The sequence below is a fragment of the Sorex araneus genome, chromosome 6 (assembly GCF_027595985.1).
Source record: "Sorex araneus isolate mSorAra2 chromosome 6, mSorAra2.pri, whole genome shotgun sequence".
Classification (NCBI taxonomy): Eukaryota; Metazoa; Chordata; class Mammalia; order Eulipotyphla; family Soricidae; genus Sorex; species Sorex araneus.
In genome coordinates, this window is record NC_073307.1 from 151,550,722 (window position 1) to 151,622,810 (window position 72,089).

The 72,089-nt window shown below is 38.1% G+C and overlaps 4 protein-coding genes across 4 annotated transcripts; all 4 read right to left on the reverse strand.

Annotated features, from left to right (window-relative positions):
* Positions 1 to 14,326: 14,326 nt before the first annotated feature.
* On the reverse strand, positions 14,327 to 15,277 carry LOC101545020 (olfactory receptor 4S2-like). The gene has a single exon (XM_004621613.2). The coding sequence runs from the start codon at positions 15,260 to 15,262 to the stop codon at positions 14,327 to 14,329; it is 936 nt and encodes a 311-aa protein (XP_004621670.2). The 5' UTR covers positions 15,263 to 15,277.
* A 12,307-nt stretch (positions 15,278 to 27,584) lies between these two features.
* LOC101545281 (olfactory receptor 4C11) lies at positions 27,585 to 28,517 on the reverse strand. The gene has a single exon (XM_004621614.2). It carries the CDS (start codon positions 28,515 to 28,517, stop codon positions 27,585 to 27,587), a length of 933 nt encoding a protein of 310 aa, XP_004621671.2.
* Positions 28,518 to 41,899: 13,382 nt separating this feature from the next.
* LOC101541841 (olfactory receptor 4C11-like) lies at positions 41,900 to 42,832 on the reverse strand. Its single transcript, XM_004621602.2, has one exon. The coding sequence runs from the start codon at positions 42,830 to 42,832 to the stop codon at positions 41,900 to 41,902; it is 933 nt and encodes a 310-aa protein (XP_004621659.1).
* A 12,859-nt stretch (positions 42,833 to 55,691) lies between these two features.
* On the reverse strand, positions 55,692 to 56,642 carry LOC101545549 (olfactory receptor 4S2-like). The gene has a single exon (XM_004621615.3). It carries the CDS (start codon positions 56,625 to 56,627, stop codon positions 55,692 to 55,694), a length of 936 nt encoding a protein of 311 aa, XP_004621672.2. The 5' UTR covers positions 56,628 to 56,642.
* Between the last annotated feature and the right edge of the window lie 15,447 nt (positions 56,643 to 72,089).

Consider the following 72,089-nt stretch of genomic DNA (forward strand, 5'->3'; position numbering starts at 1 on the left):
GTAGCTTGCCAGGCTCTGCTGTGCAGGCGGGATACTCTCAGTAGCTTGCCGGCTCTCCAAGAGGGACAGAGGAATCAAACTTGGGTTGGCAGTGTATAAGGCAAATGACCTCCCTGCTGTGCTATCTCTCCAGTCCAATTGGTATCTAAGGAATTAATTTATGTGACAGAGTTTGTAGCTATCATCCTGCCCAATTTTATTTGCAGAACTGTTTTAGATGTAATTAATGCCATCTGGTGTTGCTTGTGCAAGAATGCTTTTTCATTACTACATCAAATCTCAGTTATAACGCTGTAGGATAAAGGATTCTTATTTGAGATTCCTTTCATTCAGTACTTTAAATGTCTTCTGTTTTGTAGAGTTTTACTTGAGAAAACTTATGTTGTTTATGCTAAAGCCTTATGTTGAGAAACTTTATGTTGTTTCATTCTTATATGTACGTGGGACTCATCCCCCTAACAAGAGCAACAACAACCAAGATTAGATATATTCCTAGGAAATATTTTATATACTATGTATTAGAATGCAGAGTCTCTTGTCCCCGTGCCTGGCTGTCTTCACCGGGGTCCCTCGGAGTGGGTGGGTTGAGTTTTACTCCCTTTCCCAAGCAGAGACCCAGTAGCCAAAGACCTCTGAAACCCAGCCACAGCCATGCTCAAGGGCCCTCTCCACACGTTTGGACGAGCCTCACGCATGGAAAACTGGCAGAGGAACCCAGGTGTGCGGGACCCGGGGCTAAGATCTCCAAACCTGCTCGTATCAGTACTGGGCCTCTTCCGCCCAGATCCCCCATTTTCCAGTACCTAATCGGTCATACCCAGAAACTGCCCCTGCAGCCGTGTAATCGCATCAATGGCCAACATCTAGAGACTATAAAACCAAGCTCTTATAGCCTAGTTCTTCCTCTTGGAGAACCTGGCAAGCTACCAAGAGTTTCTTGCCCGCATAGGAGAGCCTGGCAAACTTTCTGTGGCTTTTTCATATGCCAAAACCAGTAACAGTGATGGATATCTGTAAAAAACTAAAGCTCGCCGAGGGGCGAGTGCACTTGCGGGCTCTCCGGGCAGCTCTGTCTCACCGCCCACGTTCGGTGCCCCGGACCCACAGTGTGTGCCGTCGGTCAAGGGCAGGCGACGGAAGGAAGAAGGCAAAACTGGTTGCTCGATCAATTTATTTCATTCTCTCTCCCTGCTTCTCTCCCGGCTCTTGGTCTCTCTCTGGACCTGTGGATCTGGCCCCCCAACCCACTCTTACAGCCTAGTTAAATCTCCTCAGCATGAGGGGGTTGGGACGTACACATAGGTGTGGTCCCCATCAATAGGGTAAGGTTCCTTTCCCTTAGGGGATGCTTCTCCTAGGACTTAATTCTCTTTCAGCAGGAGGATCCACCCAAGGGCGGAGTCCCATGAATGTGTTTCTCTTCTCCTCAGCCAGCAAACATATAAGAATTCATAATATTAATTATTTTGTATGGACACAATAAGAGATGCATTAAAGCTTATAGAATTGCTCTCCTGGGGCCATCTCAATCTCAGACTACAGTGCTCAGGCCAGATCAGTCTTTCCTATCCCTGGCAGGTTCCCAGTCTCATAATTACTATTGGATCATGACAGCATTTGTCTATGATCAAGCTCTTAACTTATAGTTAAGAATTAGGCACTTTGGCAAGGCCCATCTCGATGCCAGGGTAGCACATAACTCACCGCTTGCCCTGGATCCTTCCCGTCCCACGTCGGGGACCCTACTTTGGGGTGCTAGGAACTGAGGGCAACTGAGGCTTAAGTGGAGAAAGCAGATGCCCGGGAAGGAATAATATTCGAGGCCAATTAATTCCCAAGTTATAAAAACATAATATTGTCTTCTTGTGTCTATACAAAAAGGAAATTACTTTAAAGCAAATTATTCAAAAGGCACAAGAAGAGGAGAAAGGCAATTTTAACTTATATGATATAAATTCAGTATCCTAGGAAGCTCTGACCTTACAAATTAGCAGAGTCAGATTAAGGGAAATCCTCGGATTAACTCTTTTGGGGAAGAGAGCATGGAGAAGTGATTATAGCTAAACAAAGGGATGGGAGAGAGTCGGGAACACCTTGATGGGTGAGACTGGGGTAAGCCTAAACTCTGGGTAAAACCGGGACAAGCTACTTGTGGCAAGCAGGGAGAGGACAAAGTAATGTCATCCTACAGATATCCTTCCTCTGATCCTGAAAGAGCCTCTAATTCAGCACAATTGGGAAGGACAGTAAAGGGAGGCTTCTAAAATCTCAGGGCTAGGATGAATGGAGACAATACTGAAACAGCTGGAGAAAATCGGCGATCAATGGGATGATGATGATGATGCGTCACAGTTGTAGGATCTGGCAGCTAATGTGGCATCACAAACTTTCGTAGTGACTGGAGATAATGGGAGAGAATACCAATTAAATAGAAGGTCCATTATCATCAAGTGGCTAATGCATGGAACTTACTGAAGGATGCAAAACTGTCCGCATTGTTTGTAAAAGAATATGGGGTATTCTGTTGGGAAGTGAAATTTACAGAAGTCAATTTGATTTAAAAACTAGGAAAAACACTGAAAAATGGACACATTAAAACCTAAACATCTTTCGACCCTCCCCACCCTGCCCAATGAAGAAGAGCTCTCCTATCCACCCCACCCAGCCTGGGTCTGGGGCTCTGACGCTCCCCAGCATGGCCCCCTGCTCTCAGTTACCTCTTGGAGCTGTCCTAAGGCCCGCCTATTCCCCAGGTTGTTGGGGGCGTGCTCTCACTTTAGGGTGCGTGGTCTCAAATGGGGGCATGGCCTCTTCTGGAGCGGCAGCCGCTTAGGAGGCCACAGTTATTTTTACCATTCCGTACATTGCGCTTTGATCACAATTGGTATAACGTATTCCTCTGAAGAATACCCTGGTCATCTTAGTCACTATATGTTAAAAGTCAACTAGCCTAGCCGAGCCTAATTTCACAAAAACTGTCAGTGAACACATCAAGCTGCACGAAAACTCCTTTGTAAAGAGACCATAGCCCTACATATTCAACTGAGGCTCCTCACAAGCTAAGGAAGTGTGCCTGACAGTAAAGCCCATAACAACATGAAGAAACAGCGAAAATCCCCACCACCAGGAGAAATGGGAGAGAGGATCTCAGAAACTTCATCAGGGACTTCCCAGAAATACAACCTCCTCTCAGATAAAGGGTTCAGAAAGGAAATTGTAAAGATGGTTGATGAACTCAAAGCAACTATGGAACGAACATCCAATAAATTAAGGGAAGATATGGATGCAGCTTTAGAACGGTCCATCAAGATAACCCAGGAAGAAATGAGAGCAGAAATTTCAAAGGGGTATGAACAGAAGTGACACAATTAAAAGAACCGGTAGATGAAATAAAAAACTCAGTAGGAGCCCTCAATAGTAGAATGACTACAGCTGAAGACAGCATCAGTGAGCTTGAAGATGAGCTGCAGAAAGCATATAGGCAACAACAAATAATGACAAAAGACCTAAAAATGGCTCTAGAATGAATTAGAGTCTTAGGGGATGACCTCAAGAGAAACAACATAAGAATCATTGGAGTACCAGAAGCACAGGGAACCAATCCCAATGAAAAAAAAAAACCACAATTAAAGACATCATTGCTAAGAAATTCCCAGAATGTGGGCATCTAGATCCAAATCCAAATAGTCTGAAGGGTGCCAGCTAAAAGGGACCCAAATAAAAAATCCCCAAGGCATATCATAGTCAGAATGGTGGATGCTATGGATAGAATGGATAGAGACACAATAGTGCAAGCAGCAAGGTCAAAGAAGGGAATCACATACAAAAGAGCACCCCTTAGATTCACAGCAGACCTACCAGAGGAAACCTTCCAAACCCGAAGACAATGGTGGGATATTGTGAAAAAACTTAATGAAATGAATGCCTCACCAAGAATACTTTACCCGGCTAAACTCTCAGTTAAACTTGAAGGAACAATACACTATTTCACGGAAAAACAACAGCTCAGGAACTTCATAGACTCAAGACCAAACTTAGAAGAAGAACTCAAAGGGCTACTATAAGACAAGAAAAAAACACTACAGGAACAACAAAACCTACAGAAAGATGGCACAAAATCCCATGACAATAATTTCTCTCAATGTTAATGGTTTAAATGCACCAATCAAGGGGCACAGAGTGGCAAAATGGATTCAGAAACTAAACCCAACTTTCTGCTGCCTACTAGAACCTAAACATCTTTCAATCTATTTCTTCCAGATAGGCATGGCTTTAGAAGGAGATAATATGTGTAATCACAAAAAAGATGTAGATATTCAGGGTGAATGCTGCTGCTACTGCTGGACACCTTTGTGCATTCTGTAACCCTGAGCCACCTCCCCATCTCCCCACCTCCCCAGGGTCCCCTAACAGAGACACAGAGAGACAGGGAGATGGGGAGGCTGGGGACCACAGTCTGATGGAGAAAATGGCCCTGTTTAATGCAGAGTTGTTATTATACTTATAGAACATCTGGAGGGTGGTTGAGATATGCACAGGTGTGGTTGTCATTTACATAGATAAACATTTGGCAGAGGAAGTTCATTTAGAGAGATCAACTCAAGGAGACACTCTGTCTCCCAGGGACAACTGCATTGCTTTTATGTTTCCCTCTAATTGTATAAGTTATGTATAATTGCAGTTATTTGGATAGACACAGTAAGAGACAAAGATCCCAATACTTAGTTCTCCTGGTTGAGAGCAAACAAGGCTTTAAACACTTGGTTGTCTAGGCTCTGAGGGCAGCAAGGCTTTTACTGTAAATCCCAGACTAAGTCCTCAGGCCAGTTCAGCTAGTCCTTTCCCAGGGGTGTCATGTCTCTAAATTAGTAACAGTTTGCATGAAAACCATGCATTTATGTTTTCTAGAATGTCCCATTTCACTGCCGGGTAGTTTTGTGACTCACCCTGGGTCCATCCCAGTCCCAAGGTGGGACCTCCTCTTTAGGGTGACAGGAACTACAGAAACTGAAGCCTGAGTCAAGTAGTCATGACCAAGTAATTATGCCCAGGAACAGATATATTTCAGAGTCATTCAACTCCCAAATATTAGGAGCATAGCAGTAATGGTTTTTCTGTTTTTAACCAAAGAACATTGCTCTATGGCAATGTATAAAAAGGCTCTAAGAGAAGCAGAAAAGCAAGTACAAATATACAGCTCTTTAAATACAAAGCAGTATCAATACAAGTTCAGAATTATCAGAAAGTTTTTTTTACAAGCAATTGAGATTGACATGGGGAACTGTGACAATGTGAGGTAAAATACAAGGGAAAGATTACAGATAAACTTTAACTAAGTTAGGGATGCTAGCAAGGGTAATTTAAATTCCTCTAGGAGGAGGAAAGGAGACAATTCACTGATATAGCCTAAAGCACTCAGGGTTAATATCCAACAATAATGTGTCTCCTGAAAATAAATTTTTCTGAGGTGCTGAAACACAGAAGTCCCCAGAAACAGTAACTCTCTTTGTATTTGGAATAACTTCCTTTAACATTATTCAGAATCTCATTACATAGTGTAGTAAGCAAGCACAACCCAACAGGGCAAAACCTCAATTAAGGGGGTACAGTGTCACCCAGTAGGTCAACCTGTACCTATGGGGTGAGTGTATCAGCAGCCTGATGATGACTTTATGCTTCCCGATACCCAAAAATTGCCACTGTGCCTCTGGTCCAACCCCCAGAAATTAAATGGCCAAAAGTTAGGTGTGTGTGTAAGTCAAGCCCTTAAACCACCTTCTGCTTAGCTATACAAGCTCATTTATCAGATTTGCTTCAGAGACCCATAAATAAATCTTGAAAGAGATCAAAAACTGGCTATCTAATAGCATCAATGGCCACAATTCTGAAACTCACAAATGAATTTTGGAAGAAAATAGCACACCACAGAGACACCTCGGGACCCCAAAACATCATTAAGCATTTGCCTATGGGCAGACTAGGGTGATGATGGAAAAATTCAAGATAATGGTGGTAGGAATATATAATGGTGGTGGTATTGGTGTTAAAATGTTGAATTTAAACAATTATAATTAAGAACTTTATGAAAATAACATTAAAAAATTTTAAAAAGGAATGCGGAGTTCATTCCTACTTTAGTCATCTTAATAAATACCAGTGTTGAATAGCAGTGTTGTTATTTATTCAGCAGTGGCTGAAAAAAATAACAATGCTCCTACATTGAAAAAAAAAAACTCAAAAATATGGGACCACGGCCAGAGAGATTTGGGCAGTGGGTACAGTGCTTTCCTTGCACGTTGCCAATGAGGGTTTCACCTGACACTTACCTGACATTTCACCTGACGCATGGTTCTTAAGCTCTGCCAGGAATTATCCCTAATTGCAGAGCCTGGGCTAAGCCCTGAATACTGCTAAGTATGGTTACAAAACAAAACAAAACTAGGTGGGAGGTAACTGAAAGAAATGATGGAATCAATAGGAAGAGTTGATCTACCCACACACCACAAATGGACTTTCATGACGAAGCTACAAACAATTAAAATGTCATGCATTGACCACTGTTGCCAGAATGACTTTGTAATGCAAAACCTTCAGAATTTTAAGAGTAGAAAAGAATGATAAAGGAAGAAGATAAGGGACAGTAGAATTCTCATTAAGGGAAATGAAAGGCATCTTGACAGTCAGTTCTTGACAGTCTTTGAGTGGATGTACTTAATCTGTCCATTCTAGGTGTGGCCAGGTGTATATGGGGAGCAGAATAGTCAGATATTGATCCTGTTCTTTCAAAAGTTCCCAAGAACCTAACCCAATACGTTTTTTGTTTTTAGTGTATATTAAAGAGATAAAAATCAAGAGATAGATCTGGACTATACTTAAATTCCACAGATAACTGTCACTGTAATCCTGTTGCTCATCAATTTGTTCGAGTGGGCACCAGTAAGGTCTCTCATTGTGAGAGTTATTTGTTACTGTTTTTGGCAAACCCAATACACCACGGGTAGCTTGTCAGGCTCTGCCGTGCAGGCGCAATACTTGCTGAGCTCTCTAAGAGGGGCGGAGGAATCGAACACAGGTCGGCCACGTGAAAGGCGAATGCCCTACCACTGTGCTATCACTCCAGCCCTCCACAGATAACTATTACCAAATTTCAAAATTCAGTCCTGGCAGCTCCCCATGCTCAATTGCTTCTTCTAACAGTCCTCTGTGGTAGGAACTATTATCAATGTTTTACGGATGTTCGTTAAAAAAAAAAATCAGAGAGTTGGTAACTTCCCTGATGTTTTGGAACACAGTCTAACTCAGATACTCTTGCATAATATAATATAATGCCTTAGCATATATAATTTTCAAGTCTATTTTAGTAATTTATGAAGTGAAGATGAGACCACCTTCTTGAAATAAAACACAAATTTGGTGAAACAAACTTAGTGCATCAGGGTTGGTAATATAACTACTTCATTCATTCATAATTTTGTGTTTTGGGGCACACCAGGTGATGCTCAGGACTTACCCCAGGTTCTGTGCTTAGGAATCACTTCTGGAGAGACTTCAGGAGACCATATGCAGTGGTGAACATTGAACCCAAGTGTTTTATTAGCAAGACAAGCAAACTTCCTGCAGTATTCTCTCTGTGATCCACAGAATTGTTGATTTTGAATTACCAGAAAATTTATTTTCATTATGATTAAATTCACACATCGTAGAGGCTATTAACTTTTTATGTTGCACTGTCTGGAGGTTAAATATCCCTTTTTTTTTTAAGAAGTTCATTCCTTTATTCTATTAAAACTTCACTAAAGTGTCCTTAGAGATAGCAAAGGGAGTATGACAGTACTTTGCAGATGGCTGACTCAGGCTCATCCAAACACCATAAAATATTCCTGAACACAGCCAGAAGTGATCTTTAAATGCAGAGCCATGAGAAATCCTCTGAACATAGCTGGCTATGACCTCAACCTACTGTCCCTATAAATGAATAAGCAAATAAAAAGCATTAATAAAAACCATTATTAATTCTGCAAAAATTAGAAATCATGAAGAAAGAAAAAGCAAGCTATAATAGTGAGTCCTCAATTATAATAAATTATAGGTTAAACTAATCATCTTGAAAATTCTTTAAATCATCACATGATAAAAACGTGTAGTGAAGTTTTTAATGCTTATATAGAAACCAAAACCAGCAATTGGTGTAATTAAAAAGCTGCATATATTGGTAGCAATGGAGATGCAACCACAGTTGCGACTCCATTTTTTCTTCAATAAATATCTCACATGGAAAAGTAGAAACATTATCTGTATTGTTACATATGCATTTTTCATGATAATTGATTACATATAGTAACGGAGAATAACACCCGAATCTTCATTAATAAAAATAATTAAGAAAATAATTCATGAGAGAAAGTCTATACTAAAATGTACTGGATTCACTCCATAATATATTGTATGAAAACAATTAAAATATTGCATGTGTCAACTGTAAAAAACAAAGGCACGCCAAGGGGCTTGTGCATTCGCGGGCTCTCCGGAGACGTCTGTCTCACCACCTGCGCTCGGTGCTCTGGAACCGCTGTGTATGGGCTGGATCAGGATGGCTGTTGGCCACGGACAGGCAAAGGAAGAATGAGGACCAAACTGGTTGCTGATTAGTTACCGTTTATTCAATCTTCCATCTTTCTCATCTCCCGCACTCCTAGCTCTGTCCTCTGGATCTATCTATCTGTCTATCTGGATCTGCTGCTGCATCTCTGGATTCTCTAGTCTTTCCCCCTACTTGTCTCTCCCACCTTGCCCTCTAGGATATACACAGCCAGGTAGCAAAATCAACATAAGAAAGCCCTTCTTGAGGGTAGCCATGTTCAAAGGACAATACTACCTAAGGGCATTCCAAAGCCCTCCCTGACTCTTAAGGTGTTTTTCTCCTTTCCTTAGTCCAAACACTTATTTACATCTTAATACTAGTTATTTTTGTATGGACATAGCAAAAGATACATTGAGGCTTGTAGGGCAGCTCTCCTGGCAACATCTTGCCACAGACTCAGACTACAACACTCAGGCCAGATTAATCATTCCTTACCCTAGCAGGGTCCAAATCTAGTTATCATTGTTTGGATCATGACATCATTTGTCCATGATCAAGCTCTTAACTTATAGTTAAGCATTAAGCACTTTGGCCAGGCCCATCTCGATGCCAGGGTAGCACACAACTCACCGCTTGCCCTGGGTCAGTCCCATCCTTCATTGGGACCCTGCTTTTGGGGGTTCTAGGAAGTAAAAGCAGCTGAGGCTTAAGTTGAGAGAACAGATGCCCAGGAGGAAAATATCATGTAGAATCAAATGACTCCCAGGTTACAAAAGCAAAGCATTTGCTAAGTCTTCCTGGTTCCATACAAAAAGGACATGGCTCTGAATAAACTAGGCAAAGGACTCAAGGAGAAGAGAAAAACAATATTTACAAGTCAACAGAACACTAAGAAAAAAGGTACAAATAAACACAGAGGAATGGGAGCACTGTAATGGGAGTAACCCAATAAACCTAAACTACCTGAGGCTATGTAATCCTATAGTCAACAATGAGATATCATCTCACACCACAGAGACTGGATCACACCCAAAAGAACAAAAGCAACCGATGCTGGTGAAGATGTGGGGAGGAAGGGACTCTTCTTCACTGCTGTTGGGAATGCCAACTGGTTCAGCCCTTTTGGAAAACAGTATGGACGATTCTCAAAAAATTAAAACTCGAGCTCCCATTTGGCCCAGCAATACCACTCCTGGGAATATATCCTGGAGAAGCAAAAAAGTGTAGTAGAAATGACATCTGCACTTGTATGTTCATTGCTGCACTGTTTACAATAGTCAAAATCTGGAAAATCCTGGGTGCCCGAGAACAGATGACTGGTTAAAGAAACTTTTGTACATCTACAAAATGAGATACTATGCAGCTGTTAGAAAAGATGAAGTCATGAAATTTGCATATAAGTGGATCAGCATGGAGAGTATCATGTTAAGTGAGATGAGTAAGAAAGAGAGGGACAGGCATAGAAAGATTGCACTCATCTGTGGAACATAAAGTAACAGAACGGGAAACTAATACCCAAGAGTAGTAGAGATAAGGACCAAGAGGTCTGCTTCACGGCTTGGAAACCGACCTCACATGCTGGGGGAAAGGCAGCCCAGATAGAGAAGAGAACACCAAGTAAAGGATGATGGGAGAACCCATTCGGGTTGAAAGATGGGTGCTGAAAGTAGACTATAGACTGAACATGTTGGCCACTCATTACCTTTATTGCAAACCACAACACCCAAAAGGAGAGATAATAAAAGGGAATTCCCTGCCCCCAGAGGCGGCATGGGGTGGTGGAGGATGGGGTGGGTTGGTGGGAGGGATGCTGGGAACATTGTTGGGGGAGAATGGGCACTGACAAAGGGATGAGTAAACGATCATTGTATGACTGTAATGCAAACAGGAAAGTTTGTAAGTTTGTGACTCTACCCCACCGTGATTCACTAACATGGCTCCGGGATTCGGGACTGGGACATCTCCAAACTGGGGGGGGGGGGCACTGGAGTGGGGCGGCACCAGCCTAGTCTCCAATTGGCCCTGGCCGCCGGAAGTCATGTCCTCGACCCGCCCTTGGCACCATCTTGCCACATTCAACAGAGAAGAATCTGGGTGTTCCGGTAAGCAACGCAGGCCGGAGACTGCTCCGGATCCCAGACTGGGCCCGCAACACCGGAGGAGGTGCAGCCAGCACAACTTCTCCAGATGGAGCCCAGCGACACTGACACTGAGCAGCTACTAATACGGCTCCGGGATGCGGGACTGGGACATCTCCAAGGGACCTTTCCTGAAAAATGAAAACATACAATCTATTGATGCCATCCAAAATGTCTGACTATTGGAGGAAAACCTCCAAGCAATGATAGTGAGATTCCTGTTGAAAATTGAGTGTAATCAAAGTAAGGAAAGAATAAACTGAAAAATGTCTGCCACAAAAGCAGAGGGGAAGTGGGAGGGAGGCATATGGGGGCTTTTGGTGGTGAATCAAATATGAAAACTTTGTAACTGTATCTCAGTGATTCAATAAAAAATAAAATTAAAATATAATATAAAATAAAATAAAATATTGCATGTGGTCCTGGAGTGATATTACAGTGATAGGGCAATTTCCTTGCTCAGGGCCAACATGGGTTTGATCCCCAGTACCTCATATGTTCCCTTGACTCTAACAGGAGTGATCCCTGAGTGCAGAGTGAGGGTAAGCCTTCAGTACCACAGGTTGTGGTTCAAAAACCAACACATAACTAAAGTAATAAATTAGTTATTTATCTAGCACAGGGGGCAAACATATAGCCACTGGTTACAATATATAGGAAGAGTTTTTATTTATCCTTTTTTGTTTTTTAGTGGAGGACACATCCAGGAACACTCAGCACTTACTTCTGACTTTGTGTTCAGTTATCACTCAAGTTATCACTGTGTTCAGTTATCATGCCAGGGATCTTACCCAGGTTAATCTTGTGCAAGGCAAGTGTCCTAACCACTGTAGTATCTCTCAGGCCCCTAAGAAGACTATTACAATTGCAATTATGTATGAAATAAATGAATTAGCTCATTCAAAAAATGAGAATAATTGACATGTATTTTTATCAATACACAGCCACATCTGTCATTTTACAGCAGCAAGATTATAAAACTTAGATGTCAGCCAGAATAATAGTCATAATTATATGAAATAAATGCTGTGCCCCCAAACTCAGAGCCATGGAAATGGGGAGAATTTGGGTTTTAATCAGTAGTGTTCATGTATTTCTTGGGAATCAAAAGAAGTATCTGTGAACACCTCTTATTGAGGTTGACTCTGAGTAACTTCTGTGAATAAGCATGTATTTATAAATTCACTGATAAAAACATGAAAAGAGTTTCATGTTTGTTTACTTTTTAGACTTAAAAAATAATGAGTCTATTATTTCTCTATGGGCTGGAGCAATAACACAGCAAATAGGGCATTTGCCTTATATGCGGCCGACGCGGGTTTGATTCCTCTGCCCCTCTCTGAGAGCCTAGCAAGCTACTGAGAGTATCCCTCCTGCACAGCAGAGCCTGGCAAGCTACCCATGGCATATTCAACATTCCAAAAACAGAAACAACAAGTCTCATAATGGAAACATTACTGGTGCTCACTCGAGCAAATCGATGAGCAATGGGATGACACTGATACAGTGATACAGTGATTACTTCTCTATATCTAAGGACTTCAACTCTTTATTAATATCCATTGCAGGTCAAGATGTTAGTACAAATATATAAAGGAAAAAGAAATGTAGAGAAATATCATTAAATAGATAACATTTATTCATTTAGTTTTTAAAATTCACTTACAGATTATGTCTGTGTGGGTTAGCAGAAAAAAATAGGTGTATATATCCAAACTTAATTTTTATTCACCCACAGATCTCTTATGCTTTAAGCACATAAAATATCTATTCACAATATTTCCAAATCTACGACTCAGGAGACACTGTATAAGAATGATCAAATCATACTAAAAAAATACATTTTTTCTGTAATGTTTTTAGCCTGGCCACAAGTTCCTGAAAAACAAACTTCTGTCTATTAAAAGTCATCCAACGTAGTTCCAAGAGATCAGTCTATGTGAGAATTAATCTGAGCACGTGGAGACCCAAGGAATTTCTTCAGTTGTGAATGTCCAAGTTGAGACCTCAAACATAGATTTACACCTAATTACAGCTTCAGGCTGATCTGTTATGTTTCCTTTTGGCCTTTATTATTATTGATTGATTTTGTGAATGTGTTAACATTAGAGAAATTTTAAAACACCAGTACATATAATACTTCAGAGGATCTTTCACATGTGTGTATACACACACACACACACATACGCACACACAGTAACCATAACCATTTGATGCTGGAGATCTTCAAAAATTTTGGTAAAAAATAGAACTAGAGCAAGTTGTTAATCAGCATCTGTGTTCATTTTTATAAAATGATGAAGGATAGGACAGGAGATTGTATTTGATCTTAGTAACTAGGGAATATGCTTGAAATGTGCCCATGTCCTTGAGGTGGTCCAGATCGTGCTTTATAAAGTATCATGCTTGGGAATCCCATGTTTAGGAGAAAAATTCTACTCTTGTGCCAGCTGCCTAAAAATGCCCCATCTCTCATCAGATAGTCTGTAAAATGGAATTCTCACCTTTGTTTGTGACCCAGTTTTTCAAACTTAGGCTCTTCTGGGTCCCCTGATGTAATATACCTTATTTTTTCCATCTTTCAATGTGTGCCATTTTTTTTTATTGGTTCATAGTAGGAATTTCTGCAACAGTCTAAAACCAAAGCAGCAGCAACAGCAATAGGTACAAATGGTGAAGGCTCGAGAGATAGCTCATGGGCTGAGCACTTTACATGCAGGATGCCTCCAGAAGGTCCCTTGAGCATTTCCAAGAGTGACACCCCCCTATGTCCCTGATTACAAGCTTGAAACAGCACCTGAGTACTGCTGTCTGTAGTATCCAAACCAAAATGTACAATTAAATCTAAAAATGAAAGTGTAGACAGAAATATATAATCATAACAAGCATCTCTTCCACATTCAAAAATAATAATCTGAAATGAAACTCAATATCTGGTCTTATGTCAATATCATGTCAACACAGATATGATCTTAAGTCAAGACATATTAAGGGAGGGGTATTAGAGATCATTTCCCAACTTTCTTAAAACGCGGGCAAATAAAATGGGTCATGGATCCCACAGTGAGAAAGAGCTGGTCTCTCAGAAAAGATGAAATAGGTCTTTGGTTTTTCATCCTGTGATATTGTTTAACTTTCATTATCTTCACATTCCTCCTATCCCATTTCTATTTTACTAAATATAGACGTCATTGTTTCAGGATATTTTCATATCAAAATCACATAGCTCAAATTGCTATAATTTTTAATTTTGTTCAAGTGGTAGACACACATTCATTGTTTCAATTTGCACTAATGCAGTAAACACTGAATAAAAAGCTTTAAATATTTTGAAATAAATATCACTCTTAAAAGAAGAAGCAAAAAATGAAAGGAAGGATAGAATAATGCTAAGCATTTGCATTTGACTAGCTAAATGACACCAAGATGTTCCAGAGAAATATTATTCTGAAATAAGGAAAACAGAATCATATTGACAGAAAAACTCATTTCTGCTGAATGTATTATTTACCTTCTCTATTTCCCAAACTTTTTAAGTGTGGTATCATAGTCTTCATGGTTGAGTTGATTCAATTTAAAATTATTCTGCTTATATTCTTCATTCCAATCATTTGACATTAACTTTCCAAGAAACCTTCCTGTTCAAGAGTTTCTTCACTGCATTTTTGACTTCTGCATTTCTTAGTGTATAAATGAGGGGATTTAACATGGGTGTGATAATGTTGTAAAAGACAGCCACCATCTTATCCTCTGCAAAGGTGGTATCAGGACGCATATATATGAAAGTACAGGGACCAAAAAAGATGATGACCACGGCGATGTGGGAGCCACAGGTGGAGAGGGCTTTGCGTCTGCCTTCTGCTGACTGCTTTCTCAGGGACACTAGGATGACGGTATAGGAGATGAGTAAGATCACAAAGCTTCCCAGCGAAATGGTGCCACTGTTGGCTGTTTCAACAACACTGGCAATGTAGGTGTCTGCGCAGGCAAGTTTCAGCAAAGGATGAACATCACAGAAGTAGTGATCAATCACACTGGGTTCACAAAAAGGTAATTGTATAACCAAAGTAAATTGTATAGTAGTGTGTAGAAGCCCACCTACCCAGGCTCCCAGCAACATTTTATAGCATCTCTCCGGATTCATGATGGTCATATAGTGCAGGGGCTTACAGATTGCCACGTAACGATCATAGGCCATTACTAGCAGGATGAAGATCTCTGTGCAACCAAAGAAATGGGACCCAAAGAGCTGAAACATGCAGCCCACAAAATAAATAGTTTTGTTATTGGAAAGCAGGTCTGAAATCAGCTTAGGAGCTGTTACAGAGGAGAAAGAAATATCCACAAGTGACAAGTAGCTGAGAAAGAAATACATAGGAGATTTATAAAGGTTTCCCAAATAAATTGTCAGTATGATTAGGCTATTTCCCATTAGAATGAGTGTATAGAACAAGGAAAAAAACAGAAAACATACTTTCTGTACCTCTCTATTTTGAGAAAGACCCAAGATAATGAATACAGTTACGTTGTTTACTCTTTCCATGGAATTACTCTAGCAGGCCAACTTCACAAGGAACAAAATATCTGAAAGAAAGACATAACAAGGTTGAACAGTATTTATTTATAACCAAAAAAATAATTGGATGATCAAGGTCTTTGACACTAGAACCATGGATTTGCTTTGAAATATCATTCACATTAAGTTAAATTGAGATTCAACTACAGATAAGAGAGTGCCTTACCTTTTTCTGATGATGCATCAATTCTTTTCAATTGAGAAAGAAAAGATCCAGAAAATAGTTACAAAACTAATCTAGAATTTTACCTCCTTCAATTGTGGTAAGGTTTTTCCATCTTTTTTTTTTCTGAAACTTTATTTTTTCTCCATAATGCATCACTGCATAAGGCATTCAAGCATGAATTTGAACAATATCTTTTTTTCTGATAAATTGTGTGCTTTTTAAAAAAAAATGTTATAAAGACATGATCTACAAAATTACTGATAGTCTGAGTTTGAAATATAACAAAATTTGCATATCTGGGAAGGTTTTTCTGGTTTTGACACAGAAATGAAAATGATGCCCACTTTCTCCCCTCTGATTATTGCCTTGATTATTAAAGTGTTTGATTCAGTGACCTGCACTGTGCAGCCTTTTCTTCAAGTGAAACACATTTTGTGTACATTAGTTTATATCTTCCATTTTGATATTTATAGTCTATAGTCAAAGCATGGTTCACTGTCACTGTCACCGTCATCCCCTTGCTCATCAATTTGCTTGAGTGGACACCAGTAACTCCTCCATCGTGGGACTTGTTGTTACTGTTTTTGGCATATTGAATACGCCATGGGCAGCTTGCCAGGCTCTACCGTGTGGGCGAGATACTCTTGGTAGCTTGCCGAGTTCTCAGAAAAGGGCAGAGGAATTGAACCTGCATCGGACACGTGCAAGGCGAATGCCCTACCCGATGCACTATTGCTCCAGCCTAAAACATGGTTAGAAGGAAGAAAACTAAAAAAGTATAATTAAATTCTAGATAATGATGTAGCAACATCTAATAAATCATTTAACTTCATGGGTTTTCTGTTATTCTATCTGTGACTCGAGAAAAATTTAGTTCCACTTGCACTATCAAAACATGTATTTCTGTCATAAATTCCAATCAAGTACACATAGAAGTGCTATCACACACTGAGAAGTATGCACAAATAAGAGAAAACATATTACTTACAGACACTGCTCAAGAGAGAATTTTTTTTACTTAGAAAAAATAAGTGATATCTCAAGTAATTTCTCTATATTCAAAATATATTTTGAGATTTTCCAGTAATGACTTTTGTTCGTTATTTTATTTTTTATATTGTATTAAAGAGTTTCATGTCCCTTATTTACATAGGTTAAAATAATGTACAAACACAAATTGGCTCTTACTGATTTCTTTTCTTTAAAAAAATATTAAAGAGGCATGATTTTAAAAGTACTGTATATAATTATGCAACACTAATCCCTCCAGCAGCATCAACTTCCCTCCACCAGTGTTCTCATTCTTGGGTATTTTAAGGACCCACCTACTCTCCCAATGAAGACAAATTGCTAGGACCCTATCTCAGTCTCACCATTCCTTAACATATTCTTTTAGTACTTCAAGTTTCATACTCTCTCTCTCTCTCTCTCTCTCTCTCTCTCTCTCTCTCTCTCTGATTCTCTGTCTCTGTCTCTCTGTGTGTATGCATGTGTGTGTGTTTGTGTGTGTGTGTGTATGGGTGTGTGGGTGTGTGTGGGTGTGTGTTTAAAACAAGGAACACAAGAATAAACATATTTTTCTACCTATTGAGAGCGAAACTTAAAAAAAATGTATACAATTAGACTGTTTATTCCTTCCATGGAATTACTCTAACAGACTACTCTCACAAGCAGCAAGACATCTGAAACATACCGAGGATGAACAGTCTTACTTTCAGTTGCATGTGTCTGTTTGCAATCAGAGCTGAGGAGGCCAGAATTCACAGCTGGTGATTTTTGGCCAGTCAGACAAGAACGTCAATTCCAGAGACTCATGATGAGACTCTGTCTCTGACCTCTGAGCTAGGTCCCTGACCACATCGAAATTCATACTTTTCATTTGGTTTTCTCAGGATGAATTAAATACTTTTGGAGGATATTATCACCTAACGGTACTTGACATGAATGTGGAAAGAGAAAAATACTTCAATTAAATGAATAAATCTTCAGTGGTGAAATTTCATGTTTCTAGTGGGTAGCTGGAATGTGAGGGTGGAAAAATGTCGTACAGAGTCATTTTGATTTATTCCTCAACCCAAGCTACATATGCAATTTATTTCATTCCTATAGGCCATGAAATTATTACACAGTATATTAAATAATTATTATGAATCTTGTTCACCTGAGGCTACTTCCCTCAAGATATGCAAAGTGTTTGCTTACAACTCCTGAACTCAGTGCTCTCAACTCACTTTGTAGCAGCATTATGTCTAAAAATTCCAGCTTTGTGAGAAACTAAAGAACTCTGTTTTCTTAAATCATAATACATTGTGTAAAATGGTCTGAATTATCTTACAGAGTATGAAACAGTGGTAATAATCCTAACATTGATCACAATAATACTAATTAATTTCTGCTCAAGCATGGTTTTTATTTATTGAACATATGAAAACACTTTGGATCTTCCTTCTGAATTAAAGGAATTATTATTTCCATTTTGAGACCCCTTCTTTGACTTAAGAGCCTTTCAATCAGAGCAGTTTTAGATGATTGTGAATTTTTCACTTGCTTCTCATCGAACATCTGTATGTAAATTGTGCCTCCAATACCCAGACAAATAGTAAGATTCTGAAGAACTTCTTGGGCCAGAGTCTTTGCTTAATGTGCGCAAACATATGTTTTTTCTATAAGAGGTCCAGGTGTGATCACTAGTATGACCTGGTCACCCAGACACAACTGCCACAGACCTGGTTGCATCTCCTGAGCTCTAGCTCGTGTGCCAGCCCCCTACTACAAAAAAGAAATTAAATTCTTCTGTCTCTAGGAATATCCTCAAGACAATTTTATCCTCTGCTTTATGAGCACTTGGACTACAATAACACATTTTTTACTTTCTTGGAATTCCTTATTTATAAATATCAACCTTGCCCTATAGTTTCTTGTAGTTGCTATTAACTATCATTTCAATTTTTCATTCTTCTTCTTTTTTCTTTTATTTTTGAGAATATGTGTTGCTAATGCATTACATGCAGTCCAAAAATCATCTTGTTGAGGTTTAGGAGAACAAAAGGTCTTACCAGTTTTGTACAGAACTTGAATATTCTTCAGTTTTTTATTTTCCTTCGTGATGTAATGGGGATGTAGTTCTCATAATACAAATGAAACTTGTACCTTGGAAAGTGATCAGTGAAGTATGAGGACCAAAAAAATTCTGACCATCCAAATGGGAAGGCTGGGAGAAATCAAATATTAGTGTCTTCTCTCTTTTTGCAATTGGTCACTTCATTGTATCTCTAGCAAGAAATGTTTTTTTTTTCTTGGTTATTTATAAGTAATCTCTAAAGAGAGTGATGCAAAATAGTAATAACCTTGGGAAAAGTCTTTCCCAAAAGTCCCTCTGCGTAATCAGTCACAACAGAGAACTGGCAATGAAGTTTAATTTCTAAATGCTTCTTAATTTGTTAAAAATAACTTCTAAAATCCTTAGTACTAAAATTCCCTTAATACTGAATTTGACACATAATCAAGAAGTACAGGGGCCGGAGCGATAGCACAACGGGTAGGGCGTTTGCCTTGCACGCGGCCGACCCGGGTTCGATCCCCGGCATCCCATATGGTCCCCCGGGCACCGCCAGGAGTAATTCCTGAGTGCAAAGCCAGGAGTAACCACTGAGCATCGCTGGGTGTGACCCGAAAAAAAAAAAAAGAAGTACATTTTAGACCATACTGGAAAACAAAGCATTTTAGTGAAGAACAGATTGTTTTTGATCATATAATTGTTTATCACACTAATGAGCTTCAACATACATTACAGACGAGTTATTTAATTAACATATGTAAGAAAAACCTCTCCTTGGGGGGTATTTTTAATTTTAATCTAAGTGTCATTTTCTCATGATTTTCTTGATAGTTGTATTTGGTTGGGAAAAGTGGAAATAGTGACCCACAGCACTGCCTAGGGTGACTATTTTACTTTTTAATTTACTAAAGTTAGAAAATACTTAACCTTGCTGATTTCTGGAGAGTTCAATGACAAGAATCTGACAGATTATATTATGACTGGATTGTAGTGCAATCTTTTTTTACTTTGAAACTGAAAACTATGAGGGTTGGCTTTTTTAAAATTTTTGGGTCACAACCAGAAATGCACAGGGGTTACTCTTGGCTCTGCACTCAGAAATTACACCTGGAGGTGCTCAGGGGACCATATGGGATACTGGGAATCTAACCCAGGTTGGCCACCTGCAAGGCAAACGCCTTACCCACTGTGCTATCTATCGCTCCAGGCCTGAGGGTTGATTTATTTTTTTAAATTTTTTTATTAGTGAATCACTGTGAGGTACAGTTACAGAAGTACAAACTTTCATGGTTGCATTTCAGTCATACATACATACAGTGATCGAGTGCCCATCCCTCCACCAGTGCCCATTTTCCACCACCAATCCTCCCTGTATCCCTCCCACCACTCCCACGCCATCCTCTCCCCACCCCGCCACACCTCTGTTACAGGGCGTTCCTTTTTGCTCTCTCTCTTCTTTTGGGTGTTGTGGTTTGCAGTAGAGGTATTAATAGGGTTAACTTTTGACCTCTTTTTCATCCCTTTTCTAATTCTACTGTTTTTTTCCCTCTCGTGTTTTATTTAATATCTTTCTCTGTTTTATACTCATTCAAGCATTTTCTTCTCTCAAGCAATACATAAATGAAACACTAAGACTATTCTCTCTCTTAAAGGGAACTTAAGTGTATACCCCACTTGGTAATTATTAGAGTTTATTTGATCTCTTTGAACCATTTTCTAGACAAGAAGAGAAAGAAAGAAAAGAAAAGAAATGAAAGAGAAAGAAAGAGAGAGAAAGAAAAATAGAAATCGTATAAACAATTATATGATCAATAAAGCAACCATTTCTTCATTGATTGATTCTTGGACTACAAATATGTTTGTATAATTCTATGTCTTTTTGTTGAGGACTTTGTCTTACCTTTTTACTTTTTTTAATTATTTTTTTATTAATTTATGAAGTATAGTTACAGAGTAACTATACCTTTTTATTTTTTTACTTTTTTAATTAATTTTTTATTAAATTATGAAGTATAGTTCCAGAGTAAATTTCTGTGCTTCTGTTTCAGTCATACAATGCTCAAGTACCCATCCCACCATCAGTGCCCATTCTCCACCATCAATGATCCCAGTATCCCTCCCACTCCCACCCACCCCTTCCCTCCCCCGTCATCCCCACCCCACCCCACCTCTGTGGCAGGACATCTCCTTTTGTTTTCTCTCTCTCCTTTTGGGTGTTGTGGTTTGCAATAGAGGTATTGAGTGGCCATCATGTTTGATCTATGTCTACTTTCAGCGAGCATCTCCCATCCCCAGTGGGTTCTCGAACCAAACTTTACCTGGTGTTCCCTTCTCTATCAGAGCTGCCTTTTCCTCCAGCATGTGAGGCCAGTTTCCAAGCTGTGAACCCTACCTCCTGGTCCTTATCTCTACTATTCTTGGGTGCTAGTGTCCCATTCTGTTACTTATATTATTATTTACAGAATAACACTATTCTGTTAATATTCCACAGATGAGTGCAATCTTTCTATGTCTGTTTTATTCTTTTTGACTCATTTCACTTAGCATTATACTTTCCATGTTAATCCACTTATATGCAAAGGTCACGGCTTCATCTTTTCTAACAGCTGCATAGTATCTCATTGTGTAGATGTACCCAAGTTTCTTTAACCAGTCATCTGTTCTCGGGTTTTTTTTCCAGATTCTGGCTATTGTAAACAGTGCTGCAATGAACATTTGAGTGCAGATGTCATTTCGACTATACTTTTTTGCCTTTCCGGGATATATTCCCAGGAGTAGTATTTCTGGGTCAAATGGGAGCTCAAGTTCTAATTCTTTGAGAAGTGTCCATACTGTTTTACAAAAGGGCTGAACCAGTCAGCATTCCCAACAGCAGTATAGGAGAGTCCCTTTCTCCCTACATCCACGCCAATAGTGGTTGCTTTTATTCTTTTGGATGTCACCCAGTCTCTGTGTTGTGAGGTGGTATCTTATAGTTGTTTTGATATGCATCTCTCTGATGATTAGTGATGAAGAACATTTTTTCATGTGCCCCTTTGTCACTTGTATTTCTTTCTTGAGAAAGTTTCTGTTCATTTCATCGCCCCATTTTTTGATGGGATTGTATGTTTTCTTCTTGCAGACTCCAACCAGTGCCTTGTATATCCTTGATATCAAACCCTTTTCAGATGGGTATTGGGTGAATATTCTTTCCCATTCTATAGATTGTCTTTGTATTTGGTCACTGTGTCTTTTGCTGTGCAGAAGCTTCTTAGTTTAATATAGTCCCATTTGCTTATCATTCTAGAGTGATTTTTAAACATATTTTTTAATTCTTTAAAGTATCTCACAATATTTTATTACATTTAATATTCAAACACCAATCACTGCTCCCTTACACCTTCCCACCACCATATTTCTGTGTTTCCATCACAAATCTCAATCCCTGCCCCAAAGCAGAACCAAAATAACATAATATCTCCCTCTAATTCTAGAGTCTTTAATGTTCAGCTGGGAGCATTAATAAATGGATTATCCGAAATAACATGGTGTTCATTGTCCACTAAATGGAAAAATCCAAAAAAATTACAGAGTAAGCTCACCCACCCTAGAAGAGAATTCTGTTGAGAGCCTTTAAAGAGACTATGAGATCCATCTTTTTGGGAGCCTGCACACTGGTGTATTAGCCCCACTGAATGTACTGCTCAGAACTTAATAAAGGTTTTATTTATTTTTATAGCAGTTCATTCTATGTTTTTTCTTAATTTGGTTTGCTTTAGCCATGTCCAGTGTGTGAAGGGATACTCCCCACTGTATCCTCAGAGGTCATTTATAGGGTAATGTGATGGTAGGAAATAGAGCCTGTTGCTCTCTCATGCAACACATTTGGTCTAACTCTTTGAGTCAATAACCATAAATGACAAAACCATTTGTTTCATAGTACATGGTACAATATAATGATTGTTTAACATCTTGATGTATAACATCAAGAGATCAATGTATAAATATAAATGCTAGTACTAACACTTTTTTAAAATTTTTTCCTTCTGGTTGAATCATTTTTCCATTGTGTATATATGCATACAATTTCCTTATCAATTCATTTGTTGTTAGACAATTTTCTTTCCACTTCCTTGCTGTTGCACGAAGAGCTACAATTAATATAGGCATGCATTATTCTTTTTGAATAAATGTTTTGTGTTTTAGAGGTAAATGCCTAGAAGTGAGATGGTTAGGTAAAATTCTAACAATATAAATGGGACATAATACAGTATTTGATAGATTTTCAGGTAAAAAACAACATATAACTTTATATCATGGTACTATTTCAAATCATTTATATAGAATGCTAGATTTTATTAGGCAACAATTTTAGTCTTCTGAACCAAATATAAATTTTTTCCTCCTTAAAATGAGTGAATTGTACCTCTGATCTTTCCATCAGAGATAGATTGGATTACATCCACTAATAAGGTAATTCTATTTAATTTCCAACAATATCCCATACAATTAGATAAATAGAAATGCACACTGTAACCTTTTATGCTCTCCTAATATGTTACGAGGCGTCATGCATTTCCCTAACTTTTGCGCTTATTAATTTATAATCAGAATAAACAAAACCTAACTAGATGTTCATCTTAGCTCTCAAGTCAATATTCAATTCAATGGAATGATTCTGCCTTTTTCAACATAGGACATTCTGAACAGGAGTGAAGTTCTGTCATTCTGAAAAGTATTTCCATGAGAATAACTGATGATGAGCATAATTCTTTCCTCTTGCATGCATGTGGGGGACATGGGGTTGTCTCTAGGCTACTCAGGTACTAAGCCCTGGACCCCAGTCACTGTGTCCTGCTGCGTGGTCAGTGCTGGATGGTGCTGGCCTGCAGCACTACTCTGGAAGCATTGGTGTGGTTGGGGTGCTGGGTGGGGAGCACAGGTCCAGGAAACTTCTCTGGATGGCCTTCTAGAAGGGGGTTCTGGAAGCCAGGGTGGTAAGTGGGGGCGGTGTGCCCAGGGATCACCCATTGCCTCTGAGCCTCTACTAGGGCTCTCAGAGTCACCCCATCCTATAGGCCCTGCACTGCACTGCGCTGAGTGGGTCCTGAGCACCTTCGTCTGCTGCTGACTGCATGGGTGATGGGGACAGACCCCTCATACTGGGGGAGCAGCACCCCCTGCTCTCTTCAGGCTCCTGGGATCTGCAGGGCCACAGCTTGCCAGGCTTGCTCAGCTGGCAACTGTCAGGATACACACAGACCCACAGAGACAGACACAGAGACAGACAAACTGAGAGAGATATAGACACACACACTCAGACACAAACACACAGAGAGACATAGACACACACACAGACACACACACATAGACACACAAACACTGACATATACAGGAGACATAGAGACAGGTACAGACATGCAAAGGAACATAGACACACACACAGACATAGACTCATACACACGCACACATAGACACAAGAACACTGACACACACAGAAGACCTAGAGACAGACAGAGACACACAGAGACATAGACACACACACACGCACAGACACTGAGAGAACACACAGCCAGACACACATAGACAACAGGAAAAAGCCTATCCTGACAAAATTACTGGTCCCTCAGGCCCCACAGAGCAGAGCTGCTGTGGGCTGTGGGGGTGACTGTGGGCCTGGTGGTCCCTGCTGGCAGAACCCAGAGCTGCCTTTTAGTAGGAAAATCCAGCTAAGGGAGCTGCTGGCTATCCCCCTAAACCCTTCCATGCACCCCTTCCCCTCTTTCTGGGCTGCAGGTATCCCCCACACCCTGCCTTTGTGGCTGGGTGCTGGGACTAAGCATTGGGGAGGGATCTGCTGTCTGCAGACAGACCCCTTCTGAGCTGCTCTTCTCCCATTGGACCTAGGGGCTGCCTCATAGGGCACCCACAGGCCTCTACCAGGCCTGCCTAGCCTCCTTCTCCTGCGGAGCTTCATTCCCCTGCTGTCAATCTGTAGGTCAGCTTTGATAAAGAATCCACTCAAGTCTTCTTTATTTATCAGGAGTTTTTTTTTTTTAGTTTTTTTGAATGCCATGTTTATCAGAGTCATATTCTTCAAGTAAATGAATTTTGTTAAAATTTACATGAAAAACAGAATTCTGAGACAAAAGTAAAAGAAGGTTAACAAAAATGAAATATTTTGTTATTAAACTACTAGCAATAGAATACACTGAAGAAAGAACAGACAAAACACTCCATGATGTTGCTTGGAGATATACCTGGGCCTGTTTCAAACTGATGCATATAAAACATATATACACATAAAGCATTCTATATAAGAGAAACCAAGTAACTTAAAATTGTGAAATAGAATCTTAAATCCTCTTTAATAGCTGTTCTTTTTTCTTTACTAATTTACACATGGGCTGGAGGGATAGCACAGCGGGTAAGGCGATTGACTTGCATGCGGCCAACCCGGGTTCAATTGCTCCATCCATCTCAGAGAGCCGGGCAAGCTACCGAGAGTATCTCACCTGCATGGCAGAGCCTGGCAAGCTACTCGTGGAGAATTCAGTAGGCTAAAAACAGTAACAATAAATCTCACAATGGAGATGTTACTAGTGCCTGCTAAAGTAAATTGATGAGCAATGGGATGACAGTGATACAGTGACAGTGAATTGACAGATAGGGCCAGAGAGATAGTAGAGCAGGTAGAGTGCTTGCCTTGCACATAGCCCACCTAGTTTGATCCTCAACTCCACATGTGGTCCCTGGAGCTAGCCCACTCAGGAATGACCCTTGAGCACAGAGCCAGGAGTAAGCTCTGAGCATCCCTAGGTGTGCCCCACCAAAAATGTAATGTATACATAACTTTCTTATATGCCCTTATTTTGATGATATATTTTATAAGGCAGATAAAATATATTTTATGGGAATTTGAGTGTGTTTAATAAGTATTTTTTCATTATACATTAGTTGGTTTATTTTTATAATACAATGTTTTAAGAGAAGAAACTATACATAATTTGGTTTTATTTTTAGAATACAACCATAGATCACTTCACGACCTTTTAGCTAAGATCAGATGTAGGATACAACTGTATGCAGCCATAGACAGAGTCCAGTGGCAAGAGAGAGTGTCCTGGAGGCAGGACACTGGCACTGTAGCCACTAACCAAGGTCTTAGGCCCAGCACCCCATATGATTCTTATGTACAGTCAGGAGTGATCCTTAAGCACAGAGCTATCACAGAATATGGACATCCTAACCCCCCAAAAAAGGGGAAAAAAGAAACGAAAAGATAAACAAGTCACTATTTGTATTACTGATTTACTTCTACTTATTTACTTCTACATACTTCCTCTCTGATTCAACTACCAGTATCTTTTGTTTGCTTCTGTGTTTTGTCACATTTTAGATCCAGTGAGCATTGCAAGACACCTTCTCAGTCACTCAGCCAGTGTACCCTGCCCTGTCCCTTTCCCTATATAGGCAGGTAGGTAACATCTAGATGTGGATGTTATACATATATGTAGATATACATCGATAAATATGGATGTAGGCAATAAAGGTAAACATAGACAGAAACAGCTGGAGATGAACACTACCCATCACATATTGTCTGCTCTTCTCTGTCACTGTTCCAAAATCCCTTCTCCCTCCCTCTTTCTGTCTCCGCAGAAACACATCTGCTGCCACTATCTTAAAGTTTCTTTCCATTCAGAATTGTCTTATAGCTTGCTTTGATTCTTTACATTCCACATACGAAAAAAATCTTTTGATGATTATATTTTTTTCTTCCAGACTCAGTGCATTTTGCAGGATACCCTCCAACTCTATCCAGGATGCAGGAGACTGCACTGTTTCATCTTCTCTCATTTATTAGTATTCTATTGTGCACATATACTGCAATTATGTAAGATAATTATGACTCATTATGAGTTTATCATATTGGCATATCATTATTCAATATGCCAAAAACAGTAACAATAATGGGCCTCATTCTCCTGACGCTGAATGCAACAGGGATGAATGGAGATGTTACTGGCACCCGCTCCAGCAAATCTATGAATAACAGGAGGACAATGATACCTTGATGCAGTGATATGAATTTATCTGTTGGTGGGTATCTAAGGTAATTCTGTTTGTTTATTTTAGTTAGATTGTCTTAGCTAGTGGGATTGCTTAATTACATATTACTTGGAGATTGAGATCATGAAAAATTCTGCCTATTTTTTTCCCATGTGTTCTGTGGAACAGAATCTAATATCATGGCCTTTAATCTAGTATGAATTAAACAAATATGGTATGAAGGTATAAATTTCTATTATTAGGGACCCAGAGCAATAGTACAGTGGGTAGGGCATTTGCCTTGCATGTGGCTGACCTGGGTTCAGTCCCTGGCATACCCTGGGGTTCCCTATGCACTGCCAGGAGTAATTCCTGAGCATTACTGAGTGTGACCCAAAAAAGCTAACAAATTCTATTACTATAGGTCTGATCTACTAAATATAATAAGAACTACTAAATATCTTAGCACCTTTACAATAGTACTTTCAAAAATAAAACATTTAAATAAAACTAAAATAGGTCTTAGTGATCTTAGTAATCAAGGAAAAAATGGCATGAGATGTTTAGAATAGCATTTTATTTTAGAAAAATCCTTCAATAGAATAGTTCAGAGTATTCCTAAGTTAACTAATAAAGTAATGACATAAAACTGACACATTAGGTTCATTTCTTTGTTCTAGAGGTGCTTGATTAAAATCTTTAAACCTTATTTGAAATATATAGAAGCAGTAATACTGAAAGTGCTAGCTACACTATTAATGCAGTCTATCTGAATCAGTATGATTAAGTCCACATCTTTACTCTCATCGAAGCATAATATAGATTGCTTCGTGAATATACACAATCAACAATGTAAAATCTGAGAACTCTGCAAAAGAAAAACTGAGGTTGAAATTTTCAGAAAAGCTATACATAACAAATAAAACTATGGACATGATGAATCTGCATGGAGAATCAACTTACACTCCATCCTATTGTCTATCTAGAGATTCAGTTAACTTGTGATAGAATAAGGAATTAAGCAGACGTCTAATTTACTTCTGGTTTTCTGAAGTAATTTTTCTGAGCCATAACTTTCTCATGGCATTCTTCACTTCTGCATTCCTCAGTGTATAGATGATGGGGTTAAGAAAAGGTGTTCCAATAGTATAAAATACTGCCACCATCTTGTCCATAGGGAAAGTAGTTGGGGGGCGTGTATAAATGAATATACAAGGACCAAAGAATAAGATTACTACAATGATGTGAGAGGTACAAGTGGACAGGGCTTTTTTCCTTCCCTCTGCACTGTGGTTTCGAAGTGAATGCAAAATTACAAAGTAGGAGATCATCAGAAGCACAAAACTGCTTGAGCAAATGGCACCACTATTAGTCACCAATAATAAATTGATCTTGTAAGTGTCCATGCATGCCAACTTTAGTAAAGGCTGCAAATCACAACAGTAATGATCAATCAGATTAGGACCACAGAAAGGCAATTGTAAAGCCAATGCAATCTGAGCTATGGAGTGTATGAAAGACCCTATCCAGGCAAGGATGATCAAAGCAATGCAGACCTGTCTCCTCATGATGGTTGGGTAATGCAGGGGTTTACAGATGGCCACATAGCGATCAGCAGCCATGAGGATGAGCACAAAGATCTCCATGCAGCCAAATAAATGAAGTGCAAAGACCTGAGTCATGCATTCATTATAAGATATCACTTTTTTGGTAGATAGGGCATCCACGATAAGTCTTGGAGCTGTGGAAGTTGAAAAGCAGGAATCAGCAAGAGACAAGTAGAAAAGGAAGAAGTACATGGGACTCCCCAGTGTCTGGCTGAACTTTATGGTCACGATAATTAACAAATTGCCCACCACAGTCCCCAAGTAGAAAATGAAGAATATGACAAATACAATTTGCTGTCTCACGGGATCTTGTGTCAGTCCTATGAGTATGAATTCATTTACACTGTTATTTGGCTGCATTGTTCCAATTGATGCAATGAGTGTGCAGACAGGATACTTTTCATCTGAAAAGAAGAAAAATGAAGTAAATGCTGACTATAGATTTAGTACATTTTCCTGTCATCAAATTACCACTTGCCCACAGTAATCATTTAATTTCTGTCTTGTTTATTAGAGATAATGGATTTCACAATATTTCCCCATTAATTAGCCTGATCACCATGAAAAACAATGTACTCTGCAGTCACAAAAAATTTACAATTAATTAACTTGAATAAACACCATGCTTTTTTAAACAAATTCATATGATCCAGATCTGTATATCTTTCAGCATAGTCTGTTAGGAAGCAGGCTACAAAAATACAGAAAAAGCATACAAGTTTTACCTTTCAACTTTTTACATTACTTTAGTCTGTCAGTCTAGTTATTTTAGTAAATTATCTAAATTTCAAGGAATGATTTCTGACTCATCTGATGGTGCTTTACATTCTAAAGCATGGATAGACATGGAAGGGAGAGAAAGAAAGAGGCAGAAATAGAATGATAGACAGAGATAAATAAACCCTTCCAGACCACTAAATTAAGAAACTTACTTGAATCTGCTCTCCAGAGTAATTTTATTTCCTCTTTCTTTGTTTCTTAAGAGCTTCCAGTGATTCATAGTTCTTAATTCAGTGTTAGTCGTTAATTTTGTTTTCTAAAAATGTTTCTGTTGCCTGCAGAAAAAAAATTGTTTTCCTAATTTATTATTTTTTAGCTAATTTGTTTTTGTTTACACACTGAGAATGGTATGTTGAGGAGGGAAACATTAGCAGCATGACACCTCAATCAATCATTTATATAAATGAACAATATGATTATTAAAGCTTATTATAGTTGCGATATTCTGAGTAGGAAAATGCACTCATATCAAAGACGATGAACTACTTTAAAAAAAACTTCCTTTGACAGTGTTTGAAAGTATGGCATAATTGTGCTGCATTTAAAAAAAAAAGCATCAAGGAACCAGAGAAATGGTGCAGGGTTTGCTTTAAGTGGCTGACCACTCTCCAGTCTTAAAAATCTCTCTCCCTATATGATTACCCCAAACGCCATCAGGAGTGATTCCTGAAATCAGAGTCAGGAGAAAGTCCTGTACACTATGGGTGTGGTACTAAACTGAAAACAAAACCAAACATTAAAGAATTCCAACCTTGGACATGGCTTTTATTTACATAAGCATCCTTAGATATATTTTGTGATGTAATCTGAAGATGCAGTGGGATTTCAGAGGGCAGAGCTAAGGTCTAGAATTTGAGTAAGATGGTGTCAGGTATAGAAGAATCTGTTGAAATATCAGGAATATTTACTGCATCATAGATTGACACAGTGTACCTAACTCTATGGCAAATCAAAGTAAAAACTTTGTGGTAGTTTCTAAATCTTGAAAATTAAAGAAATGAGACACTTGGGACCAGAGAGACATAACAGCGTGGAGAGCGCTTGCCTTGCACATGGATGACTCAGGTTCGATCTTCAGCACCCCATATGGTCCCCATATGGTCCCCTAAGCACCACCAGAAGTGATTCCTGACCGCAGAGAGAAAAGTAACCCTTGGGCACAACAAGATGTGCAACAAAAAGGCCAAAAAGGAAAAAATAAAAGAAAAAAGAGACATATACATTCAATTTTTGATAGAATCATTTGTAATGAACATGATTCATAAATATTTGTACAATATATATTATTCATTTATGATGCCTATCAATAAATATTAGATATATATTTCTAATATATGTACATATTATATACTAAATAATTAAGAGAAATATTATAGATAAAATTCAATATATTGGAACATATTCTACTGAAAGCTAACAGGGAGAAGAAAAACAGCATCTTCCAATACAGAGAGATGTAGCCTCTCTATGGAACACTGCATGAGACATAGAAAAGTTATTCGTATTTGCCTATCTCATGCCCATAAGCAAAACAGTCCTTTCCTAGTATTTGTATTTTATGAAGAACTGTTATGTTAAGTACATATTGCTATTTCCTAAGTACATTTGCTATTTTATTAAATACAATAATGAGTTTTGAGTTTTTCTTAAGGATTTTGAAAACTCAAAGTGCGAGATAGCATAGCAGATGAAGCTCTTGTCAACCTTGGTTTGATCCCAAGTATAACATATTGTTCTCCGGACCACAGTGAGCAATGACCCCTGACTCCAGAGCCAGGAGTACCCCCTGGGCACAGCTGTAAAAGCCTCCCACCAAATCTCCCCAAATAAAACAAACAAACAAACACAACTAAACTGGTACAAAATACATTTTTTTTACACTTTCTATTCTTCTGTATGTGCTTGTATTATATTAGAAGAAAATGTGACATTAGTCAGATTCATATTCCCCAAGGATGAATCACATATTAGCTATTCTCAATTATATACCTTACCGTTAGTTTGTAAGTGTTTATGCAGAGAACGCAGCTAAGTTGTTCCCTTTTCTTTAATCCCAAGGTGATTTCAAAGCTTTTTGTTAAAATAGTATATTTTTTAAATGTTTCTAATATTCTGTCTGAATAGCAAGAAGTCGAATCTCTCAATCTCACACAGGAACATCAGTCTTTTTCTGCACCCCCTGGGGTAGGCTAAGATAGTTCCGGGATGTCCTACTCTATAGAAATCCACTTCATATAGGATTTTGCCTGAGAAGGGCTTCTCTTTTGCTTTCCCTGGAGTAGTATTTAAACCTGAATGATGCAAAATACAACTGTCTTGGGAAAATCATTCCCTAATGTTTTCAGTAATTTCTTTCTTTTTTTTTTCTTTTTGGGTCACACCCAGCAATGCACAGGGGTTACTCCTGACTCATGCACTCAGAAATTACTCCAGGTTGTGCTCAGTGATGCCAGAAATCAAACCATGGTCGGACATGTGCAAGTTAAATACCCTACTCACTGTACTATCACTCCAACCCCTGTTTTTAGTAATTTCTTGCAATCAAAATTCATAAGCGAGATCACACTATAAAAATATATTTAAGTTTGGGGCTGGAGTGATAGCATAGTATAGCGGGTAGGGCATTTACCTTGCACTCAGCAGACCCGGGTTCGATTCCCAGCATCCCATATGATCCCCTGAGCACTGCCAGGGGTAATTCGTGAGTGCAGAGCCAGGAGTGACCCCTGTGCATCGCCGGGTGTGACCCAAAACAGCAAATATACATATATATAATATATATATACATATATATGTACATATATATTTATAACAATATTTAATCACCAACAAAAAATCTTATTCTTCAATTTTTCTTATTGCACTTTGAGAATTGGTAACATATTCTTGCAATCTAATATTCTTATTGAATCATATCTAATATTTTACAAATTAAAAAAATTAAGGTCTTTTCTAGTGTCCAGATCTTGATTTTAATTCTGTTTTTTAATAAAATGATTTGTCATCTTGGGTAAAATGCTTGACTCTTGAATTGTCAGGGGCAATATTAAAAAATGACCATGGAAGCTCTAGAACGATGGTGCTAAGCCACAGATAACAACACAACACAAATGCACAAATATCCATATCTATATTTTTCTAATTTGATGAGGATATGCCAAAGGGACAACAAAGTGGTCAAATGACAGAGCCCCTAACTTAAGTTTGGGAAGAAGATAAAAAAGCAAAATAAAAAACATGGAACTGAAATATTCCCAAAGGAGAAAATAATGAATTATGATGATTTTATATTTTGAATTCTGATGATTTAGAATTTTACTAAATGAAATGAGTAGAATAGGAACTGGGGGAAAATCCCAGGTTGGGGTGCATGCCTTGTACTGCTAGGACCCAGCCTTTCCCTCTGACACCCATGTAGTCCCCTGAGCACCACTGGAGTTGGTTGTGGAGGCTTCCCAGAACCTCTTGGTTTGGCCCTACCTGGAGTACTGCTCTTGTGAGTTTACAAAGCACGGGAGTGCCGTGTCTCTTAAGAGTCACTATCCATCCTTAGCAGGCCTCCTCAGCAGAGACAAAGAGACAGGAGACCCAGATTGATGGTGAAATGGCCCATTTAATGCAGAGCTACTAGCACACTAATAGCACATCTAGAGGGGTCAGCAGTAGGACTGCATGTCAGTGTGATTGATGTACAGAGGTAAAACATTCCAGCAGAGGCAATTCTCTGGGAGAGATTAACTCAAGGAGACTCTCTATCTCCCAGGAACTTCCATATTGCTTTTCTTTTTCTCTCTACTCGTATAAAACAAAAAAAATAATTCAAACGATTATTCAAACAGTTAAGTCTATTTCTTAAGATACTTACAATTGTTCGGATAAACACAGTAAGAGATAAAAATCCCAATCTTAGTTCTCTGGGCACTCAGTTCTCTGACTAGAGCGATAGCACAGCGCTTAGGGGGTAGGGCATTTGCCTTGCACGTGGAAAACTCGGGTTTGATTCCTCTGTCCCTCTCAGAGAGCCTATCAAGCTACCGAGAGTATCCAGCCTGCATGGCAGAGCCTGGCAAGCTACATGTGGCGTATTCGATATGCCCAAAAAAGTAATAATCCTCACAATTGAGACGTTACTGGTGCCTGCTCGAGCAAATTGTTGAACAATGGGACAACAGTGCTACAGTGCTACAGTGCTCAGTTCTCTGAGAGCAAGAAGTCTTTTACTGTAAGTCCCAGACTAAGCCCTCAGGCCTGTTCACTTTGTCTTAATCCAGGGAGTCCTGTCTCTTAAGTTATAACAGTTTGCATCAAGATCAGACATTTATGCTTTCTAGATTGTCCCATTTCAATGCCAGGGTAGCTTCTCCACTCACCCTGGATCCATCTCAGTCCCATGGTGGAAACTCCCTTTCGGGGTGTTAGGAACTTTAGCAATTAAAGCCTGAAGCAAATAATTATGACCAATAGCCAGGACTAAATATATTTCAGAGTCAGTTAAATCCCAGATATTAGGAGCATAGCATTAGCAGTTTTTCTGTATTTAAGAACATTGGTCTAGTAAAATATCAAAAGGTTCTCGGGGACATAGAAAAGGAATTGATTCACCATATAAAATCCAGAATTACCAAAAAATTTTGGATTATAAGTTACCAAACTGACTTGGGAGAACTGTGACAATGAAAGGTAAAACACAAAGGAAAGGCTAGAGATAAAGCCAGAAGTTTAGGGATACTCACAGGAGCACTGTAAGCTTCCCTAGGAGGAGGAAAGAGGCAATTCACTGATGAAGCCTAAAACATTTAGGGTTAATATCCAACAGCTGTGAGGGTCCAGATGACCCCTGGACCCCAGCGTCCAAGTGACACCACATCCTCCAGCCCTAGCATGGGACTCTCTATTGTTTGTGGGCAGGTACAGCAGGGATGGCAACCAGTTCACTGCGCACTGCTTGGTACTGTAGGGATGGCACCCGGTTCATTGAGCACTGTTTCAAAGACCTTCCTAAGAATATGGGAGACTAGACAGAAGAATTCCATAAGATTTGTTGGGGCTGGAGCATAGTCATTATGTAGGGCATGTGTCCTGCACACAGATGACCTGAGTTCAATTCGCAGCACCCATACGGCACCCCAAGCCCCACCTGAAGTGATGCCTAAGTGTAGCCAGGAATGAACACTGAGCACTGCTGGGAGTGGTCCAAAACACCCCTCCAAGAAAATTATTCCAAACACTTGTATTGATTTGCTTTTCTTTTAAATGCTCCTATGAATCCATACTTCTTGGGGTGGAAGAATGTACATTTTTACAAAAACAGAAATGTGAATGATGCTACCTTATCCAGCTAAATCTCCATAGTGAAGTTATGTAGTATACTTAGACTGATGTAATGTGAATAACTGGATATTATGTCTGTGGTCTTACTTCAACAATCTTGAGTAGAATGTCAGATAATCCCATAGTTTTTTTTTTTTAATAAGTGAGTCACCATGAGGGTACAGTTACAAATTTACCCAACTCTGTGCTTGTGTTTAACTCATACAATGTTAGAGAACCCATCCCTCCACCAGTGTCCATTCTCCACCACCAATGAAACCAGTATCCCTCCCACCCTCCAATCCGGTCCACACCCAACACCACCCCACCTCTGTGGCATGGTATTCCATTTTGTTTTCTCTCCTTTTGGCTGTTGTGGTTTGCAATAGGGCTATTGAGTGGTCATAGTGTTCAGTCTCTAGTCTACTTTCAGCACATTTCTCTCTTCTCGAGCGGGGTCCCCAACCACATTTTACCTGGTGTTCCCTTCTCTATCCGGCTGCCTTTCCCTCAGCATGTGAGGCCATCTTCCAAGCCATAGATCCAACCTCCTTGTATTATATCTGCTATTCTTGGGTGTTAGTCTCCTACTCTGTTATTTTATATTCCACAGAGGAATGCAATCTTTCTGTCTGACCCTCTCTTTCTGACACATTTCACTTAGCATGATACTTTCCATGTTGATCCACTTATATGCAAAGTTTATGTCTTCATCTTTTCTAACAGCTGCATAGTATTCCATTGTATAGATGTACTATAGTTTCTTTAACCAGTCATCTGTTCTCGGGCACTCGGTTTTTTCCAGAGTCTGGCTATTGAAAACAGTGCCGCGATGAACATATAAGTGTAGATGTCATTTCTTTGACATCACTTTGAATCTGTATAATGCTTTGGGGAGTATTGCCATTTTGACAATGTTGATTCTCCCTATCCATGAGCAGGGGATATGTTTCCATTTCCTCATGTCCTCTTTTATTTCATAAAGTAGCTTTCCATTGATTTCTTTGTAGAGGTCCTTTGCTTCTTTAATTAAGCTGATTCCAGGCACTTGATTTTCTGGGGCACTATTGTGAATGGGATTGCTTTTTTATGTCCCTTTCCTTTGTCTCATTGTTTGCAAATAGGAAGGCTATGGATTTTTGGATATTGATTTTATAGCCGGCAACCTTACTGTACAAGTCTGCTGCTTCTAACAGTTTCTAAGTAGAGATTTTAGGCTTCTTTAGATATAGTATCATACTGTCTACAAATAGTGAGGGTTTGATTTCTTCTTTTCCTACCTGGATGCCCTTAATATCTTTTTCTTGCCTAACAGCTATTGAAAGTACTTTCAGTACTATATTGAACAGCAGTGGTGAGAGTGTGCATCCTTGTCCTGTCCCTGACCTTTGAGGAAAGGCCCTTAGTTTTTCCCCATTGAGGATAAAACTTGCCATAAGTTTGTGGTAGATGGCTTTAACTATTTTGAGGAATGTTCCTCCAAAACACATTTTGGTGAGAGTTTTCACCATGAACCGATGTTGGATCTTGTCAAATGCTTTCTCTGCATCTATTGATATGATTATATGGTTTTTATCATTACTTTTCTCGATATGATGGATTATGTTGTTTGATTTCCAAATGTTAAACCATCCTTGCATCCCCAGGATGAATCCCACTTGGTCATGTTTTATGATCTTTTTAATGAGTTTTTGGATTCTATTTGCTAATATTTTGTTGAGGATCTTTGATCGGTATTCATCAGAGATATTGGTGTAAAATTGTCTTGTTTTTGTGGTGCCTTTGTTTCCTTTTGGTATTAGGGAGATATGTGCCTCATAGAAACTGTTTGGGAAGGTTCCTGTTTTTTCAATTTCCTGGAAAAGCTTGAGGAGAACTGGCAACAGGTCCTCTTTAAATGTTAGGAAGAATTTACCAGTGAATCAGTCTGGACCCGGGCTCTTGTTTTTGGGTAGATTTTTGATTACAGTTTCGATTTCCTTGATATTAATGGGTCTATTCAGGTATTTCCTGTCTTTTTGGTTCAGTCTTGGGAAATTGTAGGAATGAAGAAATTCATCCATTTCTTTTAGGTTTTCTTGTTTCATGGCATACAGTCTTTCAAAGTAGTCTCTGATGATCTTTTGAATCTCCTTGGCTTCTGTCTTGATGTCCCCCTTTTCATTTCTGATTTGGTTTATTAGGGTTCTCTTTCTTTCTTTGTGAGTCTTGCTAGTGGTTTATCAATCTTGTTTATTATCTCAAGGAACCAGCTCTTGGTTTAATTGACCTTTCAGATTGTTTTCTGGATTTCCATATCGTTAATTTCTGCTCTAATTCTTATTATTTCTTTCCTTCAGTCGGGTTTGGGTTCCTTTTTCTGGTCCTTTTTCTAAGATCTTGAGCTGTGAAGTTAAGCTATCTATGTAGGCCCCTTCTTCCTTCCTAAGGAATGCTTGCAGAGCTATAAATTTTCCCCTCAACATAGCTTTAGCTGCATCCCATAGGTTTTGGTAGCTCGTGTCTTCATTCTTGTTTGTTTCGAGGTATCTCTTGATTACTCCTTGATTTCCTTCCTGACCCACTCACTGTTCAACACCAAGCTGTTTAATTTTTGGGTCTTTGCTTTGGTTCTCCATGTTTGTGTGTGATTAGCTTCTATCTTCAGCGTATCATGGTTTGAAAAGATGGTTGAAACAATTTCTAATTTTCTGATTCTATTGAGGTATGTTTTGTGGTCCAGTACATGATCCATTTTGAAAAATGTTCCAGGTGCACTGGGAAAGAATATGTATTCTTTCTTTTTGGGGTATAAAGCCCTGTATAAGTCTATTAGGCTTCTATCTTCCATTCCTTCTTTCAGAGTCAGTGTTTCCTAGATGAGTTTTGTTCTTGTCCATCTATTCTAGCAGTAATAAGGCAGTGTTGAAGTCCCCAACTATTATTGTGCTGCTAGCAATGTCCTCTTTAAAGTCTGTTAGGAGTTGTTTTAAATATTAAATCGGTCACTCATTAGGTGAGTAAACGTTTAAGAGTGTGATTTCTTCCAGTTGTACATATCCCTTGATAAATTGAAAATGACCTTCACTCTTTCTTCGAATCTTTTACAACCTGAAATATATGTTGTAGGATATTAGTATGGCCACCCCAGCTTTTTTGAGGGAGTTATTTGCCTGCAGGATTGTTTTCCATCCTTTTACTTTGAGTCTGTGTTTTTTCTGATTGTTCAGGTGTGTTTCTTGCAGGCAGAAGAATGTTGGGTTTAGTTTCCGGATCCATTTTGCCACTCTGTGTCTCTTAATTGACGTATTTAGGCCGTTGACATTGAGAGAGATTGTTTTGATGGGGTTTTGTGTCATCTTCCTTTGGGGTTTGTTCTTCTTTTGGGGGTTCTTCCTTGTCTTACAGTAGCCCCTTTAGTCCTTCTTTTAAGTTATTTTTGAGTCTATGAAGTTCCTGAACAGTTTTTTATCCCAGAAATAATGTATGGTTCATTTCAGTTTGAGTGAGAGTTTACCCTGATAAAGTATTTTTGGTGATGCATTCATTTCATTGAGTTTTTTTACTATGTCCTACCATTGTTTTCGAGCTTGGAGGGTTTCCTCCGATAGGTCTGCTGTAAATCTAAGAGGTGCTCCCTAGTATGTGATTTCCTACTTTGTAAATTGCTGCTTGCAGTATTGTGTCTCTATCCACAGCATCCATCATTCTGACTATGATGTGCCTTGGAGTCTTTTTATTCAGGTTATTTTATATACATTTATATACATTTTCTTTGTTTTTTGCCAGACATATCTATCAGTAAGAATTTATAACCATGAACCAATGTTAGAGGATTCAGTTCAAGTGATCATTCACTTGAATTATTATTATTATTATTATTATTATTATTATTATTATTATTATTATTTATTTCTTTTGTGTCACATCCAGCAATACTCAGGAGTTACTCTTGGCTCTGCACTCAGGAATTATTCCTGGCAGTGCTTGGGGGACTATAAGGGATGCCGGGGTTTGAATCCGGGCCGGCCGTGTGCAAGGCAATGACCTACATGCTGTACTATCACTCTGGCCCCTCACTTGAATTATTTTACTTAAAATGTGTTTGATTGATTAGTCATTGAAAGTGCTTCAATCATGTAAGTGATAAAAGGGAAAACTGAGTATAGAATTCAATCTGGGAACTCCTAATTATATTTACATTTTTGCATAAAAATAAAACTTTTGTTTAAATTTGTTGAAAATGAACTTATTTCATTAACCTGCTTTCATAGGTTGTGACCCTGTTAGAAGCACCTCACTGACATTGAATATTATTCTTTGGTTTATCTATTCATTTGTTGATGGCTTGTAAGGTTGCTTAAATATTTTGGTTATAAACATAAGTGTAAAAGTTTTTAAGGAGTCCCTGCTTTTAATTATTTGTGGTATGTAGTAGGAATTGGGAATCTGGATAATGCAACTAGCCTTTTGTAATTCTGTTTCAGACTTTTTTATTTATTATTTTGCTTTTTGAGTCACACCCGCAATACACAGGGGTTAGGGGTTACTCCTAGATTTACACTCAGGAATTACTGCTGGCGGTACTCAAGGGACCATAAGGGTTGCTGAAAATCGAACCCGGGTCAGCCGCGTGCAAGGCAAACGCCCTACCCACTGTACTATCACTCCAACCCCTCAGACTGTCTTTTTATGGTGGCTAAAACAGCTTACATCCTTATGAACAATACATAGTTGTACTGTTGTAATTAGTAATGTGCATCATTCCATAAGTTGCTTATCCATTTATATATTATCTGCAAGGACCACCTTTTGCCCACTTACTGCTGCATTTGATTTAAGTTGCATTCATACATTCACATTCTGCATTTTAACCTCACACCAAATAGATTTTTGAAAGAATTTCATTTTCCATGGGATGCTTTTACACTCAGCTTACCATATTCTTTCATACATAAATATCATGCCATTCAATATATCTCTTTCTCTTCTACTATTTCAGTTTTGGGTAGCACATTTAAAACTAATTTCCCAAAGTAATGTTTTGAATGCTCTTCGTGTTCTTGGAGTGAACAGACACCATTGGGCTACACTAGCATGCTATAGGACAAATCGTGACCTTTCTGGCGCCCTCTCGAGCAAATAGATGATAGGTAACAGGTGATATGTGAATGTTTTGAACATTTTCCACTTTAGATTCTTCTACTCATTTTCATAGTTGTAACACTCTTGTCTAGGTATTTAATTCACATGGAGACTATTTTTCCATATAACAAAAAGCAAGGACTCTCAACTTAATTTTTTGTTATTAACATGTACTGTAGACAAATTATTTTTGCAATTTGGGGAACTGTGGAAAAATCTCAAAGCACATATCATAGTTTAAATCTAGAGGCTAAAATGAACTCAAACAAAGAATGTTATAGTTCTGCTGTCAGTAAATTGCAGCAGTCAGTGGAGTCAGTGTAATAATATGCAGGGTGTCAAACGGGAAGCACTGGTGTTTCAGTTAAAAGACTCTCTGGTAGGGGGAATCTTTTATCCAGGGAGGTCAGTCTCTTTTGTGATTTTCAAGATTTCAATCAATAAATAATGGCCAAGTGCATTAGTGTGAATAGTCCACCATAATCATTGTACTAATTCAACTTTTAAAACAACTGGGAGCATCAGAATATATTTTTAATAATAAGTAGAGCTTTTAATAACTGCAGTTCTGATTTTTAATACTGTGATGGTTATAAATGACATTTATAACTACTTAGGTTTTATAAAAAAACTCATTTTGTACATTTTATGCCTTCTGAAAGCCTGTTGTACCTGATGGGGTGTCACACATCTTCATGTTAAAATGTCTACGCTATTAGCAGTTCTGTCTGGATTAGGTCATTGTGACTATCCATTGATCTTATGGAGGAGCGGGGTAATATTTAAAATTGCCATGGCAACGAGGAGATAGTACAGCAGGTCTGGTGCTTTCCCATCATTTGTATAATTGGGATTCATCCTCAGCACTATATATGGTTCCTTAGACCCTGGCAGGAGTGATCCCAGAGCCCAGAGCAGGGAGTAAGACTACAACTAGATGTGGCCACAAACATGATCAAAAATATTTTTTTAAAACTATGATTATTAATACACTCTAGACATTCTTTAATCTTCATTAATTAGTCAATATCCAATTTTGTTCTAGTAGATTGGAAAATCCACTCCAGCTAATGCAGTCACTCCCTTCAATCCCTGTGGACCCAGAGGCCGAAAAGACTTGACTCTAATTTCAGTCTAATTTAGAGTCTTAACTCTAATTTCAGTACAATTTTCCTTGTCTGCTGCGAAAATATTTTACCCTTGAAAACTGAGATCCATAACAATCAGTCAGTCCATAGGTAATGACAAATGGAAAAAAATGTATAATTACTTTGAGGGTAATCTGGAGGGGAGGCATTCTCATTTCTACTCTGATTCCATATTCTCATGAATCATCTTCAAAGGACAAAGAGCAATATCAAATGAATGATTATTGAAAGTACATAAAGCTTTCTGGAAAACTAAAATTCTTATAAATACTACAAGATTGTCATCTAATAGGTATATTAATCCATTCATCAAGAGATTACTCTTCTGTCTTGTAGGATCAATTTATTTGAGGAACATGGTGATATAATTCTTTATGCATCTGTTCATTGCTTATCTCCAGTTAATAAAATAAATAAAGAATTTGATCATAAACTGGGTGGTGAGCAATATAATGGTGGACAAGATCATTTATAATTGTGTGAATGACAGTTTTGGCAGAAAGACTGCATGCAGGGACGAAAATTTACATCAGTGAAGTATCCATGACATTAAGAACATAAAGCTGCCCTGTCTATTATGAAGAAGTTCAAAACATTCAATTTGCAACCAGGTAAAAATAAACTGTGATGCCATATTTGGAATTCAGAGTTATATTTTGCTGCTTCCAGATTGTATTCCAAATTGTATTGGACAGGAGTAGCCCTTTTTGTTTGAATATCTTACCCTTAAACCAGACCATTGACTGCAGATAGAATATGGGAGCTAGGTATAAGCTTTAATTTCTTCAGATGGAATTGTCAAAAGCCTTTTAACACTGTAGCATCACCAACAAACACTGTTTGGAACATAAGGGCACTGACACTATGAAGGGAATTATTTGAAATTACACAGAAACATTTACACTTTGAATGTTTTGATGTTTCCCCTTTTCTATAGTTTCTTCATTTATAAAATAGGCCTAATATAGCACCTGCAGCTTTATACAGGTATAGATATCATTGTCAACACCAAAAGCTTTTATTACTTTTCATACATTTATTAAGGTAAAAAGCATATGTTTTAACACACATGGATAAAACGAGTAGAATTTAGCTTTGAGTTTTTTTAAAAAATTCAAGCATGCAATATGTATTTCATAAAACTTGTCCAATTTACTGAACCTATTTATGCTTTATTAAATGAATCAACATTTATATCAGTCACTATAAGTAGCTCCTGCTGAAGTGATAAAAATATACTGTTTTGCTCTCCTTCAGATTAAACAAATTCACAGAAATATAAGAAGTGCATGTGTATTCTATTACATTGCAGGAGGATTCCAAATTTAAATAACCATGTTTGAAAGCCATACCTTAATGATTAGTGAACTAGACCTCTAATCATCCTTTACTTGCTGAGGTAACTTCAACAAGCCATAGCTTTCTCATGGCGTTTTTCACCTCTGCGTTCCTCAGTGTGTAGATGAGTGGGTTGAGAAAGGGGGTTCCAATAGTATAAAAGACTTCTACCATCTTGTCTGCAGCAAAAGTGATGGGAGGACGTGTATATATAAATATACATGGACCAAAAGATAATATTACTACAGTGACATGGGAAGTACAAGTGGAAAGAGCCTTTTTCCTCCCTTCTGCACTGTGGTTTCTCAGCGAGTGCAAGATAACAAAATAGGAGAACAAAAGAAAGACAAGACCAATTGTGCAAAGCGCCCCACTGTTAGACACCAAAAGAAGGTTGATCTCATATGTATCCATGCAAGCAAGCTTCAGCAAGGGTTGCAAATCACAGCAATAATGATCAATTTCATTAGGTCCACAGAAAGGCAATTCCAAGGCCAGTATAATCTGAGCTATAGAATGTATAAAAGAACCTATCCATGAAAAAATAATCAGGATGATGCAGACCTGCCGCCTCATAATGGTTGGATAACGCAACGGTTTACAGATGGCCACATAGCGATCAACAGCCATGAGAACTAGGACAAAGATTTCCATGGCACCAAATAAATGGAGTGCAAATACTTGAGTCAAGCACTCATTGTAAGATATGAACTTTTGGGTCGACAGAGAATCCACGAGAAGTCTTGGGGCAATAGAAGTTGAAAAGCAAAAATCAACCAGGGACAAATAAAATAAGAAGAAGTACATGGGGCTCCCAAGTGTCCGACTAAACTTTATGGTCAGAATAATAAGCAAATTGCCTATCACAGTTCCCACATAGAAAATGAAGAAGATGGCAAATACCATCTTCTGTCTTACAGGATCTTGGGTCAATCCTAATAGTATAAATTTATTGACACTGCTGTTTTGTTTCATTGTTTCACCGGATGATAAAAGAAGTACAGGATGCAAATAGTTAATCTAGAAAAGAAAAAAATGAAAGAATGCTAAGTTTGCATTTTGTGTGTGTGTGTGTCACAGCAGGCGATGCACAGGGGTTATTCCTGACTGCACTCACAAGTTAATCCTGGCGGTGCTGGGGGAACCATATGGGATCCTGGGGATCGAACCCTGATTGGCCGCATGCAAGGCAAAACCTTACCCACCTTACTATCACTCCAGCTCCAAGAATGCTAAGTTTAGAGATCCAATATATATGCACAATCATAAAAGCATTACTTGCCAATAGTAATCACTTAACACCTGCGTTGATTTTTTTACTACAATGGATATCGTAATATGTTTGATTTATTTACCTGTTCAGCTATTAAAATAATTACACATATAAATATTCAAAAGAAAAATTATTCTGAAGACTGTGTAAACATTAGTTCAGAATATTAGACATGAGTGGTTAATGTCTTGAGCTGAACATTTTTGTTTTTTAATAAGAACCATTTGATGCATTACAAAAATAGAATTTTCTATACATAAATTGGTAGCTTCTTTTTCACTTAACGTTACTGGAACCTGATAATTCATTTATAAACTATCTTCTAATAAATTTAGAACATTTAAGGAATAAGAGTGGAAATATTAGCAGATTTGTAGTGTCTTTCATAATGAAATCTCACAATCAGATGAGAAAACATGAGAAGGAGAGGAAGAGAGAGTGAGAAGTTGGAAGAGAGATTATAAGATAGCTTATTTCATAAATCTTATTTCATACTATTTAGAAGATTTTTCTTATCACTTTACCCCTCTAGCATTTTCAGTTACTTACAGTAGTAAAGTTAGAATATATTATTAAGTCTTGTATTTTAAAAATTATATTGTGGTTCTCATAGCTAAATTATTCCCTTTATTTATTATATTTTAGTTTTTTAATTTATTGTGGTGCGAAAGTCATGCCTCGCTGTGCTCAGGTTTTACTCCTGGCTCTGTGCTCAGGGATTAAACCAGGCATTACCCAAGTAAGGCATGTGATATTTCACTGAATTATATTATGGCCCAAAGAAGAATGTTTTATGTATCTACTTCACATGTTTCTCCAAATAATACTTCCTGAAAGTGTAAGTGCTAAAATAATGACATACATGCATGTGTCGATACATATGTGCATAAATATATATCCTATAATGATAGTTTTAAACAAAAATATTTACATAGATTAATTTATAACAGTGAAATTAAAGGACATATTTATTTTTAAAGGGAAGTACTTTAATATTGAATAAATAGCAAAGAAAATAATGGGGCAAATTATAATTCCTACAATTTTTTTCTACAAATTTAGAAAGGTACAGTTCTTTGTGATGAGTGATTTGGAATCAATAAAATCACAATTAGATACAGGTTGATTGAATTACAGCAAGAAACAGATAAATTGCATATACATTACACAGGAATCAAATGTTTAGTGATTACATTTGGTACAGATAATTTTACTCAGTCATAGGACTCACTAAAATTCTTACTTGTCATCAAAAGATAAGAAACAAATTCATGGCTAAAGAGATAGTACACACGTAAGGTGTTTGCCTTGCTCACAACCAACCTAGGTTCAATCCCTGGCATCCCATATGGTCCCTTGAACATTGCCAAGAGTAACCCCTGAGTATCACCAGATGTGTTCCCCAAACAAACAAACAAAAAAAAACAATAAAAGTCACTGTCACTGTCACTGTCATCCCATTGCTCATTGATTTGTTCAAGAGGGGACCAGTAACGTCTCTCAGTGTGAAACTTATTGTTACTGTTTTTTGGCACATCAAATGCGCCATGGGTTAAAAATACTCTCAACAACATGAAGCAACTTCAGTTTCTAACATGTTTAAATATGAGGTGATACTATAAAATTATTAATAAAATTGAAGCAAATACTTATGCAGTTGCTTTGAATTTTGAGTGGGTGCACATCTAGTAGTACTCAGGGCTTACTCCTGCCTCTTTGCTCAGAGATCATTATTGGATGTGTTTGGGGGAGCATATGGAGAGCAGGGCATCAAACTATGGTATTCAATATGCAAAGTAAGACCTATATTAGCTTTTATGGCCAGTAAATTACTTCTAACTTTGTTTTTTTCTGTATGTTGCAAAATGACTTCATAACTGAACATTAGGGAATGTAATATTTTATTCATAGAGAACAACACACATCACAGACACATAGAATTTATAAAATAAATGCATTTTTAGGTAATAAAAATAGGATATTTGTGCCCCCAATATGGTAAATGAAAATTTTGGTTACGGAGTTGGAAGGATGACTTACCTTATACTTCTTGATAGATATTTGAAAGATGTCATAATCACACTGCCTTAAACATAGAGCTTTTAAAAGCCTTGGTACTTGACCAATTATCCATCTTGACATTTTACTGATTCTTAGCAAAAATATTTTGAACTGGACTGTAGAGAGAGCAAAATTTTTATAGCATATCATCATTCAAGAATTTGAGTAAAATGATATCAACTACAAAATAATGCTTACTACAGAAACAGTACTGGAGCTCAGTAATCTTGAAGACCTTAACTACAAAATTATACTGTAATTGACTGCAGATTTAAAGGAAATCTTAAAATTTTTCCACATGTGATCTTTGATAAAACTCATCCAAACAGAACGAACATCTTCATTATTTCTAGCAATTAATTAGTACCAAAGTTTTGTTTTACTTATAGATATCTATCACCATCTTCCTAATTATTATCTCACTTGTAAAAATCAAATAAATTTAAATAAAACAGTATAAAAAAGGCACTTTCTGACTTAAAATTTCTAGAGAAATGTAGTTTGATGATGATGATTAGTTGAGTAACTGTAGTTATTAGGAAAAAAAACCCAATGTAATTCAATAGTATTATAACTGGTAAACTCTCACAAACAAGGAAAATAAGCATTGAAAAGGGAAGTCTGCATCCTACTATATCTGAGAAAGACCATTGCCCACGAAATATATTTAATAGGACACTCCGATATCTTCATTTTCCTATTTTCCACATTTCTATCTAACAGTAACTCTTATTGAGCTGTGTCCATCTTACCAGGATCTATTGTGAAGATCTTTGTTTTCCATCTTCTCAATGTTGCAAAGCACTACTAGAAAATTCTCCACTCTCTTCCTTTTCTGTGTTGGATGCATACCTTACAACTGATAAGATTTAGTTTGTTCAAGTTAAATATAACGAAGGCAATTGCCAATATAAATCTTATCACTTTTAGTTAGAATTTCTGAAAAGCTTAGGGTGTTTGGTTGATTTTCTCTCTAAGATATTCTGGACACCCTTCACCCAAGGTGATTCTAATATTGTTTGATTCTTGAGAACCAGGAAATCTTTCATCTCGAACAGAGGCTTGAATTCATATGTGCAGGCTAGAAATCATGTTAAGAAGGTCTCAGAACCATCATATATAGTTTCTTTAACCTACTCTCACGAAAGAATTTGATGGAATGTGCTTCTCTTTGCCTTCCCTGGAGAAGTACTTAACGTTGAATGATGCAGAATATAGGAGTCTGGGGAAGATCATTCCCTAAAGTATCTCTTTCCTTCCAATTAACAAACATAAGCCAGATGTGATAAATAATTTAATCTTTAATTTGTCACGTTATTAAAAAAGTGGCCACTCTTTGAAATTTGAGATGTTCATATGAGCCCTAAATTACACTATAGTTTACCACACTTTTTAAAAGGTGATTCTTACCTAAATTCTTTCATCCAATGAAATGCATCAGGACTTCTTGAAAAAATAATTAATTTTAGGTCTTGGTTGATGAATGGATAAAATAAACAGAGACTCCAGTATTACTAGATACTAAGGAAGTAATAATAGTCACACCACATACAACGTGATGTGATTATGCCAAAAAAACATAGGCAACTCACAAAGAGCCATCAAAACTCAAAGCTGAAAATTGAGCAGTGAGTTATAAACACAGAATTGATGGCATGAAACAAAGGAAAAAATTAAATAATCATAAGCTATGATGCATTATTAATTATAGAAATCATTAGAGGAGGCTAGACTAAAAACTTTCAAATGATTTAATATATATACATACATATGTATATATACATATCTATGTGTTCTCAAAATGTCCTCATCTTAATTATAAACTCATATTTTCCAAAGACCACATTAAGGTGTCGGATTAGGGTATACCACCTGACTAAGCTTATCATCATCAGTGATAAGTTACTAAGTCATATCAAAGCATGTACCCACAAATAAGATATGATGAAATGGCAGTTCATTTCTGTGATTTTTTTCCCCAGTAACACAAAATATCTACTAGTTTTGAGTCAAACTTCAGGTAAAACCAAATGAGAAATTTCATACAAAATGTCCTACTAGAACTCAAAAACATAAGGCCATAAATAGAGGATACACTAAAGTTTTCAGCCTTTTGGGTTGATAAAGAAAATGTGAAGATCCAATGCAATGTGATACCTATATATCAGATAAAAAATGATAAAAGAATTTCATAGAAACTTTTGTTAATGCATCTGAAATTTTTCAATGCCATATTGCTTTAATTGATGTTGACTTTTAAATTTTATTATTATAACAGTTGTTTCAGGCATTTAATTTTCCAACATCAATCCTAAAACAAATGCGAAATTCTGTCCACCAATGTCCCCAATTTTCCCACCCTAGCTTGTCCCCTTAGCAGCCACAAACAAATTTACTTCATACTGCTTGTGACAACACAAAGGAATGTAGCATTATAAAAATACAGGTCAATAAAAGAGAATTTTTGATGTTGTAGTTCAATATATTACTAAAGTCATTGTCTGAGAATTTACTGGGCTGGTTGTTGCCAGTTGAACTTTTTTGTTATTGTTTTCTCTTATCGAGGATGGTGGGCTTCTATTCAACTTTCCCTCAGATTTTCTGTGGTTCTACTGGGAGAGCAGTCACTGTCACTTTCTCTGTCATCCCTTTGCTATCGATTTGCTCTAGCAGGCACCCATACTGTCTCCACTGAGAGACTTATTGTTACTGTTTTTGGCATATCGAATACCCCATGGGTAGCTTGCCAGGCTCTGCCATGTGGTCGAGATACTCTCGCTAGCTTGCTGGGCTCTCCGAGAGAAGTGGAGGAATCGAACCCGGTTCGGCTGCATGCAAGGCAAATGCCCTAACTGCTGTGCTCTCTCTCCAGCCCAGGAGAGCAGTATTATGAAATTTTGAACTGTCATTGAGCTAGAATGCATAGGTCGCCTGATGTAGCTTCTTGTGAAACTCAGCTGTTTCTAAGGAAATTGGCACCAGGTGTGGTCGTTGCTTTTAAATGTAGCTTGAAATCTGGGAGCATGATGTTTCATTTTTCTTTTGCTCAAAATTTTTACTGTGTGGAGTCTTTGTAGCCCCATATAGTTTTTAGATTTTTTGCTTTATTTCTCTAAAAATATTCCATTATAATTTTGATAGTTTGAGTAGCAATCCAATTTTAAAAATTAACAAATTACCTGATTAGACAAATCTCCAAAGAAGATAGATATCCAGATCTCCATAAATAGATAGCAAACAGATTAAAATAATTTCTTATTAGAGATATGCCAATCAAAGCCATAATGAGATTATCTCACACTGGTGATAAAGGTCCTTTATTTGTGTGGCTTCCGTTCGTAGCTTTGAAATTTCTGCTCTCATTTCTTCCTGCATTTTCTTGTTAGACTGTTCCAGTGCTTCATTCATATCCTCCCTTAATTTATTGCATGTCTGTTCCATGGTTGCTTGGAGTACGTCAACTCTCCTCCAGATTTCCTCTCTGGATTGTTTATCTGAGAGGTCGTAGAAGTGAGTAGCCTGTTGATGTTTCTGGAATCTTTTCTTCTCCCTCTCTTCATGGAGGGGATTTTCGCTGTTTCTTTTTTTTTTTAATTTATTTATTTTTAATTAGAGAATCACCATGAGGGTACAGTTAAAGATTTATACACTTTTGTGCTTATACTTCCCTCATACAAAGTTCGGGAACCCATCCCTTCACCAGTGCCCATTCTCCACCACCCGTAAACCCAGCGTCCCTCCCACCCTCCCCAATCCCATCTCCCCCACACCCCACCCTGCCACTGTGGCAAGGCATTCCCTTCTGTTCTCTCTCTCTAATTAGCTGTTGTGGTTTGCAATAAAGGTGTTGAGTGGCCGCTGTGCTCAGTCTCTAGCCCTCATTCAGCCCGCAACTCCCTTCCCCCACATGGACTTCGACTACAATGTAGTTGGTGATCGCTTCTCTGAGTTGACCTTTCCCCGGAACGTGAGGCCAGCCTCGAAGCCATGGAGTCAACCTCCTGGTAATAATTTCTACAGTTCTTGGGTGTTAGTCTCCCACTCTGTTATTCTATATACCATAGATGAGTGCAATCTTTCTATGTCTGTCTCTCTCTTTCTGACTCATTTCACTCAGCATGAAACTTTTCATGCCCATCCACTTAACTACAAAATTCTTGACCGCTGTTTCTTTATATTGTTACAGAAATGTAGAGTTGGAACTTTGTAGTTATTTATTCCTGTTCCCTCTTATGGGAAGGAGGGGCTCTGATTGTGCTAAGCTTCCCTTATTCACTGATAGCTTTTATAAAGTTAAACTAAGCTAATGGGTATTTTGCATAAGTGGTTGAGATGACTAAAGTGATTTTCAAAGAAATAGACAATGCCTATTGTGCTAAGGTAAACAATAATATCTGCGGCCACCTTAACGGGCACTGCTCTGACAGTAGGCCACGTCCACTTTGAGACCACGCCCACTGAGATACAGGCCACGCCCCCAGTATCTTCCTGGCTGGGTCCCGGGTTTGGGGAGGGGTGGCTGCAGGACATTGGGGGCCCAGGAGGCCGTGGTTAGCAGTGGACGAGGAGGCTTGGCCGGGGGTTGGTCTCTGTACCTGGACAGGACCTGTGAGTTACGGGGGCGCTGGGGTTGACTGGCAGAGGCCGCAAAGTGGGGGTAGGGTCCAGAGGGCCCAAGACGGCAGGGTGCCGACTTGGGGGCAGTTTCTTGCAGGGCCGTGGAGCACAGGGAGGAATTTTTTAAAAATATTTTTGGAAAATAATTATAAGATATAGTAATGGTTCTAAGCCATTACTGGAATTATGTGAAAAGTCACTTAATATAGTGGAATCAGTCTAAAGTTCCCAAAGTATACAAAATAAATTATATACAAACAATGGTAGACTTGCAAAATCTCCAGTGACAGTTTCCTAACTTGCAGAACTGGAACAGTAATAAACAATCTCTACAATATCTACTTGTTCAGGCAATAGAGAAGAGGAACTGGCTGATACTAGAAAGTTTTTAGTAAAAGACTGGAATATATAATTATTTAGTGTGTTATCTTAGCATTGTACTCTAAGCATGATTAAAAAACAAAAACCATATCAATGGGCCTTAACATTTTTATACTGTTTTTATTCTGTCTCATGTTCTTCGTCTGTTTAAATGTTTTATTTCATATGAAAAATATACTTTCTTACGTCTTTCCAAACAATTCTATTTTTTTTCCTTAGGGTTTAAAACTTAAAGAAGATATTTTCAAGAGGAAATTCTATCACAAAGGTATGTAAAAATATTGACTCCAAGTTAGTCATTAAAATTTTCTCTATATATGTATTTCTGAGATTATATGAGTGTTATGTATGTGACACATATATGAAAAGAGAAAGAGCAAGAGAGAGAGAGAGAGAGAGAGAGAGAAAAGAGAGAGGATTCAGGCACAATTATTTTGTTTTTCTTTAACAATTAAGCCACAGCAAGAAAAAATAATTTATGAATAGGATGGGCAGGAGATATTTCTTCAGGAGGCTTTTTGATGGTTTTTACCTGTGGAATCACAAGATTCTATAGGTAATGATTTGAAGGTTTTTCCCTTTTGTTCATTTGTTATAGGTAGAATAGCACTATACTAATGTTTAGAGATTCTAAGACTTGCACAATATTCCAGAAATATTTTAAACCAAGAGTTTGTATATTTTAGTTTTCTAGGACTTTAAATTTATGTTTCTATACTATTTAAACAAAAACTGTTCTCATTAGATTCTTTTTCTCCTTTTGACTGATCCTATTTCACATAAATATGATTGGATTTGGATAATACCAATGTATATTAAAGCTATTTTTTGGCAAACTATTTTGAACCCTCAACAGACATTGCTAAACACATTTTTATCTTTTATATAATTTATGTGTTCCTAATAGGTTATTCTTTCTTCATTATCATGCTCAGAGAATATAATCCTTTGTGTAGTACATATTTTTCATTGGTATTTGGTCTTGAAATAGGCAAGTAGATCTCTATTCCTAGTTACACTTACCTGGCTAAGAAAGTTGATTGAAAGCTCAGAGGTCTGAGCCAGGGTTTGATTCCTGACATCAATGTCCCCCAACTACCTCAACAAAAGAAGAAAGTGGAGAGAATCAAGTACTCAATGATAACCAAAGAGGAATGTTGCTTAAAATAATACTAACTCATTAAAACATTTTCCTGCTTTGATTTGGAGCCTTGCTTTTTCTTTTTCTTCAAGAATCAATATTTAGTTCCACTGCACATTTATAATATACCTATGTGATTTTCAACTTCATTAAGTTCTCATTTTTGTATGAGGGACATGTTGTGTGTGGTATTATTCAGATAATGAAATGGTAGAATATTGTAAAACATGGTATCTCTTAGAGAATGGACACAGGGAAAGTCGATTAGATAGAAGTAAGTGTGAACAGCATACATAATGCCATCAGATATAGATATGTATAGTTTAATAATGAATGTATATATCTGTATTTCACTGTCACTGTCATCTTGTTGCTCATCGATTTGTTCGAGCGGGTACCAGTAAAGTCTCCCATTGAGAGACTTATTGTTACTGTTTTTGGCATATCCAATACACAGGGGTGGCTTGCCAGGCTCTACCACTTGGGCTTGATAGATACTCTTGGTAGCTTCCTGGGGCTCTCCAAGAGGGGCGGAGAAATGGAACTCGGGTCGGCCATGTGAAAGGGGAACGTCCAGCCTCATATATCTATATTTAATTTGTACATATCTATACAATATAAAGTGAGTACCAGAACAACACTTATAAGATTTTATATATTAAATGCATGCACCAATACCCATGGTGTATTCAATATGCCAAAAACAGTAGCAACAAGTCTCACAAAGAAGACGTTACTGGTGCCTGCTCGAGCAAATCAGTGAGCAACAAGATGACAGTGATACAGTGATAGTGATTATTTCTCTATATTTAAGGACTTCAACTCTTTATTAATATCCATTTTAGGTCAGGTTGTTAGTACTAATATATAAAGGAACAAGAATTGTAGAGAAAAATTATTAAATAGATAACATTTATTTCTTTAGTTTTTAAAATTCACTTACAGATTATGTCTCCATGTGGTTTAACAGAAAAAACAGGTGTATATATAAAAACTTAGTTTTCATTGACCCACAGATGTCTTATGCTTTAATAAAATATCTATTCACAATGTTTCCAAATCTAAGACTCAGGAGACACTGTATGAGAATGATCAAATCATACTAAAAAAATACATTTTTCTGTCATGTTTTTAACCTGGTCACAAGTTCCTGAAAAAACAAACTTCTATCTATTAAAAGTCATCCAACATAGTTCCAAGAGATTAATCTTTCTGAGAATTGATCTGAGCACATGAAGACCCAAGGAGTCTCTTCAGGTGTGGATGTCCAAGTTGAGACCCCAAACATGAATTTATACCTAATTACAGCTTCAGCCTGACGTGTTCTGTAACCGTTTGGCCTTTATTATTATTGATTGATTCTGTGAGTGTGTTAACATTAGAGAAATTTTAAAGCACCAGTATATATAATACTTCGGAGGATCTTTCACATGTGTGTATACACAGACACAAACATACACTATCACCCTAAATATTTGATACTGGAGATCAAACTCAAAAAAATTTGGTAAAAAATAAAACTAGAGCAAGTTGTTAATCAGTATCTGTGTTCATTGTTTATAAAGTGATGAAGGATAAGATAGGAGAGAGTGAAATGAGTCAGGTGCTGGTCTTGACTCATCTTACACAAATTCAATTTCTGGCAACACACATGGTCCACTCAACTCAGCCGAGAGTAACCCCTGAGATCAGAGACAGGAATAAGTGCAAAGCAGAGACAATTGTGTCCCTAATGAGGAAAATAGATGTCTGCCCACACTTCAAATAGGCTAATAACAAAGAAAAAGTCTGGCTGAGGAGGCAATTGAGTTTGAGTGAAATGATGCGAACTTGGAGTGCCTTTGGGATCCTTGAGATGTCAACCTCACTATGTGATCTTAGTAACCAGGGACTATGCTTGAAATGTGCTGTGTCCTTGAGGTGGTCCAAACCGTGCTTTATAAATATCATGCATGGGAATCCCATGCTTAGGAGAAGAATTCTACTCTTCCGCCAGCTGTCTGAAAATGCCCCATCTCGCATCAGATAGTCTATAAAATGGAATTCTCACCTTTTTTTGTGACTCAGTTTTTCAAACTCAGGCTCTGCTGGGTCCCCTATGTAACATGTAGTATGACATTACTTTATCCTTTCCCTCCTTGCCACAAGTACCTTGTCCCGGTTTTACCCAGAGTTTAGGCTTACCCCAGTCACACCAATCAAGGTGTTCCCGAATCTCTCCCATCCCTTTGTTTAGCTATAATCACTTCTCCATGCTCTCTTCCCCAAAAGAGTTAATCCTCGGCTTTCCCTTAATCTGACTCTGTTAATTTGCAAGGTCAGAGCTTCCTAGGATACTCAATTTATATTATATGTTAATATTGCCTTTCTCCTCTTCTTGTGCCTTTTGAATAATTTACTTTAAAGCTATGACTGTTTTGTATAGACACAAGAAGACAATATTATGTTTTTATAACTTGGGAATTAATTGGCCTCGAATATTATTCCCTCCCAAGCACCTGCTTTCTCCACTTAAGCCTCAGTTGCCCTCAGTTCCTAGCACCCCAAAGCAGGGTCCCTGACGTGGGACAAGAAGGATCCAGGGCAAGCGGTGAGTTATGTGCTACCCTGGCATCGAGATGGGCCTGGCCAAAGTGCCTAATTCTTAACTATAAGTTAAGAGCTTGATCATAGACAATTGCTGTCATGATCCAATAGTAATTATGAGACTAGGACCCTGCCAGGGATAGGAAAAATTGATCTGGCCTGAGCACTGTAGTCTGAGATTGAGATGGCCCCAGGAGAGCAATTCTATAAGTTTTAATGCATCTCTTATTGTGTCCATACAAAATAATTAATATGATGAATTCTTACATGTTTTCTGGCTGAGGAGAAGAGAAACACATTCATGGGACTCCGCCCTTTGTGGATCCTCCTGCTGAAAGAGAATTAAGTCCTAGGAGAAGCATCCCCTAGGGGAAAAGGACCTTACCCTATTGATGGTGACCACACCTATGTGTACACTGCCCCAACCCCCTCATGCTGTGGAGACTTAACTAGGCTGTAAGAGTGGGTTGGGAGGCCAGATCCACGGGGCCAGATCCATGGGGCCCAGATCCACAAGAGCGGGAGAGAAGCAGAGAGAGAGAATGAAATAAAAGGATCGAGCAACCAGTTTGGCCTTCTTCCTTGTTCCTTCCGTTGCCTGCCCTTGACCGATGGCACACACAGCGGTTCCGGGGCACCGGACGCGGGTGGTGAGACAGAGCCGCCCGGAGAGCCCGAGAGTGCTCGCACCCCTCGGCGAGCCTTAGTTTTTTACATTAATATACCTTATTTTTTCCATCTTTCAATGTGTGTCATTTGTCTTTCACTAGTTCATAATAGGAATTTCTGCAACACTCTAAGACCAAAGCAACAGCAACAGCAATAGGTACAAATGGTGAAGGCTCGAGAGATAGCTCATGGGCTGAGCACTGTACATGAAGGATGCCTCCAGATGGTCTCTTGAGCATTTCCAAGGATGACACCCCTCTAAATCCCTTATGACAAGCTTGAAACAGCACCTGAACACCTGTGTCTCTAGTCTTCAAACCAAAATGTACAATGAAATCTAAAAATGATACTGTAGAGAGACGTATATAATCATAACAAGTATTACTTCCACATGGGAAAATCATAAATGAAATGAAACCCAATATCTGTTCTTATGTCAATATCATGTCAACACAGTTATGATCTTAAGTAAGCCATATTAAGGGGGAGTATTAAAGATCATTTCCCAAACTTTCTTAAAACATGGGTAAAGAAAATAGGTCATGGTCATGGTCCCACAGCAAGAAAGAGCTGGTCTCTAAGAAAAGATAAAATAGGTCTTTGGTTTTTAAGCCTGTGAATTTTTTTTTAACTTTCATTACCTTCACATCCATCCTATCCCATTTCTATATTACTAAATATAGACATCACTGTTTAATGATATCTTCATATCAAGATGATTTAGCTCAAATTGCTGCAATTTTTAATGTTGTTCAATTGGTAGACACACATTCATTGTTTCAGTTTGGACTATTGCAGTAAACAATAGTAAAAAGTTCTAAATATTTCAAAATAAATATCACTCTTAAAAGAAGATGGCAAATAAATATGAAAGGAGGGATAGAATAATGCTGAGCATTTGCATTTGATTAGCTAAACGAGACCAAAATTTCCAGAAAAATATGATTCTGAAATAAGGAAAAAAGAATCACATTGACAGAAAACTTGTTTCTGCTAAATGTGTTATTTACCTTCTCTATTTCCCAAACTTCTGAAGTGTGCTATTATAGTCTTCACGGTGGAGTTGATTCAATTTAAAATTATTCTGCTTATATTCTTCATTCCAATCATTTACCATTAACTTTCCAGGAAACCTTCTTGTTCAAGAGTTTCTTCACTGCATTTTTCACTTCTGCATTCCTTAGTGTATAAATGAGGGGGTTTAACATGGGTGTGATAATGGTGTAAAAGACAGCCACCATCTTATCCTCTGCAAAGGTAGTATCAGGACGCATATACATGAAAGTACAGGGACCAAAAAAGATGATGACCACGGCGATGTGGGACCCACAGGTGGAGAGGGCTTTGCGTCTGCCTTCTGCTGACTGCTTTCTCAGGGACACTAGGATGACGGTATAGGAGATGAGTAAGATCACAAAGCTGCCCAGCGAAATGGTGCCACTGTTGGCTGTTTCAACAACACCGGCAACGTAGGTGTCTGTGCAGGCAAGTTTCAGCAAAGGATGAACATCACAGAAGTAGTGATCAATCTCATTGGGTCCACAAAAAGGTAATTGTATAACTAAAGTCAATTGTATAATAGTGTGTAGAAGCCCACCTACCCAGGTTCCCAGCAACATTTTATAGCATCTCTCCGGATTCATGATGGTCATATAGTGCAGGGGCTTACAGATCGCCACGTAACGATCATAGGCCATTACTATCAGGATGAAGATCTCTGTGCAACCAAAGAAATGGACCCCAAAGAGCTGCAACATGCAGCCCACATAAGAAATAGTTTTGTTATTGGAAAGCAGGTCAGAAATCAGCTTAGGAGCTGTCACAGAGGAGAAACAAATATCCACAAGTGACAAGTAGCTGAGAAAGAAATACATAGGAGATTTATAAAGGTTTCCCAAATAAATTGTCAGTATGATTAGGCTATTTCCCGTTAGAATGAGTGTGTAGAACAAGGAAAACAGCAAAAAACATACTTCCTGTACCTCTTTATTCTGAGAAAGACCCAAGAAAATGAATACAGTTATATTGTTTACTCTTTCCATGGAATTACTCTTGCAGGCCAACTTCACAAGGAACAAAATATCTGAAAGGAAAGACATAACAAGGATGAACAGTACTTATTTATAACCCAAAAGTAATTGGATGATCAAGGTCTTTGACACCAGAACCATGGATTTGCTTTGAAATATCATTCACATTAAATTAAATTGAGACTCACCTACAGATAAGAGAGTGTCTTACCTTTTTCTGATGATGCATCACTTCTTTTCAGCTGAGAAAGAAAAGATCCAGAAAGTAGTCACAAAACTAATCAAGAATTTTACCTCCTTCAATTGTGGTAATGTTTTTCCATCTGTATTTTTTTTCCAGAACTTTTTTTCCCTCCATAATGCATCACTGCATAAGGCATTCAAGCATGAATTCGAAACAATGTCTTTTCCTGATGAATTGTGTGATTTTTAAAAATTTTTTTAAAAGACATAATTTACAAAATTACTGATAGTCTGGGTTTGAAATATAACAAAATTTGCATGTCTGGGAAGCTTTTTCTGGTTTTGACACAGAAATGAAAATGATAACCACTTTCTACCCTCTGATTATTGCCTTGATTATTCAAGTAATTGATTAGGGCACCTGCACTGTGCAGCCTTTTCTTCAAGTGAAACACATCTTGTGTACATTAATTTATATCTTCCTATTTGATATTTAAGTCTATAGTCAAAACCTGGTTCACTGTCTGTAGGGAGCCAATTTACAAGCCTGGCTCTTGTCCTCTAGTCAAGCAAAGGCTTACTTGGGATTCCTGTAACAAGGTCACCACTGGTGACCTTACTGATCTTATCCGTTGGCCATTCCTCTCTCACTAGCCAAAGCCCATGCCTGATCTGCATTTTACTACTGTTCCTATGGGGGTCCAAGCATGCATACCACCCCCTCCAAGCAGAGGTATAAGTATTGTAACTGCAGTAGAATAAACTCTCTTTCTCTCCTCCTCCTTCTGGCTCTGCGTCTGTTCATTTGGCTGCATTCCCTCCTTAGCCCCACGAAGTGTCCTCCCTGCACGACAGGACGGGACCCCACAACAGTCACTGCCACTGTCATCCCATTGCTCATTGATTTGCTCGAGCGGGCACCAGTAACGTTTCCATCCTGAGACTGGTTGTTACTGTTTTTGGCATATGGAATATGCCACGGGTAGTTTGCCAGGCTCTGCTGTGCGGGCAAGATACTTTCTGTAGCATGCCAGGCTCTCAGAGAGGGGCAGAGGAATCGAATTCAGGTTGCTGTGTGCAAGGCAAATGCCCTCCCCACTGCACTATTGCTCCAGCCCAAAATATGTTTAGAAGGAAGAAAACTAAGAAGGCATAAGTAAAATCTAGATAATGGTGTGGCAACATCAAATAAATCATTTAACTTCATGGGTTTTCTGTTATTCTCTCTGTGAGTCAAGAAAAATTTAGTTCCACTTGCACTATCAAAACATTTATTTCTGCCATAAATTCCAGTCTAGTACACATAGAAGTGCTATCACACACTGAGAAGTATGCACAAATAAGAGAAAACATATTACTTACAGACACTGCTCAAGAGAGAATTTTTTTACTTAGAAAAGATAAGTGATATCTCAAGTAATTTCTCTATTTTCAAAATATATCTTGAGATTTTCCAGTAATGACTTTTGTTCGTTATTTTATTTTTTATATTGTATTAAAGAGTTTCATGTCCCTTATTTACATAGGTTAAAATAATGTACAAACACAAATTGGCTCTTACTGATTTCTTTTCTTTAAAAAAATATTAAAGAGACATGATTTACAAAGTACTGTATATAATTATGCAACACTAATCCCTCCAACATCATCAACTTCCCTCCACCAGTGTTCTCATTCTTGGGTATTTTAAAGACCCACCTACTCTCCCAAAGAGGACAAATTGCTAGGACCCTATCCTCGGTCTCACCATTCCTTAGCATATCCTTTTAGTACTTCAAGTTTCATACTCTCTCTCTCTCTCTCTCTCTCTCTTTCTCTCTCTCTCTCTCTTTCTCTTTCTCTGTCTGATTCTCTGTCTCTGTCTGTGTGTGTATGTGTGTGTGTGTGTGTGTTTGTGTGTGTGTGTGTTTAAAATAAGGAAAACAAGAATAAACATATTTTTCTATCTTCCTATTCAGAGAGAAACTTAAGAAAATGGATACAATTAGACTGTTAATTCATTCCATAGAATTACGCTAGCAGACCACCTTACAAGGAGCAAAACATCTGAAACATACCAAGGATGAACAGTCTTACTTTCAGTTGTTTGTATGTCTGTTTGCAATCAGAACTGAGAAGGCCAGAATTCACAGCTGGTGATATTTGGCCAGTTAGTCAAGAACATCAATTCCAGAGACTTTGTGATGAGACTCTGTCTCTGACCCCTGAGCTAGCTCCCTGGCCACATCGAAATTCATACTTTGTATATTGGTTTTCTCAGGATGAATTAAATAATTTTCGAGGATATTATCACCTAAGGGTTCTTGACATGAATATGGAAGGAGGAAAATACTTCATTTAAATGAATAAATCTCCAGTGGTGAAATTTCTGGTTCTCTAGTGGGTAACTGGAATGTGAGAGTGGGAAAATGTCGTTTAGAGTCATTTTGACTTATTCCTCAACCCCAGCTACATATGCAACTACATATTTCATTACTAAAGGCCATGAAACTATTACACAGTGTATTAAATAATTATTGTGAATTTTGTTCACCTGAGGCTACTTCCCTCAAGATATGTAAAGTCTTTGCTTACAACTCCTGAACTCAGTGCTCTCAACTCACCTTGCAGCAGCATTATGTCTAAAAATCCTAGCTTCGTGAGAAACTAAAGAACTTTGTTTCCTTAAATCATAATAGATCTCATAAAGTAGTCTGAAATGGTCTGCATTATCTTACAGAGTATGAAATTATGGCAATAATCCTAACATTGATCACAATAATGCTAATCAATTTCTGCTAGAGCACATTGTTTTTTCTTTTATTTATTGAACATATGAAAATACTTTGGATCTTCCCTCTGAATTAAAGGAATTATTATTATTTTTTCCATTATGAGAACCCTTCTTTTACTTAAGAGCCTTTCAATCAGAGCAGTTTTAGATGATTGTGAGTTTTTCACTTCCTTCTCATGTAACATCTGTACGCAAATTGTGCCTCCACTACCCAGACAAATGGGAAGATTCTGAAGAACTTCTTGGGCCAGAGTCTTTGCTTAATGTGCACAAACACACGTTTTTCCTGTAAGAGGTCCAGATGTGATCATTAGTATGACCTGGTCACCCAGACACAACTGCCACAGATACTACATATTAGTAGCATCTCCTGAGCTCTAGCTCATGTGACAACCCCCTACTACAAAAAAGAAATGAAACTCTTCTGTCTCTAGGAATATCCTCAAGACAATAACTTGAGCATTTGGACCACACTAACACATTTTTTTACTTTCTTGGAATTTCTTAATTATAAATATCAACCTTGTCTTATAATTTTGTGTAGTTGCTCATTACTATCATTTCATTTTTTCATTCTTTACTTCTTTTCTCTATTATTTTTGAGAATTTTTGTTGCAATTACATTACATGCAGTCCAAAAATCATTTTGTTGAATTTTAGGAGAACAAAGGGTCTTACCAGTTTTGTGCAGAGCTTGAATATTCTTTAGTTTTCTTTCCTTCTTGATGTAATTAGGATGTAGTTCTCATAATACAAGTAAAACTTGTACCTTGGAAAGTGATCAGTGAAAGATGAGGACCAAAAAATTCTGACAATCCAAACTGTAAGTCTAGGAGAAATCAAATAATAGTGTCTTGTTTTATCTCTCTTTACAATTGGCCATTTCATTGTATCTCTAGCAAGAAATATTTTTTTTCTTGGTTATTTATAAGTTATCTGTAGAGGGAGTAATGCAAAATGGTAATAACCTTGGGAAAATCCTTTCCCCAAAGTCTCTCTTCGTAATCAGTCAGTACAGAGAACTGGCAATTAGATGCTTCTTAATTTGTTAAAAATAACTTCTAAAACCTTAGTACTAATATTCCCTTAATACTGAATTTGACACGTAATCAATAAGTACATATTAGATCATACTGGAATACAAAGAATTTCAGTGAAGATTGTTTTTGATCATAAAATTGTTTATTACACTAATGTGCTTTGACATACATTACACACAAGTTATTTAATCAACATATGTAAGAAAAATCTCTCTTTCGAGGGTGTTTTTAATTTTAATCTAAGTGTTATTTTCTCAAAATATCTTGATAACTCTATTTGGTTGGGAAAAGTGGAAACAGTGACCTGCAGCACTGCCTAGGGTGACTATTTAACTTTTTTATTTAACTAAAGTTAGAAAATACTTAACCTTGCTGATTTCTGGAGAGTTCAATGACAAGAATCTTACAGATTATATCATGAATGGATTGTAGTGCTATCTTCTATTCTTTTACTTTGAAAATGAAAACCATGAGAGTTGACTTTATTTTTTTTTCTTTTTGGGTCACACCCACAATGCACAGCCGTTACTCCTGGCTTTGCACTCAGGAATTACTCCTGGAAGTGCTCGGGGGACTATATGGGATGCTGGGAATCGAACCTGGATAGGCCGCCTGCAAGGCAAATGCCCTACCCGCTGTACTATCTATCACTCCAGCCCCAAGGGCTGATTTTTGTATTTTTTAAAATATTTTATTGGTGAATCACCATGAAGTACAGCTAGAGACTTACAAAATTTCATGCTTGCATTTCAGTCATACAAACATACAGTGGTCCAGTGACCATCCCTCCACCAGTGCTGATTTTCCACCACCAATGGACCCAGCATCCCTCCCACCACCCCACCCAGTCCTCTCCCCACTACACCCCACCTCTGTGGCAGGGCATTCCGTTTTGCTCTCTCTTTCCTTTTGGGTGTTGTGTTTTGCAGTAGAGGTATTAATAGGGTTAACTTTTGAACTATTTTTCATCCCTTTTATAATACTTCTGGTTTTTTTTCTTCCCATGTCTTATTTTATATCTTTCACCTTTTTATTCGAGCATTTTCTTCTCTCAAGTAATACATAAATAAAACTCTAAGACTATTCTCTTTTAAAGGGAACGTAAGTGTATACCCCCACTTGGTAGTTATTAGAGTTTATTTGCCTTTGTTTATCTCTTTGGACCATTTTCTAGACAAGAAGAGAAAGAAAAAAAGAAAGAGAAAGAAATTAAGAAAGTGAAAGAAAAAAGAAAGGAATTAAGGAAGGAAGGAAGGAAGGAAGGAAGGAAGGAAGGAAGGAAGGAAGGAAGGAAGGAAGGAAGGAAGGAAGGAAGGAAGGAAGGAAGAGAGGGAAGAGGGAGGGAGGGAGAAAGAAAGAAAAAATAAAGAGAAAGAAAGAAAGAGAGAGAGAGAGAAAGAAAGAAAGAAATCGTATAAACAATTATATGATCAATAAAGCAATCATTTTTTCACTGAGCAAGGGAGGGAGAGAGGGAAAGAGGAGAGAACGAAGGGGATGAAAGAGGGGAGGAAAAGAGCAAGGCAGGGAGCAAGAGAGGAAGGAAGGAAGGGGAAAAGAAAGGGAAGGAGAAAGAAAATTAAATTTAGAAGAGTGTCTCTTTTGCATTGGCCCAAGTTTGCCCTCAGTAAGTCATTTTTCATAATTTCTGGCCATATTGCTGAATATAGTCTTTTGCGGCTGGAGCAACAGAACAGGGGTAGGAAGTTTGCATTGTACACAAAAGATTCAGGATGGATCCCCAACACCCCATGTTGTCCCCTGAGTCCCACAAGGAGTGATCCTAGGCACAGAGCAAGAATGAGTCCTGAGCAAGTATCCCAATGTGTGCCCCCCCCAGTTTTATTTTAATTGTTTTGAAATCTTGTCCCTGTAATAAAGACTGGATAGATAATACATACTAGTGGCTAGGACACTTGCCTGCCTTATGTGTGCCAACCTGGGTTCAATTTCCAGCACCCCATATGGTTCCCTGAGACAGACCAAGACTGATCCCTGAGTGCAGAGCCAGAAGTATGCCATGAGCACCACTGGGTGTGGTTCCAAACCTACCCCACCAAAAACGAATACTATTCTCCTGTGTTTGGGTACTTGAATCAATTAGAAAGAGACAGTCGGAGAAATCTAGTTAAGGTGGATGACACTGACAGCAGGAGACAAGGGCCACCACCTTTGGTATTGTACCTTGTAGCCTTCGGGCTTATGAGAAATATAGTCCTGTTGTTATAAGTCACTCAGTTTGTGGTAGCCCATTAGAGTGTTCTCCACTAAGATCCCTCTGAAATACAGAATGCAGTTTCATCACTTGTATCACTTGTCATCGTGTTGTTCGTCTTGAGGCTCATTGGAATGTGTGGAGAGGGGCCTTGAACATGGCTGTGGCTGGGTTCCAGAGTTCCAGAGGTCTTCCTCTGCCAGGGTTCTGCTCGGGATGGGGAGGAAAACTCAACCTGCCCTGCTCTGAGGGGCCCCCGGTGAAGACACCCAGACGCAGGGGCAAGAGACTCTGCCACAGTCATACTCAAGGCCCCTCTCCAGACGTTCAGAGGAGCCTCACATATGAAGGAACCTCTAGAAGAATCCAGGTGTGCGGGTTTGGGGCTGAGATCTCCAAGCCTGCTCAGATCGGGACTGGGCCTCCTCCACCCAGACCCCCCATTTTCCAGTAGTTTGACAGCCACACCCACAAACTGTTCCCGGTAATTCGTAATCTCATCAATGGCCAAGATCCAGAGAGTATAAAATAATGAGCACACGGCCACATTTGCAGCCACACAACCTATTATAGCCTAATTCTCCCTCTCAGAGAATCTGGCAAGGTACCAAAAGCATCCTGCCCACACAGCACAGTCTGTCAAGCTCCCTATGGTATAATTGATATGCCAAATAAAGTAACAAAGATGGATCTCATTCCCCTTACCTGAAAGAGCCTCCAATGCGGCACCTCTGGGAACAATGAGTAAAGAGAGGCTGCTAAAATCTCAGGGATAGGATGAATGGAGAAGTTACTGGTTCCCGCTTGAGAAAATCAATAATCAAGGGATGACAGTGATACATTGATTGCTCAATATGTCTCACACTCATAGAAGATAGTGGAAATTAACATGGGACTATTGAATATTTTTATGCTAAAATCATGTCACTCAACATTTATCATTTTACATTTCAAAAGAATCATCTGATGAGAAATTATAAATGTGTCCACATGGGACTGAATCAGGGACCTGTCTAGTCAGGCTCAAGGTTATAACCAAAATACACATCTTTTTCTAATTTCACAATAAATTTCATGTCATCACAAGAGCACAGGGTGCTCCAAAGTTAGGGAAATACATGATGCCGGGTAACATATTAGGAAAGCATAAAAGTTTACACTGTGCATTTCTATTTATCTAATTGTATGGGATATTGTTGGAAATTAAATAGAATTATCTTATTAGTGGATGTAATCCAGTCTATCTCTGATGGGAAGATCAGAGGTACAATTCACTTATTTTAAGGAGGAAAAATTTGTATTTGGTTCAGAAGACTAAAATTGTTACCTCAGAACATCAAGCATTCTAAACATATGATTTGAAATAGTATCTTGACATAAAGTTATATGTTGTTTTGCACCTGAAAATCTATCAAATTCTGCATTATGTCCCCCTTATAGTGTTAGAATAGAGTTTCCATTTAACCTAGCCATCTCACATCTAGGTATTTACCTCTAAATCACAAAAACATTTATTCAAAAAGAAAAATGCATGCCTATATTAAATGTAGCTCTTCGTACAACAGCAAGGAAGTGGAAAGCAAATTGCCCAACAAATGAATCGATAAGGAAATTGTATGCATATATACACAATGGAAAAATGATTTAACCAGAAGGAAAAAATTTTTAAAAAGTGTTAGTACTAGCATTTATATTTATACATTGGTCTCTTGATGTTATACATCAAGATGTTAAACAATCGTTATGTTGTACCATGTACTATGAAACAAATGGTTTTGTCGTTTATGGTTATTGACTCAAAGAGTTAGACCAAATGCGTTGCACAAGAGAGCAATGGGCTCTATTTCCTACCATCACATTACCCTGTAAATGACCTCTGAGGATACAGTGGGGAGTATCCCTTCACACACTGGACATGGCTAAAGCAAACCAAATTAAGAAAAAACATAGCATGAACTGCTATAAAAAATAAACAAAACCTTTATTAAGTTCTGAGCAGTACATTCAGTGGGGCTAATACACCAGTGTGCAGGCTGCCAAACAGATGGATCTCATGAGTCTGTTCAAAGGCTCTCAACAGAATTCTCTTCTAGGGTGGGTGAGCTTATTCTGTAAATTTTTTTAGATTTTTCCATTTACTGGACAATGACCACCATGTTATTTCGGATAATCCATTTATTAGTGTTCCCAACTGAACATTAAAGACTCTTGAATTAGAGGGAAATATTATATTATTTTGGTTCTGCTTTGGGGCAGGGATTGAGATTTGGGATGGAAACACAGAAATATGGTGGTGGGAAGGTGTAATGGTGGAGGGATTGGTGTTTGAATATTAAATGTAATAAAATATTGTGAGATACTTTAAAAAATGTTAAAAATGTCAAAAATTGACTCTAGAATGATAAACAAATGGGACTATATTAAACTCAGAAGCTTCGGCACAGCAAAAGTTACAGTGACCAAAATAGAAAGACAATCTACAGAATGGGAAAGAATATTCACTCAATACCCATCTGAAAAGGGTTTGATATCAAGGATATACAAGGCACTGGTTGGAATCTGCAAGAAGAAAACATGCAACCCATCAAAAAATGGGGCGATGAAATGAACAGAAACTTTCTCAAGGAAGAAATACAAGTGACAAAAGGGCACATGAAAAAATGCTCTTCATCACTAATCATCAGAGAGATGCAGATCAAAACAACTATGAGATACCACCTCACACCACAGAGACTGGATCACATCCAAAAGAATAAAAGTAACCGCTATTGGCGTGGATATGGGAGAAAGGGACTCTCCTACACTGATGTTGGGAATGCTGACTGGTTCAGCCCTTTTGTAAAACAGTATGGACGCTTCTCAAAGAATTAGAACTTGAGCTCCCATTTGACCCAGCAATACTACTCCTGGGAATATATCCCGGAAAGGCAAAAAAGTATAGTCGAAATGACATCTGCACTCAAATGTTCATAGCAGCACTGTTTACAATAGCCAGAATCTGGAAAAAAACCGAGAACAGATGACTGGTTAAAGAAACTTTGGTACATCTACACAATGAGATACTATGCAGTCGTTAGAAAAGATGAAGTCGTGACTTTTGCATACAAGTGGATTAACATGGAAAGTATCATGCTAAGTGAAATGAGTCAAAAAGAATAAAACAGACATAACACAGTGTATTAAATAATTATTATGAATTTTGTTCACCTGAGGCTACTTCCCTCAAGATATGTAAAGTCTTTGCTTACAACTCCTGAACTCAGTGCTCTCAACTCACTTTGCAGCAGCGTTATGTCTAAAAATCCTAGCTTCGTGAGAAACTAAAGAACTTTGTTTCCTTAAATCATAATAGATTTCATAAAGTAGTCTGAAATGGTCTGCATTATCTTACAGAGTATGAAATAATGGCAATAATCCTAACATTGATCACAATAATGCTAATCAATTTCTGCTAGAGCACATTGTTTTTTCTTTTATTTATTGAACATATGAAAATACTTTGGATCTTCCCTCTGAATTAAAGGAATTATTATTATTTTTTCCATTATGAGAACCCTTCTTTTACTTAAGAGCCTTTCAATCAGAGCAGTTTTAGATGATTGTGAGTTTTTCACTTCCTTCTCATGTAACATCTGTATGCAAATTGTGCCTCCACTACCCAGACAAATGGGAAGATTCTGAAGAACTTCTTGGGCCAGAGTCATTGCTTAATGTGCCCAAACATACGTTTTTCCTGTAAGAGGTTCAGGTGTGATCATCTGTATGACCTGGTCACCCAGACACAACTGCCACAGATGCCACATACTAGTCGCATCTCCTGAGCTCTAGCTCATGTGACAACCCCCTACTACAAAAAAGAAATGAAACTCTTCTGTCTCTAGGAATATCCTCAAGATAATAACTTGAGCATTTGGACCACACTTACACATTTTTTTACTTTCTTGGAATTTCTTAATTATAAATATATACCTTGTCTTATAATTTTGTGTAGTTGCTCATTACTATCATTTCATTTTTTCATTCTTTACTTCTTTTCTCTATTATTTTTGAGAATTTTTGTTGCAATTACATTACATGCAGTCCAAAAATCATTTTGTTGAATTTTAGGAAAACAAAAGGTCTTACCAGTTTTGTGCAGAGCTTGAATATTCTTTAGTTTTCTTTCCTTCTTGATGTAATTAGGATGTAGTTCTCATAATACAAGTAAAACTTGTACCTTGGAAAGTGATCAGTGAAAGATGAGGACCAAAAAATTCTGACAATCCAAATTGCAAGTCTAGGAGAAATCAAATAATAGTGTCTTGTTTTATCTCTCTTTACAATTGGCCATTTCATTGTATCTCTAGCAAGAAAATTTTTTTTTCTTGGTTATTTATAAGTTATCTGTAGAGGGAGTAATGCAAAATGGTAATAACATTGGGAAAATCCTTTCCCAAAAGTCTCTCTTCGTAATCAGTCAGTACAGAGAACTGGCAATTAGATGTTTCTTAATTTGTTAAAAATAACTTCTAAAACCTTAGTACTAATATTCCCTTAATACTGAATTTGACACGTAATCAATAAGTACATATTAGATCATACTGGAATACAAAGAATTTCAGTGAAGATTGTTTTTGATCATAAAATTGTTTATTACACTAATGTGCTTTGACATACATTACACACAAGTTATTTAATCAACATATGTAAGAAAAATCTCTCTCTTTCAAGGGTATTTTTAATTTTAATCTAAGTGTTATTTTCTCAAAATATCTTGATAACTCTATTTGGTTGGGAAAAGTAGAAACAGTGACCTGCAGCACTGCCTAGGGTGACTATTTTACTTTTTAATTTAACTAAAGTTAGAAAATACTTAACCTTGCTGATTTCTGGAGAGTTCAATGACAAGAATCTTACAGATTATATCATGAATGGATTGTAGTGCTATCTTCTATTCTTTTACTTTGAAAATGAAAACCATGAGAGTTGACTTTATTTTTTTTTTCTTTTTGGGTCACACCCACAATGCACAGCCATTACTCCTGGCTTTGCACTCAGGAATTACTCCTGGAAGTGCTCGGGGGACTATATGGGATGCTGGGAATCGAACCTGGATAGGCCGCCTGCAAGGCAAATGCCCTACCCTCTGTACTATCTATCACTCCAGCCCCAAGGGCTGATTTTTGTATTTTTTAAAATATTTTATTGGTGAATCACCATGAAGTACAGCTAGAGACTTACAAAATTTCATGCTTGCATTTCAGTCATACAAACATACAGTGGTCCAGTGACCATCCCTCCACCAGTGCTGATTTTCCACCACCAATGGACCCAGCATCCCTCCCACCACCCCAACTTGTCCTCTCCCCACTACACCCCACCTCTGTGGCAGGGCATTCCGTTTTGCTCTCTCTTTCCTTTTGGGTGTTGTGTTTTGCAGTAGAGGTATTAATAGGGTTAACTTTTGAACTATTTTTCATCCCTTTTATAATACTTCTGTTTTTTTTCCTTCCCATGTCTTATTTTATATCTTTCACCTTTTTATTCGAGCATTTTCTTCTCTCAAGTAATACATAAATAAAACTCTAAGACTATTCTCTTTTAAAGGGAACGTAAGTGTATACCCCCACTTGGTAGTTATTAGAGTTTATTTGCCTTTGTTTATCTCTTTGGACCATTTTCTAGACAAGAAGAGAAAGAAAAAAAGAAAGAGAAAGAAATTAAGAAAGTGAAAGAAAATAGAAAGGAATGGAGGAAGGAAGGAAGGAAGGAAGGAAGGAAGGAAGGAAGGAAGGAAGGAAGGAAGGAAGGAAGGAAGGAAGGAAGGAAGGAAGGAAGGAAGGAAGGAAGGAAGGAAGGAAGGAAGAGAGGGAAGAGGGAGGGAGGGAGGGAGAAAGAAAGAAGAAATAAAGAGAAAGAAAGAAAGAGAGAGAGAAAGAAAGAAAAAAATCGTATAAACAATTATATGATCAATAAAGCAATCATTTTTTCACTGAGCAAGGGAGGGAGAGAGGGATAGAGGAGAGAACGAGGGGGATGAAAGAGGGGAGGAAAAGAGCAAGGCAGGGAGCAAGAGAGGAAGGAAGGAAGGGGAAAAGAAAGGGAAGGAGAAAGAAAGTTAAATTTAGGAGAGTGTCTCTTTTGCATTGGCCCAAGTTTGCCCTCAGTAAGTCATTTTTCATAATTTCTGGCCATATTGCTGAATATAGTCTTTTGCGGCTGGAGCAACAGAACGGGGGTAGGAAGTTTGCATTGTACACAAAAGATTCAGGATGGATCCCCAACACCCCATGTTGTCCCCTGAGTCCCACAAGGAGTGATCCTAGGCACAGAGCAAGAATGAGTCCTGAGCAAGTATCCCAATGTGTGCCCCCCCCCAGTTTTATTTTAATTGTTTTGAAATCTTGTCCCTGTAATAAAGACTGGATAGATAATACATACTAGTGGGCAGGACACTTGCCTGCCTTATGTGTGCCAACCTGGGTTCAATTTCCAGCACCCCATATGGTTCCCTGAGACAGACCAAGACTGATCCCTGAGTGCAGAGCCAGAAGTATGCCATGAGCACCACTGGGTGTGGTTCCAAACCTACCCCACCAAAAACGAATACTATTCTCCTGTGTTTGGGTACTTGAATCAATTAGAAAGAGACAGTAGGAGAAATCTAGTTAAGGTGGATGACACTGACAGCAGGAGACAAGGGCCACCACCTTTGGTATTGTACCTTGTAGCCTTCGGGCTTATGAGAAATATAGTCCTGTTGTTATAAGTCACTCAGTTTGTGGTAGCCCATTAGAGTGTTCTCCACTAAGATCCCTCTGAAATACAGAATGCAGTTTCATCACTTGTATCACTTGTCATCGTGTTGTTCGTCTTGAGGCTCATTGGAATGTGTGGAGAGGGGCCTTGAACATGGCTGTGGCTGGGTTCCAGAGTTCCAGAGGTCTTCCGCTGCCAGGGTTCTGCTCGGGATGGGGAGGAAAACTCAACCTGCCCTGCTCTGAGGGGCCCCGGTGAAGACACCCAGACGCAGGGGCAAGAGACTCTGCCACAGTCATACTCAAGGCCCCTCTCCAGACGTTCAGAGGAGCCTCACATATGAAGGAACCTCTAGAAGAATCCAGGTGTGCGGGTTTGGGGCTGAGATCTCCAAGCCTGCTCAGATCGGGACTGGGCCTCCTCCACCCAGACCCCCCATTTTCCAGTAGTTTGACAGCCACACCCACAAACTGTTCCCGGTAATTCGTAATCTCATCAATGGCCAAGATCCAGAGAGTATAAAATAATGAGCACACGGCCACATTTGCAGCCACACAACCTATTATAGCCTAATTCTCCCTCTCAGAGAATCTGGCAAGGTACCGAAAGCATCCTGCCCACACAGCAGAGTCTGTCAAGCTCCCTATGGTATAATTGATATGCCAAATAAAGTAACAAAGATGGATCTCATTCCCCTTACCCTGAAAGAGCCTCCAATGCGGCACCTCTGGGAACAATGAGTAAAGAGAGGCTGCTAAAATCTCAGGGATAGGATGAATGGAGAAGTTACTGGTTCCCGCTTGAGAAAATCAATAATCAAGGGATGACAGTGATACATTGATTGCTCAATATGTCTCACACTCATAGAAGATAGTGGAAATTAACATGGGACTATTGAATATTTTTATGCTAAAATCATGTCACTCAACATTTATCATTTTACATTTCAAAAGAATCATCTGATGAGAAATTATAAATGTGTCCACATGGGACTGAATCAAGGACCTGTCTAGTCAGGCTCAAGGTTATAACCAAAATACACATCTTTTTGTAATTTCACAATAAATTTCATGTCATCACAAGAGCACAGGGTGCTCCAAAGTTAGGGAAATACATGATGCCGGGTAACATATTAGGAAAGCATAAAAGTTTACACTGTGCATTTCTATTTATCTAATTGTATGGGATATTGTTGGAAATTAAATAGAATTATCTTATTAGTGGATGTAATCCAGTCTATCTCTGATGGGAAGATCAGAGGTACAATTCACTTATTTTAAGGAGGAAAAATTTGTATTTGGTTCAGAAGACTAAAATTGTTACCTCAGAACATCAAGCATTCTAAACATATGATTTGAAATAGTACCTTGACATAAAGTTATATGTTGTTTTGCACCTGAAAATCTATCAAATTCTGCATTATAGTGTTATAAATTCCCCCTTATAGTGTTAGAATAGAGTTTCCATTTAACCTAGTCATCTCACATCTAGGTATTTACCTCTAAATCACAAAAACATTTATTCAAAAAGAAAAATGCATGCCTATATTAAATGTAGCTCTTCGTACAACAGCAAGGAAGTGGAAAGCAAATTGCCCAACAAATGAATCGATAAGGAAATTGTATGCATATATACACAATGGAAAAATGATTTAACCAGAAGGAAAAAATTTTTAAAAAGTGTTAATACTAGCATTTATATTTATACATTGGTCTCTTGATGTTATACATCAAGATGTTAAACAATCGTTATGTTGTACCATGTACTATGAAACAAATGGTTTTGTCGTTTATGGTTATTGACTCAAAGAGTTAGACCAAATGCGTTGCACAAGAGAGCAATGGGCTCTATTTCCTACCATCACATTACCCTGTAAATGACCTCTGAGGATACAGTGGGGAGTATCCCTTCACACACTGGACATGGCTAAAGCAAACCAAATTAAGAAAAAACATAGCATGAACTGCTATAAAAAATAAACAAAACCTTTATTAAGTTCTGAGCAGTACATTCAGTGGGGCTAATACACCAGTGTGCAGGCTGCCAAACAGATGGATCTCATGAGTCTGTTCAAAGGCTCTCAACAGAATTCTCTTCTAGGGTGGGTGAGCTTACTCTGTAAATTTTTTTAGATTTTTCCATTTACTGGACAATGACCACCATGTTATTTCGGATAATCCATTTATTAGTGCTCCCAACTGAACATTAAAGACTCTTGAATTAGAGGGAAATATTATATTATTTTGGTTCTGCTTTGGGGCAGGGATTGAGATTTGGGATGGAAACACAGAAATATGGTGGTGGGAAGGTGTAATGGTGGAGGGATTGGTGTTTGAATATTAAATGTAATAAAATATTGTGAGATACTTTAAAAAATGTTAAAAATGTCAAAAATTGACTCTAGAATGATAAACAAATGGGACTATATTAAACTCAGAAGCTTCGGCACAGCAAAAGTTACAGTGACCAAAATAGAAAGACAATCTACAGAATGGGAAAGAATATTCACTCAATACCCATCTGAA

Excerpts from the sequence above, each read along its gene's own strand:
- LOC101541841 (XM_004621602.2), bottom strand. The coding sequence starts at position 42,832 with ATGAAACAAAACAGCAGTGTCAATAAATTTATACTATTAGGATTGACC.
- LOC101545281 (XM_004621614.2), bottom strand. The coding sequence starts at position 28,517 with ATGCAGCCAAATAACAGTGTAAATGAATTCATACTCATAGGACTGACA.
- LOC101545549 (XM_004621615.3), bottom strand. The coding sequence starts at position 56,627 with ATGGAAAGAGTAAACAATATAACTGTATTCATTTTCTTGGGTCTTTCT.
- LOC101545020 (XM_004621613.2), bottom strand. The coding sequence starts at position 15,262 with ATGGAAAGAGTAAACAACGTAACTGTATTCATTATCTTGGGTCTTTCT.